At 40.1% G+C, this 63,643-nt stretch overlaps 2 protein-coding genes across 2 annotated transcripts; one reads left to right on the forward strand and one right to left on the reverse strand.

The window, feature by feature from the left end:
* The first annotated feature begins 32,143 nt into the window (after positions 1–32,143).
* Positions 32,144–41,961, forward strand: sncb (synuclein, beta). Its single transcript, XM_029512924.1, has 6 exons — positions 32,144–32,269; positions 33,309–33,442; positions 37,074–37,103; positions 37,412–37,497; positions 40,314–40,400; positions 41,590–41,961. The coding sequence occupies exons 2-6, from the start codon at positions 33,322–33,324 to the stop codon at positions 41,617–41,619; spliced, it is 354 nt and encodes a 117-aa protein (XP_029368784.1). The 5' UTR covers positions 32,144–32,269; positions 33,309–33,321; the 3' UTR covers positions 41,620–41,961.
* Positions 41,962–49,856: 7,895 nt separating this feature from the next.
* cdhr2 (cadherin related family member 2) lies at positions 49,857–59,799 on the reverse strand. Its single transcript, XM_029513313.1, has 30 exons — positions 59,781–59,799; positions 59,596–59,655; positions 59,362–59,498; positions 59,190–59,246; positions 59,015–59,104; positions 58,761–58,850; positions 58,549–58,671; positions 57,917–58,063; positions 57,488–57,563; positions 57,277–57,386; positions 56,420–56,641; positions 56,149–56,298; positions 55,884–56,045; positions 55,727–55,788; positions 55,402–55,645; positions 54,560–54,793; positions 54,400–54,469; positions 53,708–54,292; positions 53,375–53,446; positions 52,866–52,915; positions 52,638–52,789; positions 52,194–52,290; positions 51,996–52,084; positions 51,816–51,887; positions 51,424–51,559; positions 50,811–50,932; positions 50,555–50,668; positions 50,374–50,460; positions 50,092–50,149; positions 49,857–49,994 (listed from the first exon to the last, which is right to left on the reverse strand). Exons 1-30 carry the CDS (start codon positions 59,797–59,799, stop codon positions 49,857–49,859), a joined length of 3,825 nt encoding a protein of 1,274 aa, XP_029369173.1.
* Positions 59,800–63,643: the final 3,844 nt, after the last annotated feature.

Here is a 63,643-nt window from a genome sequence, read left to right on the forward strand (position 1 = left end):
CCTTTAAGGCAACATTAATAATTTATCTGACATTTTAGTTTACCAGCTGATGCTTGCCGATTCCACGGCATCACAGTGTACTCTGCAGCTTCATTAGTATTGATGGAAGGTGCGCGCTGGTCAACATGGGTTCACTGTCATCACACTCTCCCGGGATCTGTCCCTGTTGGTAGATATACGATATGAGTCCCCTTTTGAACTGCTGAATTCAGCAGGTCTTCTAGTGGTAGTCTTAAAACTGCCCTGCTCTTGGCTCTCTGCTTTGCCAAGATAATATTTGACTTTCACACACCGTCAGCTCATACCTTCTGCACTAGTTGCCAGCCAGGGCAAATGTTGTATTACATCCTCATTTTGTGTGTCCTCATCAGGCTCCTGATCTGTCTTAAAAAGCTGTTGCTTTTGACACGAAACTTATTTCTCTCTTGTGCCTCCCAGGCACAAGAGAGAAGAGAGACTGGCTGCCCTCGCTTATTTGAAGCACATACCTGGCTCCCAACTCGTGCAATCAGCTGTTTGCTTGCTTTGTAAATCCAGATCAGTGCCGGCTCTGTTGAAACAGCCTTTGGCCCGTGCATATTATTACAACAGCCTTTACTGCTCAGAGGGCTGATTGCCTGGCAACACTCACACGGACTGTGATCCAGTAAAATGACATTGTCGAATTATTCAAATGACTTTCATTGAGCGATGCCATTGATGATAACTGTGTTTCACCTCAGTACAGTCACTGGACTCTAGCAGAAGGATGTGACGGGGTTCTCATTAACCTCCTTTCTTCTCTAAGCTGAACTGCCAGGGTTTATATCCTCCTCACAGTCACTCTTGCGTAGAATGCCATTAGAACGCCTATTTATCTACATAACCTCTCTTTCCCCACGGAGAAAAAAGTGAGATGCAACAACACTTGGCCTTCCATTACCCCCTCGGGAGATGGTGAAGTGGAGATTTTAAACTCTGCAAGTATAAACACGTTACATACACAACAAAAAGACAGGATCTTCCCCTGACACACATACTTAATAGGCTTAAGGATGCTCACTCACTCAGGCTGAATTTTAATCACCTGGGACACAGTGATTCCAGATGGCCCCAATCACACTTTTTACCTGTCCTTAAGCAAATAAGCGTACATATGTATACTGTAAATAACCTCGAATATTTATGTAAGCTAAAGGGGAAGAAAACCGTGAGGTACCTCCTGGCAAAATCCTGAGTATTTATTTGGCATTGAGGAGAAGTTGTCAGCTTCTCCAGGGTTTCAAGGATTATTACATGAGTTTGCACTGTCAGGGATGTGCTGTACTCAGGCTGTTATAAATGGCGTGTTTTATTCAAGGACTAAGTATCCAATGAATCTAACTTGATAGCATACTTGAGAGTATCATTGGTACTTCGGACCTTGGTGTGCTCAGCAGCTGGAAAAAAAATTGCCTGTCTTTTCCACAAGCTAAATCATCATAATTCTCCCTCCCTCTCATTAGTTCAGCATCATTTAATTGTATTTCTGTACATGTTATCTCCCTGTGTTTTCCTGTTCCAGTGAAGCCACTCTTGAATAACCCATGTAATTTTACTGCAATTCCATGCTGTATTTAATGCCTTCATTTATGATTTGTGATATCTGTGCTGGTATTCTGAGGAGCTAACCACTTGTGTTTACTGCTGTAGAATCAGTTTACTCTTGGCTCTCAATATCAATATTTCTTTTCAATTGCAAATCAGGGCTTGCACAAAAGTGAAAAACAAATGTGGATAGCTGTGTCGCCTGCTACTCGCCTCTTTCTCAGGAGCACATATTGTGTGTGTTCTGAGCTTTAACATGGGATGTGAAGATTCTCTCACCATTTGCTTTGCTTCCATGTCAGGCTGTTTGCTTGTGGGAAATGCAAGCTGTACATGTATTTCACGATATCCACATATTTATTTCTGACCACTACAACCAAAAAATGTTTCAGCATCATTATTACAAATGTGCATAATGAATAAATTATGCTCAGTGGTACAATAAACAAGTGCAAAAGCATAAAGTCTTCACATTAGTTAGACTTGTCATCTTCCAGCTGGGCTGTGAGCTTGTATCTCTTTGTGCAATGACACACACAGAACATCTTTGTCTTCCCTGGCAGCATTTTTTGATGCCCTTTTGATTATATAGGAGACCTCCCCTGAGTGTTAATCAGAAGAGCTCCTGATCAATGGTGAAAGAAAAGTAATAAAACATGTATAAGTGTGGTAAAGATGGAGGAGGCGGGTGAGGCGCCCTTACATTGGCTACTGTACTTTGAATCTCACTGCAGATTGATTGGTGTGCTGTGCAGCAGATGTGCTGTGCGGCAGCCGAGTCAACTAAATATGTAATAGGCTGGCTATCTGTACAAGCTCAGGAAATTAAGAATGGATATTTAATGAACTGGTTGGACTTCAATATATCACTTCCACATATGCACATATGTGGGTGGAAGAAATGGATGTTGAAGGCAAATCCTGTTGCTGAAAAAATGAACGCGCTTTATCTCATCGTCGAAGTCTTAAATTAGACCGTCAAGTCTGTAACAAGCCTATAATGTCAACTCCTACGAAGGACTATTATGCAAAAGCAAAGTACTTTACATCTTACATTTTACTAAGCCTTTCCATGAAGGGCAGAGATTAATGTATTGATGCTGTATGTTCACAGACACAAAGATACGTTTGAGGAAGATGATAACCGCAGGTCTACAAGTATTAAAGATACAGCTCATTTAAACCCATAATTTTTCACATATTGCGGCCTAAATTTAGATATTTCTAGTTGTAGCTTGAGGCAAAGAAGTTGAAAATGTCAGCAAGATGACTGAGGAATGGAAGCAACTGTGACAGCTGACAATGAAAGGGTGGCTGACACTGTGCAAAAAAAATCCCAGTAAAATGGAGTGAAGAGAAAAGCAAACTACGATTTATGACCATAAATCGCCGTTTCCATTTTGGTGCCCCAGTTTTATCTCACTGCGCTGTGTCACTGGGCTCTAGTCTTTTGGTTTGTTTGACTGAAAATTTCTGTTCATAAACTTTGATTATTTGTGTGAGATCCCAATTATGGCAAATTTTTGCTTGAGCACAGCTACCGTATATGTTGTGCTGCATTACTATGGCTGAATAGATGTAAGCATTAGGAACGCTGACAACTGCCTGAAGAAATGGCAGCAAACAATCAACACCATGCCAGCAAAGTAGATCAATGCTTCTGCAGTAGGTACATATGATCTACATTCAGCTCAGTGCTGAACATGACACAGAATATTCCTACTTTAAGTATCAATAAGCCTAATTTATGAATCCATGCAGCTAAATTCTGTAACTCTCCAAAGCTTCAGTTCATTTTTATTGGCGTGACAATCCATGGACTGAACTTCTTTGCTGAGAAAGGTCCAATAGAAAACTAAAATATCAACTACAGACCAAGGCGTTTTGTGAATTCCTCCTCCACACTCAAGTGCTTTCCCTTGTTGCAGAACAGAAATGCTTTTGATCTAAAACTCGAGGCCGCTGTGTTCTCAGATGACAATGAATATTACATGGAAACAGCCTTCCTGTCCTCTACAATGATGCAGCAGTCAACAGGAGCATTAACCACAACCAGAACTGAAGAAAAAAAGGAGGCAGACTTTCTCCAGATTAGTACTGCAAATAGTTTAACTAGCTCGGGTGACAGCTGCTGTCACCTAATTGAATTCTGTAATTCATCTTTCATTGTCTTTTTCCGCCAGCACAACAGGTGACAGAGTGATGAGACACCTCGCACGGATTTAATGATGAATGAAACCTACTGCTGCTGTCAGTCTGTGTTGTGGGCTCCCTACCTGCCAAATGGCAGGATGTCTGTATATTTGGTTACATCAAAGTCTCGGTGCTATCTTCAGGTGAAAGCACGCAGATCCTTTGAAGCTGGTACCTGATAGGTTAATATTGCTTCATTCCTTTGCTATGCAGTCTTCATTATCTTCCACATTGCAAGAGAAAGGAATATAGAGGAAGGAATAAGCATTATAAAATGCAATTACAATTTGCTCTGGGGTCCAAACACCCACGTTGCACATTACATCGGGGCTGATTTTCTTTTTCCACAGTGAGTGGTTGCTCATACATATTGCACTGAGGAGAGATTATTTCCACAAGGCCTCGACATCATTTCACAGTAAGTGTTAACACTCAAAAATTGATGCGCCTGGACGCCAGCCAAAACCCAACCCCACCCACAGACAACAAATTCCTACGATAATTTTGGCTCTGCGGTTCAGAATTTCTTTTAAGATCAATTTAACTATTAAACTAATTTATATGACAATAAGTGCCATGTACAATGTCTTTATTCCGTGGTACAAAGCAGTGAAGCTGGTGGGTTTGTGTTACCTAGCTGCCAGCTATTAACTGGTTGCTAGGATACAGATATAGATTGGTAAATTAGGAGAGACACTTATGTGAAATTGTATTGACAGACATTATTGTCAATTTAGAGATGAGCTCACTGTCGATGGGACGATGACATTATGAGGAGCCTGTGAAGAGTTTAATTCAGGAGTTCCACCTTAAATCCTTAATTCAGTGGCATTATTATAACTCTTTCTGTTTAAGCGCTTATTCTTTGTTTTCCTCTCCAAAGCTGTGAGGATTCAGCTCAGGCATCTTGGGGATCGTCTGCAGAGGCAGTGGTACCTGATTACTTTCAGCAGCTCTTCATTAGTTATGCCTTAATCACAGATCATAGCAGCTGATGCACCTGAGAGTGAAATGGTCTTAATATGGCTGCTGGCAGAGATGAGCTCTCCAGCTGTTTGCTGCCCTCAAAAGCTGTCAGCCCTCATTTGAGCCAATTGCCCTGCGGAACTAAATAATCAAACCTGTAATAACCTCACACCACTCTGAATGCAGCCCTCTACGCATTTCTGTCTATTTCTCTCTGTGTCTCTTCTTTGGCCCAAATCCAACAGTTGTGCAGGACTGTGTGCAAATGGCAAACGGAGGATGATTAATTTTGGACTCAGATATTTGACCTCAGAATATGCCAACCTGAAACTAAATTTTTCAAGTTATTTCACATGACTTGACACTGTGGTAAGGTGTGTCCTTCCAATTTGTTACAACTAAACTCACATTAAATGGAGGTCATTTCCAAGCTTGTTTTATCTTTATTTTTATTTCATTACAGGTCAAAAGTTACCCTTCAGCCCATTCACTCTGACAGACAATAAATAAGTAAATAGACAAAATGTGTCTTTAAGAGTGGTACAACTAATTGCATGCTGATTTACGTGCCTCTTCTAAAAATAGCATTTATAAATCACAGATTAAAGGCATTTGATCATCTTCAGAAGGAGCCTCTAGTAAAACTTTACCCATTGGAGGCCGCACCATGTGTTTTCTCAAGCAATTAATTTGACTGGTTGCTCTGCCAGTGAAGTGAGCTATAAAAGGAGGTTTTTTTCCACCCCATCAAAGCGTTTTTCTGTATTTGGACCAGAACAAGACTTTACTGCTGAAGAAATAACATGTCATGGTGTGGATGGGATGGGGGTGGCTTGGAAAGTGTTTATCTCATTATGATTTCCATGAGTTTCCACTTTCCGGATCCCACATCTCATTACACTTAAAGGATGCTGTCATTAGCTAACTTGACCTTTGTCTCACTTGAATGCAGCTGTAATCTTTATTAATTACAAGCATTGCTCACAGGGATTCCTTCAGGTGTCAATTCCATTAAAGACTTTCTTCTTAATCCTTAATATTCACAAAACAGGATGCAGTCAGCTCCCGTCAGAAAACTGCGCTCCCTTTTATTACACGACTTCTGACTTCGAGTTACCACATGGCCTAGCCGGTGGCGTTTCTTAATAAAACAAGTTTAAAGCTTAAACTTTTCTGGACAGCCTCTGTTTCCTACTTTGCCTCACAAGGAAGGTATTCCATTTCACTCAGGAGCTTTCAGATTCATTTTAGTCTCTGTGGTGTGATGACATGCCAAAACTACCAGGGGAAGGCAGCTCTGGAGTCTGTCAGCGTGCTAAGGATCAAAGCCATTTGCAAAGAGCACACACACATCAAACACCACCATACAACGTGTTACCTAGCAACCTCAGACCAGGTGTTTTAGAGAATGGGAAATATTAAAGCCCGCCGTCTTCCTGTTTTCTGCAAATACAATTTTAAAGGAAATCGATAAAGCCATGAATGTGTACTGCATGTGAAAAGAGTGAAGTCGCTTTTTTTATTTATTTTTTTTTCCTTTTTTCTCCTCCCCACTGCACCATGGCAGACAACAGGGGCGCCAAGGAGATAAGAGAGTAATATCAAAACCTGAGGCGGGAGGAAAGAAAATATGAAGGAGTGACGCATATCTTCTAATGGATCACACTAATAAAGCCCATATCCTGTCCATATAAGGGAATGTGCGCTGAAGTGAACACCAAAAATTCAGGACAGACGAGACAGAGCCCTCACACAGAGATGCACACACTCATCTTACCAAAGAGAGGAGGGTGATATGTGAAACTAGAAAGGCCCAATTCCACTGAGTGGCCATGTCAGAATAGCGTTAGGCAATTATGGGAGATGTGGCAGTGTACTGAAAGGGTGCAACGTTTTGAACACCAAGGTGAAGCCACTGTGTCCTCGTGCATTACAGAGAGCCCTTTATCATGATTAGAACACCGCCGTCACATTAGTAGACAATTACGCAGCGCTATTGTTGTCATAGCGTTTAGCTGAGCAGCAGGCATGGACGCCCGTTGTTACAGGAAACGAGTGTATCAAACTGCTGGCAGCTTGTGAGGTCAGATGGCCCTCTGTGAAGTCAATCATAAGTCAACTGTGACGGTTGTGTAAAGGTTTTTGAAATGCACCACTACCGCCACGGTGCAGGTGAATGTGCGTATCCCCCCTTTGACCTTTGACCCTTTGTCACGCTGGCACAGGTTAGCTGAATATACCTTAAAAACAGTGATGGGCATTGCAGGGAGCTAATGCGAAAAACATCAGGAACAGTATGCGTTCGCTCCCCCAGGAACACTTGAGGGAACGGAGACTGATGTGGCATCGCAGTCGTCCCAGCTTGTCTGTCTTAGCCAACAGAAACAGGTGTAAGCTGCGAACATGCTTGATAAATGTTCTCTTTAGTGCCAGTGACTGACTGCCCTGATTCAAACAGCAGACAGCTCCTCTGGCTAAGCACTCTCCGAGCACATACTGTACATGGCTCACGCGGGCACATGGTGCAACCAGGCAGACAGATTTGCACACAAACCTGTGCAAATGTGGAGACATAATGGTGTTTTTAACATGATTGTGTATCAGTTTAGCTGACTAGAAGACTATAACTATGATAAGAGACTTGTGCTCCTTCCCTGCAGCCTCCCCCGGGGTGCATTATGTTTATGTGTGTGTGCGAGATGCATCCATTGTGATAATTATTACACCGCAAGGATGAATAGGCAGCAAGAGGATACATCCTCACACATGACAACTTAATCAAGTTGCACAAGGACAAAAATAGGATTAAAGACGGAGAGATGACTGTAAAAGACAGCTCTCTTTTCATGATCTATGAATAGAGTCTGAAACAAAAGGACGGCAGAGGATGGCAGGCCTCTATGATGAAGACAGACTGCACTCTTTGTGCTGAAGGGATGACTGACAGAGGCCAGGGTCACAATCTGACTTTTTTCCGACAAAGGAAATAAAAAGTTATATTGAAACAAAGAGCTTGCCATCCAAACACAGCATTCATCTCTCTTAGACTGACTATGAGAAGCATGATACCCACATGCGCACGCGCACGCACACATACACATACCAATGACACAAGCAAACAAGCAAACTCCCAGTTTTAGAGGAGAGCCATCTTTATTACTTTTGGATTATTGCTTTTTCCTTTCTTGGTTGGCCTGTGAACCGCCGCACTGAGACTTTATTCTGTTCCCTTTTCATCTCATTGCATGTAGTTATATAAAATGTTAAAAAGCTAGAGTTACTGTGAGAGAGATACGTTTCCACTTGTGTTATATCCAGAGGCTTTCATTTCTCCCAAGCTTCCGGTGACTTTACCGGTATTGATGAAATCATAAACATGATGTGAGTGGGAGATGATGAGGCGTTCTTAAAAATTGTCACTCGTATCATGGTCCCGTGAGCAGCATGTCTGCTGGCCTCTCCTGACCTTTCCAGTGACACCCCACCACATGTCCCAAAGAAACCAATTACTCCCTGTCTGAAGCTTTTCCAGAGCTCAATATACCAACTTTCATCCAAGCAGCCTTTGGTCCAGAGCAGTTGCCGCTTATTTCTCTTTTTTTTTCTGTCTCTCACTCTCTCTTAATTTTTGTGTTTGGGGGTTCATGCGTTAACTTTGTTGCTTGCTTTTTTATTTTTACTTATCTACTGGCAAGTACAGCCCTTTCTAGCACAATTGAATTCATGGGCATAACAGGCGACGTGAAAACAGTAATAAGGTTTGTCAAGTGCATCAATGCGAAAATAATGTAAATTATTGCTTGGTACATTGATGCAAAAGCAAATGACTAAGATACAAAATATAAATGGTTCACTTGCTTTAGCAGGACTGCCATCATGTATGAATAGACAAGAGAACACCTACAGTATGTCATCCTGTGTACAGTAAATCCAGGACTCTCATGCCGTGTGTATCCATGCAGCACGTTATATAATGGTACAACTGTGCTTCATTAATCACAGTTAGACCAAATTCAGTCTTAGGTTAGAAGGGGAAAATACAACAGTGGTAGTACGGCACATAACACAAGGCAGCATTTCACAAAAAAATGCTATGCTAACTTTTGCCGCCCTCAGAAGCTTCTCATGGTCTGCAGAGTGAAACCCTTTGAGAAAAAGTCCACTTGATCTGCTTTCATACAACTGAGCTTTTCACTTGGGGGAACCCCTGTGAGCATACTTAGCTTTGGTTGTCACAAATTTCACAATGTTGAAGCAGCCAGCAGCCAGCAGCGTGGTGTCTGGCAAGACGGTCTCAGTGGGTGTGTGAGAATGATTATAATGTTCAATCTTTAGAGCTTATAAACTCTTTAGTTTTTCCAAAGAGGGCTTTTATTGTTGCTGTTATTACCATCATTTTGAAGGCCTTTTGACTTTTTTTTTTTTTTTTTAAGTAAATGACTGAAGTTTAAAGGAAAATTATCTGGCTCAACTCATCAATCAGCTCCAATCCCACTCTAGGTTAACTCTACAGAAGAGGATGGTTTGATCCAGAAAAAGAAAAACAGCAACATTGGGTCAAAAAAAAAAAAAAGAATCAGTTAGTTCATTAATGTACTGCTGGATGATATGGATGAGATAACAGTGTTTTAGTTTCGCATATTCAGTTTAAATATTAATACTGGAAAATTATAAATGAAAAAAAAGAATGTTTTTGTCTTAATGACACAGAAAAACATGTGAAAATCTATCTAGTCTTGCCTTAAAAACAAAAAAATAACAACAGAGAGATATTAACAAAGTAGTTACTACAGTGTAAACAAACACTCTGACTAATCTGACAGAGGGCTGCGTATTCATTGTATTAATGTCTGTTCTCGTGGAAGGAAAAATACGTACACAGGCTGCCTTAACGTTGTTCAGCTTGTGCCCTCTCATCTCTCATTTCATCATACATCTGCTTACTCTGAAGTATTCTTCAGAGATCTTCACCTGAAGCACAGCATGATTGAAAGCTGTTGACCTGATCCTCAGATCTACAGTAGCAGTCCTGCTTCTCATTAAAATACAGTATGCATTTTCCTTCGAGATCACTGCATCGCATTAAATCACACGAAAAATGAATTTCTAATCCTTGTATCTGTAATACACATCTGTTATGCAACACGCCATGCATCATTTGCATCATGGTGACTGCTTGGAAAGTTCTGAGCATCATTTGTCCTAAATAACTATGTTGTATTTTCAAACCAATAAGAATATTTTTGGGACACTTGAGCAGATTAACCAGCACAATAACCCCAAAACAACATTTCTATCTGCGAGCAGCTGCTTGCTCCATCAAATTTTAATCACTCCCAAGTGGTGTCAGCCTCTCATCGAACACACTCAGGACTCTGCCCAGTTTGTTGCTGAGGAGGTGGAGAAAGTATAAATGTGATGGTTTATCCTTTTGAAATGAAATGGTATTTTATTTTGCTGGCAGTTCAAATGATGGGTGATGTTTCTTATAACTCCTATTTCATAAATTGTGAAATTCTCTGCTTTTCCGTGATGAGTACTTGCCAGCAAATTATATTAGAAATAAGTAATGTGACAAATCATGGCACAAAACCACCGGGGAGATACCAACCAAGAAGAATAATTCCATTTTGATAGATCACATTGCAGTACTCTGCAGCTTGTTTTGATACATTTAGCATTTTGTATAATTTGTTTTTACCCATGTCTGACTCAGCACAGTAGATCTAATAGTCTAACCCCTGGGTTTTTTCAGTGATTTTATTAGTCTCACTTCTTTTCCTTTTTGTTTTTATTTTTTTTTTTATGAATTTGATTTTGTCACTGCATTTGATCCCTACCGAGGTGTCCTCCAGTTTTTAAAAATTGGCCTCATCTTTACAAGTTGTTGTTTTCCCATCTAGTGTGCCCTGATTTGTATTGTTTGTATTTGTGTGGTGTTTTTGCTGTATAATTATTTTTTGCCATCTTGTAGCATGTTGACACCTTTTAAAGTATCCCTCTTCCACATTATTTGTAGCATAGTTTTTAGCTTTCTACAATCACTGCCAAACTGGACACGGTTTGTGTCCCTCCTCTACTCAAATTTTTGTTCTTTTAATATCTATATCAGAATTGTTGATTTTGTTGAAGGAGGTTAAATTAAATCTAATTTTCCTGAACCATGATCAAGATCCACATCTCTGCCCCTCTGAGTTAATCTGTGTGGGAACTCCTCGGGTCTTTTATTGGGTTTTAACTGCAACAGTCTTTCCCAACCCCCAAATGGTATTCCCTGGATAAAATTCCCAGGCTGGTGTTGTTGGCGTTAAGTGGTTTTAATCCGTACTAAAATATAACCGAGGCCAAAAGTGGTTACACATATTTGGCCTGTGTTGATTGTTAGGTGAGTGCAACACAGCGGCTCAGTGGTTGGTGCTGTCGAATCACAGCAAGAGCCCAAGCCAACCAGCTGGTTCCTTTCTGGTGAAGCGTTTCTATGTTATGCCTGTATCTGCGTGGGTCTTCATCTTGTTGCTCCTTTTTTCCTCTCACTGTCCAAAAACCTGCAGATCCTGTAAATTGATGGCCCTTAATTGTGTGTAGCTAGTGTAAATGTGTTTGTCATTTTGTGTTAGACCTGTGATAAACTGGTGACCTGTGTAGAGTGCGTAACACCGAAAGGCTGCAGTCCCCTGAAACTGTGAACAGGAGGAGAGGCTGTAGAGACTGGATGGATGGATGTTGTTTGTCAATAAGAATTGATTTCATATGTATCATTGAGATGATGTTAAGACCTTGAGTCACTCAAGCATCTCTATCCTTTAAGTCAAGCAAATAATTTTCCTTCTATCTATTATTGAATTCATTCTAGTGATGCTCATATAAATTTTTCTGGAGGCTTTGGCACAAAGTAGCATATATGCAAAATAGAATAGGCAGACAATCAATTATACAAAGATAGATCTCAACAGCATGAATATATATTAGATTTTTTCATCAACATCCATATATTCAACTCTGAGATATTAATCAAAATGTCAAAAATGTTGTTATGTCAAAGAAAAAATCCCAGAGCTTTCCTTTGAACCAGATATTCACTAAAATTCAATCAGCTCTTCCTGTTTTCTATTGCTCTCCAAACTTGTTTCAGTGCTTTTTGCAGAATGCTACTGGCAAACAAACACACAGACAGACACCTCCTTTGCAGAGGTAGGTTTATTCAGTAAAATGGATTCCAAGAAAATATGTTCCAAATGTTACTAATGGATTGTGCAAAAATATCAAATAATTAACAAGCAATTTTAGCATTTGGCATTTGGCATAGAAGCCCCTTTTAAAGTGTTATATTGATCTGTTGACCCTCAAGCAGTAATTTAACAACGGAAGCTATTGTTTTCGACTTTATTGTTGAGTGTGTAAAGCATTTTGACAGGTAAAGTAAGAGACAGGTTATATGTGAAGGATTTGCTGCACCCACCACAAAAATGTCGAGTAAAAAGAGTACACTATCTCTCATGTTTTCCAATTCATTAACATTATAAAAGTAAATTTTTGAGAAATTTGTTTGAACAGGCACCTTAACGGACTAAAGTGTAAGTTTACAATACATACAATACATAGTTGATGATTCTGGCTCAGTTTCACCCTGAGAACAATGCTGTCACTGCCAGTCTCTTATCCTATTTTTTTTATGGCAGTTGGTCTTTATTGCAAACGGATGAGACTAAGGGTACTGACATGTTCCTCCCCAAACCAAGACAGACCTGTTTCCTGCCACTCAGGCTATGCAAAGTTAAATAAACCAAATGGCCACTTGTGACCATGTAGCGGCATCATACAATGTCAACAATCATGTCTGAATTATGCAAAAAGTGGGTAAACAACAGACCGAGGGACACAAATTGGCTCAACACCAGCTGTCTAATTAGCTTTGTGCTCCTCTTGAAAAGCAAACAAACAGTGAAAGCGGGACGGTCTGAAAGCCAGCCAGGCATCGGTTCTAAAGGTTCTCTTCCCCTCATATCAGACAGGCTTCTCCAATTCTGCTTACACAGAGAAAGGGAGGGAGGTTTGGAATAAGACGCACAGATTAGATCATAAGTTAAGTCCCCAGCAGGCCTCTGCCTGTTATTTTGGAAGCACTGTAAAGACTCACAAGAGGCTCAGGTAGAATTTACATTTTAATGAAGCCTTAGCTGATTGCTATTATGTGGCATTCTGCACAACCTGCCTAGTTTAAGCTTACAGAAAGCACACATGGAAGAATATATACACAGACTAACACCGTAAAAACCCTAATGTACATTTGCCCACGCAAGGCAACACGCACATGCACGCACACACACACGCTTCACTAATTGTTACACTCTTCAGCTGAGAGGTTGTTGCGCCGGCAAACTGGCCTGTAAACATAGGGAGAGAGCAGAGAGCACAGCCAGGGGTGCATTACATGACAAAAAAAGCCATTCTCTCTCAACGCAATGTGGTCAGAAAAAAGAAAAAAAAAACTCTTTGCAACAATTTTCCTGCATTTGTACTAAATAGAGGCTTTTTATATGAAATGGAACATGATGAGACTCGCTTAGCAAAAATTTAGGGGAGCAGGGTCGTTTTCTTTTGTTGTAACATCACACTGACAGGCACAGCAATGAGCAGCAGGAGCACTGTGACAAGTGTTACTGACACATTTTTTTGCCCGACGAAAGGCGATATGTATCACGTAAAAATCATCAGGACTCGTCACTTCACTGTCATTCAGCAACAGCCTACGTGGGAGTAAAGACAAATCCATATTCCTACCTCGCTATCAGGCACACTGCAGTCGGAGGCGTGAGTAATGATTAGTTACATACAGTGGTGGCTGCTATTCACCAGTCATCATAGAGAAGATAGCAGAAGTGGAAATTTGAAATTCCTGCCCTTAGTGACTTTTGTTTGGCTGTTTTGTTTTTTTTTTTTATTTATTTATTTATTTATTTATATTTTTTTTTTGAGTGACTGACATTAAAACACATTCTAGATGCTGTTTCATGCTGGCGGAAAAAAAAACAAAAAAACAAACCCAGTGTGTACTGTGAATCAGAGTCCTGGCAGTCCTGACGCTGGTTTAAAAATGGCCAGTTCCTCCTTTGTAATGGCCTGGGCTCCTGGCACATCCTGAATAGGAGATGTCTTATCTGCAGCACCCTTCTTATCACTCAGCCCCAGTGGAAACTATTGCCAGGTAGCAGGCTGTCATATGACATACAGTGCAGTGACAAGCCACAGCTCAGCATGGTTTGCCACACCACTGGCAGTTCCCATGTGATAATACATAACACAACAGCACTGCAGGGTTCCAGATAGCACAGAGGGGAAATGTGAGGCTGGTGGTGATTTTTATCTGCCTTATTAAAGAGCTGACCTTGACCGTGGGGAAAACTGGTGGTTTGAATTTTTTTTATTTTTTTATTCGAGGTTTTTTCCTTTTATCCAAGGCACGGGATGATGTTAGGCTGTTGAAACTAAGAGTCTCTTGCTTTTCATGCTCGCTGCTTTGTCCCTTTCAGACTTTTCTATGTCTTGTATTTAACTACCATTGATGGTTTATTGTCCTGTTAAACAAAGGGAAGGGCTGATGCAACAGTCTGTGGCCAGGCGTCTCTGCCTGGCACAACATAAACACAGCAGACACTGACTCGGCACTCTCTGTTGGGTTACACCGCTTGAACAAACAGCCCACACTCGCCAGCCATGCTACCTCAGTCGTAGACAAAGCCTGCTGAAAGGTGATTGAAGGGATAAGTACATCCCGCAGACTGCAGCTCATGGAAGCTATAAATTGTTTTTTCTCTGAAAGAGAAACACAAGCATGTAATTTTGGAGTTTTAGAAGCCTAGTGGGAGAAGCCTTTTCATCCAAGACCGTAATCATTTCAGATAGGCCCACATTTCACTGTTCTTCTAGGAATTTGATAAACATAATATCCCCAAAGTAAACAAATCCCTTGGCTCTTTTTATCAGAAATTTGTGATTTTTTTTTTTTTTTTTTCCCCCCCAGACTTCACAGAGCTACTACACAAAACAGACAAACCCTTTCTAATAACAGAAAACCTCGGTGATGGTTAACCAGGATTCAGTGAAAATCCATTCACACCACTTTTACTTGTAGAATGAGAAACGATTGTCTCAAAACAATGAATGCCAGCTCTTGAATAAATGAATCAAAAGGTATTTACATTGCTGAACTGACTGGAGGACATTGAATTGACCTTACATTAAAGGGTGACTGCTCTCCTTTCTCATCTGCCACGTGGAACATTAGTGCTCCCTCTCTCCCACCCTCTTCATCTCCTCCTTTCCTTTTCTCATTTTCTCCTCTGCTCTCTATAGGCCAGGCTCCTTCTCCCTTACCGTTAGACGTTATCTCAAAGACCAGATCACCATGGCAACAATTAGTCACATCGTCATCGCCCACACTTGCATTTGATGGCTGTTTTTATTTTGGAGGGTTTGTTGATGCACCCAGCCGTACCTCACTGGCAGATCGCCAAGTAACCTGTTCTGGTGAAGAAGGAACAATGTTGCCATCTGTTGGACCTGTGTGTTTGCACACAGCCGGTGACATTGAAAGAACACCCCAGCATTTCCATGATGATTCATGGCAGGCAATCACATGCCAATTAAGTCCCTTTGGCATCAACCAGAAGCTGTATGACTCAAATCTCATTCCACCAGTTTGAAACACAGTTAAGTCTTGGAATCCCTTCTTTGCAAAACTCGACACACTTTGCAGCATTTGCTCGCCTTCAACGATAGTAAAAATGGAAAAGAAAGATCCTATCTTCTTCTTTCTGTGATAAAATGCAGTAACACTCATAATGTTGGATGATATAAGCCCGACTCGGGTTAAAGTATGAGTATGAGTAGTCTAATAGCATCCTGGATAATTACACATGGGAAATATTTGGGCTTACGACCAGGACTCACATTTATTCATCAGCGCCTGCCATAGTGTATATCTCTAAATGAAAAGAGTGCTTTCTTACAGCAGAGTACCAGCTAATGTGAGAGATAATGTACTGGCTGAAATTTTGGCTGAGTGTTACCCTTGAAATCTTGGATCTGTCTCTGCTAATTAATTTTTTTCTGTTTGTTTGTTTGCGTGTTTTTTTGGGGATGCCCCCCCCTTCCCCACCCGCCCAAGTCTTACCATTAAGTGATGTAATACTTCACAGTCACAAATAATTTTTCAGGACCGATCATTGCTCTTATTATTTACTCTGTTCACTCAAATCCTTGCCAAGAAAGGATTTTAAAATGTTTATCTACACTGTAAAAAATTTAAAATAAAATCGTTAAAATTCTGGCAGCAAAAGTTGCCAAACACTTACCATCAAATGACAGTAAAAAACCTTCAGTTATTCTGCAGACAGATAAAAAACAAACAAAAAAAAAAACAACAACAGATATTTACTCTGAACATTGTCAGCATTTTTACAGTCAAACTGTTATAAAATAAAAAATAAATCTCATCTTAAAGCATAGCTAGAATGTTAATCAAAGGTATAAATATGCTCAAAAAAAGAAAAAACCTTTTGGAAATAAATTGAAATTATCTAATTAAAATGAAGACTGGTGTTTTCATATAGTAATTTGGTCAATTCATAAGGTTATCCAATCCATCCTCAAGAACTGCCCATCCAAGTACAGACTTCTGGATGTAGAGCACAGAAAAATGATTTTCATTGAAACTACCCCACTTTAACACCCATCAATGGTATCTTGAGAGCTTTAGGCTTTTATTGTATGTGACTATCCAATGTGTTAACGGTAAACCCCTGGTACATGTTGGTTTTGTACTGTGCAAAAATAAATAAATAAATAAGATCATGTGATGATAGCTTACAGAAACATAATTTTAACTATCATTGTTTTATATAAACATTATTTGGCAGTTGTTCTAAGCAACTCCCCGATATATTTACAGGCTTTTCCCTTAAACGTAAAAGCAATTATCCGATATGCCTTTGATATACTTTTCCCATTAATGTACGGGGTTTACTTTACATAAGCCTTACTTGACAATAACTGAAAGCAGCTCCCCATTACATCTACAGACATTTCACATTAATCAATGTGGCTGTGAATGTGTAAAAGTACCTTTATATCAACTTCTTTTATATTCGTTAAATCAATACATCTTTCTGCTGACACTTTACAGTATAGTCTACTCAATTCAATGCAGATCCCCATTTGAGATGTGTAAGATTCCAAGATATATAATAACCAGAGTGTACCATAAAATTCCCTTTTACTGCTGCTTTACAAAGTAATTCACTATTTGTACAGTGTTATCGGTAAAGTTTCAGAATTTACAAACCAATAAACAAATTATAATGTGGGTCTGCAGCTGATCACCCCAATAAGGGCTCTTGTTCAGATTGCTTCAACAGATATCAAAAGGAAGCAAAAACATTTTTGCACATTGCATCAGTACAATGTCTTGAATGTTGCATTATAGTAAAAGGGGAACAACGGCCACTTTAGGAATTCATACATGTTATTCATATAGCTCATATGGTTCAAATTATTAGTGAACATGAACAAATCTCTCCCAAATCCATTCATTATTTTTCTAAAATTCTAATTTGTGATGCCATCTGATAATATCTGCAGCATTTCCAAAACAATGACTTAGGAAAGATGTGATAGATGGCACTGAGAGCACCCAGGGGGATGTTCTGAGTGTACAGGTACATTTTCTGTTTCAGAAATGAAAGGAGACTACAGCCCTAAAGGCTACTATAGAATAAAGCTCATTTGGGTATTAAAAAAATCAACAAAATTAGTTTTTACATTCATTGCTAACAAAGCAGCTCCCTTTCCATGCGAGTGTAGGAACCACATGAAACAGATTGCAACAGAGTGGTCAAGGCTACTGCACAGTGCACACACCTGGTAAACAGATAGTCAGCCTAGCAGTTACTGGAACTCTACCTGGCTTTCCCCTGGCTGAGAACGCCCTCCTGCAGGGTGGTGAGGCTGGGTACAACCGTGGGGATGTTGAGGCCGGGAACCATCCAATAACCACGCAGGCCGTATGTGAAGGCTGTGCCAGCGATGCAAAACAGCTCAGGAAGAAGCTGGGAGATGCAAAGTGTTGACTGATTAAAATACTCTTTTTAATGAATTTGCGGCAAGCTAATATACTAATAATATATCAAAACATGCATATTTTGAGTTGTTCTATTATATTCATTAGGACTGGAGTAACGTTTGATTAGCAAACACCAGATAGACTATTTAACGCACACAAACGCAAATGCTAACGTTAGCTCTGCTGATTCAACATTCATTTTAAAAGTAGTTATGTCAAGTTATAGCTATTGTTCATTGTTTCTATCTTACTTTCCCTTTCTGCTGCCCTTAGTGTGACGTTAGCTGAACTCATGACAAGTTCAGCTGACATCTCTATTTATACGAAACACCATGTGAAGAAAAACAAAAAGATGACCTTACCTTAAGTGAAAGCTGAATGTGAATCATCAGCCTCAACAGGGTTGGAAAGCTATTTGTGTTACTTTATCCAGAGAAGTTGCCTCTCTGTAGTCTCTCAGACAGATATCAACAAAGAGCGCGTAGATTCAAACAGCTGAACCCTAATCCTAACCCTAACCCTAACCCTGAACGTACGGTCATTGGATGAATCTCACCGGGCGGCCCCGCCCCCAGAGCTCAACAATATCATTGGTGGAGATCATCTCCCCGCAGCGCAATTCATCTAATGATTGTACAGCAGTCAATTGTCTGACTCTGCGCGAGCTTTATTATTCTATCTTTACATTTATTTATTTATTTATTTTTTCAGCTATTTTGCCTTCAGGCTTCCAGTACTGTACAGTAATGTGTGCACGTTCTACTAAAAATATCCCTCTGAATCCCTCTGTAGACAATGTCCACGGTAAATATCTGTATTTAAAAAACTATTCTCTGTAGAATGACTACATTTAACAATAACTGTCAGACAACTTTTGCTTACTTTAAGTTTAAAGATTTGCTATAAAATTACAGAAATCTGCCTTAATTTTACATTTAGCAGTAGGATGTGTATTTTTTGTATTTTTAAATTGAATTCAATGTAATTTAACTTTGAAGACCACTAAGAAATTCAATAATGCTGTTAAAAAAATCGAGCCTTGGATTTTATAGTTAATATTTTCAATAAAAATAATTTACTGTATTTTTACAGCATTTACACATAGTGTAGAAAAATGAAATAAACTGTAAAATAATACAGTAAATTTCAGATAAATAACTTTTTTTTTGTTTTACATTGTAGGCAGAGACCTCTGCTAAGATACAAGCCCTCGTCTACATATTAATTAACATTTTACATAGTTGATTTTGTGGTAAATCTAATTCTACATCTTTATTGTCACATTCGCAATATGGCTTGTCTTTTAAAGATAAATGACCGTGTCGCTCCAACCAGTCACTGGCACATGTCTGTGTTTGCTTTCACATCTCCAGCAAGCAGCTTTCCAGTTCATAGCTCTGCTATGGCTTTCCAGACACTAGGAAATAAAAGAGACAATTGACCTGCAGATGCTCAATGGTCCTCTGTAAATTGAGTACTGTCTTCATGAGCTGTGTAACAGTAGAGGGACTATACTGTCATAGTAGTGGATGATCCAAAGTTGCAAACATGGGATATGTGCATGTATGAGAAAAAAAAGGAATTATATTCCGAATCGACTGTTTATGTTTCTACTCAAATTCCATAAGTTTAAAAAACACCCAGCTGCTCATAGTTTTCAGTCACTTGACTTGTGCTGACCCCTGGAGGCAGGGTTTTTCTGCCAAATTGGGCTACTTTTTAAGCGTTGCCGTGGGTAACAAATTTTGTCCGCGGGTTGGGCAGACCTATTGCATACAGATGATGAATAATGCTTATGAATAAAGATTCATATTTTGAATGACTAATGTTTATCAAATCAAATCCTGTCAAACTGACTCCGGGCCAGATCAGTTTATAAACTACCCACATGCCACATGCCCCACAGACACACAAATGATATGCCAATTCTGTGTGACGCCAACGCTGCACATAACCAATCACATCATCAGCACCACTCACGTCCTGTGCCCGTCGCCTGCCTTTGAAGTAGCAAAATTGTTAGCTCGCACCAAAGCCAAGAAGAAAATGACGCCTGGTAAGTGGGCAAAATATGGGAGGAAAAAATACAAAAGAATGGGAAAATGTGGATGGACTTAAAGAATGGGTAGAACCTGTAGCTGGGGATGTAGCTGTTCAGGTGAGTAAGTGAGGTAAGTAAATTATTAAAATGTTCCAAATTAACAGGATAAGGTGCTCAAGGTGAAATAAGGTATAACAGTAAATACATAGCCTGTTATCATATGTATTTATATGACTAAAACATTGTGAATGTTTGAGCTGATGTAAGGTATCCCATATTATATTTTAAGTTCTGATGTGCTGTAAATTATATAGGTGAAAGAACTGTGAAATTGCCTTTAATGTTTATGGCGTTATTTTATAGATATTATGGTGCATTTTTTAATTATAGAAATGCTGTTGGACTGTTTGGCTGCTTTTGTCTCACAGACTTATGGAAGCCCATTTCTACTGGTAAACATGTAAAAAAAATAAATAATAAATAAAAAAGATGACAATTTTGCCTTGAAAATTCACATACTAAATCATAATTATGAGATAAGAAGTCATAATTATGAGACAAAAATCATAATTATGAGACAAAAAGTCAAAACTATGAGATACTACGTTAACACAACAGTCAGATAAGTAGCTCTTTGTGTGAATTCTCTTCTTGTGAAATGGATTGTGAACACATTGAGGACTACTTTAAATGTGGATTTACAACAAATGAAATACTCAATTTGCTCGTGAATTCCCATCGGATTGTAATAAGCTTATAATTATGACTTAGTATGTGAATTTTTTTTTTTAATCAAGGCTAAGTTTTCATCTTTTTTTTTTTTTTTTTACTGGTGGAAATGGGCTTCCATACAGACCTGGCAACCCTGCCTGGAGGGCAAAAAACCGGGTCCAAAATGGCGACGAACACTAGAGACGCCGACAACACAAACCTGTCAATTTCCAAATGGTTTAAAGCCACAAATATTTAGATCAACTTCTAAAGATGAGTACACAAGATATAAGATTAAACTGAAAGTTTGGGGCACTTGCAGCCCACCACAGTATTTCTGCCGTTAAAAACAGCGAAGTCCCTGCCAGACCTCCAATTCAGCACTGTTTGTTTTTATCTCGGAATCCCTCCCCTTATACTGCCGCCAGGATGAGAGCATACAAAAGTACAGACAGTTATAAGGATTTTCAATCTGGAGGGGTCAATAATGCTGCCGTTTGGGAGGTGAAGGACAAGAAATTCTTCATCGTCAAAGCAAAGGTGAGTGCTAGCGTTAGCTTAGGTTGATATGGGTCGTTAGTCAGTTCCCTTCTTCAGTCAGCATTCTGAGGCAGGAGTGACAATGCATGAATATTTTGGTCAGGTTGACACAGTCCTTTATAACATAAATCTAATCAAAACTTTCTCCCTCCCACATGTCAGGTAAATCATTCCTACAGTTTAAATCAACCACAGCTGACAGCCGCAAAGTCGTGTGTGCTTCGGTGGTTGCCATTCTTTGCCCTCTCCAGGGACGGAGGCACATCTTAAGGCACATATCAACAATCTCCTCCTCTCCGGGTTTCTTTCTTTCTCAGATGAGATTCTGTAAAAGCACAGCCCAGGCTTGTCTCCTCGTTGATTTGTGCAGCCAATTACACAACTACCTGGCATTTTGGTAAAAGCCAAAACCAGAAAAAAATAAATAAATAAAAGTAGCTGGCGGGCAGCAGACAGGCAGAGAAAGTAGCATCTTTTGCCCTCCAAGAGGGCGTTCCCACAATGGCATGACATCACTTGAAAACTATGAATTCCTCTTAGTTTACGTTTGGATTTAGCACCAGACAACTTAAAAAATGAAAATATTGTAACATGTTTCCCATTTCACTGACTGTCAAGTTCACTGGTTTTTAAAGATTCCCCAACAAAGCGCTGCTTTATTTGGTTACATTTTGTAAAACTGTGAAGTACATGATCCCCAAAAAACCTTGGCTTAAACTCTGAAAATGTCAGTTTTTTATTCTTCGCAAATTAGTACAAGCACCTCGTCTCCTTTCATCATTTATTCATTGGAAGCAAACATTTTTCTCTTTCTCCATGCAGGCTTTTCTCCTTTAGAGGACAAAGACACAGTTATAGAGTGTTATTATTAGTTCAAAAAAAAAAAAAGCCAGAGAAACAGTCACACAAAAGTACATATAAACTTACAAGATACAGCAGATTGAAAACATTATCTTGGCACAGAGGGCTAAAAATAGTTTCTGAATTGTTTTTAATTAATGCCACCTTTTTTGTGTCAGGCAAAAAGCCTAACCCTTTTTTCCAGATACAGTTTTATGGAGATTATAAATACAGAATTGCTTCAGCTGTTGATCTCAGGCCAGCTAATGTTATTCAGGGATTGTTTAAATATCCTAAAAATCACTACACCGTTATATCACTGATGTAAACCACCTCAAGACTTTGAATTCAATTCTGACCCTCTATGGTATAAACATTCATGATGGTGCCTATTTTTCAGTGAATATTAAACCTACATTCATCAATAGGAATGATTTTTCAAAAACCTGGAAAAAAATGTGTTTATTTGCTTTTAATGAGCTCTTGGTTAAATTTCCATTTTCCATTTTTTTTCTATTGCTAATGCCTGTTACCTGTAGTAACTCATCACACCCGTCACCAGACCTTACACAACCCCATTTAATTAAACTGGCTTGAACGCCTAACATAGACAGACTGCACTCATTGTTGAAGCCTTTCCCCAACCTTTAAATGCCTGTTGTATTAGACGTCCTCAAGACTGCATTGATCCTCTTGGGTACATTAACCTATCAGTGCAGTGAGCTCTGTGCATTATGATTAAGCACAGGGAAAACTTCCACGTTCCTCACTCAGAGGTCAGAGAGAGGCAGTTACAGTAAACCACAAAGCCAGCCATCGAGCAGAGTCCTGACGTTAATATTAATGAGCTGAAGTTCATGCTATGCTGTATCTATCGTGGTGCAAAGATTCCCTGAATATGTGTGGTCGGCAGTATTGCAGGGGCTATCAAGCCCGTGCCACATCTGGACTATAAAGAGTGTCCAAGTTATTGACAGGGACACTAGGTTGTATAAGGGAAGCAAGTGGACAAGTAAACAGCCGACCGGTGAGGTGTGCTGTAATTATAGTGCATGGGAAGCTTGTGGCGCTTGCGGGCTCCTTGCCACATTTCCCATTGACTTTCAAGTGGACAAAAAAGGTCACCAGCAAGGTGTTTAGAGCAATCTCTGCAAATTGTTGGACTGAGGCTTGATAATCTCCAAGGCTTTAATGGATCTCAGATCTGTTTACTAAGTGAATGCACCTTACAAAGTCATTTGGCAATTGTTTTACCCTCTAACACAATAATAGAACTGGAATTGGCTTTTTGATCAATGACATCAGTAGTTAAGTTGATATATTCAATAAGCACGACAACCTTGAGCCTTACAGAATTACTGTGTGTGTGTTGGTGGGCAATTTGTACTGTACTCTTGAACTATACATAGTAAGTCATACTTTTATAGTGCCGACATTTGCTTGAATTTTCTTTTCTATAATTCATTTTACTGCAGCGAGGATGTTCAGCCTATAGAATGTTTTTTGACTAAATCTGGTTACACGACAAACTGCATAATGTGGACTGTCTGTTCCTGTTCTTCCCAAACTCCCCCGACAGCTGATTATTACATAGAAAATAACTGTGATCAAAGAAAAAAAAACAAAGTGCTGAGCATGCAGTCGTTTAAAATAGTGAGGACGAGGAGGAGGATATAGAGTGCACGCTGCACTGTCTTGTCATGCGTAAGATTTATTGAATTCTTACAAAGGCTGGGCAAAGGAAGCAGTGAGTTTGTGGAGGAAAGGGACCTTGGACCCGCTCCTCAGAGTTGATCTGAGGGCTGTAACGTTTCCTCTGGTCTACTCTCAGGCATTAATGGTTGAATGGATAGGATTGGACATGCCTGAAGACTCGACCAGCCTCTAGATTTGCTCTTAGCAAATCTCAACAGCCTGCATCTTAAGCTTTAAATAAGCACTATGCTCACTGCCCTCCCAATAATTTCACCAACTCCCATGAGTAAAAAGCCCATCCCCCATTTGTAGCTAATTTATCAGACAGTTATGTGCTGTGCTAAGTCATAGACAGGCCAAAGAGAAAGAGGTAGGGACCTGAGACAGAGAGAGATATGACAACCACCCAAGCAGCCGTAAAGAACTTCACTTCTATCTCAGCGACTGTGAGAGGCAAAATTAGACTCTAATATGTACATTATTTGAGGAGCCAATAGCTAATAGTTACAGATGGTTATTGCCTATAAGATACCAGGAGTTCAGTCTATCAGGCTGACACAAGGAGAGGCAGAAGGAGGAATGAGCAATATGGTTTCATAAGTCTTTAACAAGAACTACTTATGACTTGTTACGCCGCATTGCAGCTCAGAAGCAGTTGTGAAATGCCCACCCTTTGGAGGCTATTAAGACATGATTCTTTTTTTCTGCCATTTCTTTGTCATCTTAATTTCACTGCAGCAATATCCATAATTCACAGTGATTTGCCCAGCCTCTTTTTCTTTCCCATGTGAAAAAGTTTAGCAGTGGATTCCCCCTAAGTTTCATGAAAAAGTGTCAGATTCTAAGGCGAACAATAAGAACACTGTTACAAGACTTGGCACAGAAAAGCCTCAAAGGCCTTGGCACAAAAGCCTGTACAAATTGAGAAGATAGAAGAGCAAACTCATTAGCTTACCAGGTTTCCAAAAACAGCATTTTCTTATAGGCTGGATGTCTCAGTCTACAGAGCTCTTATCTGATAAGAATCATTTTGCTTCAACTTCAAAGGATGCAGTCCTGTCTCAGAACTTGTGGCTGATGCTTTGAGCGCTGATGTACTTTGTCTTGTACATGATATTTGTCACCTTAAAACTCATCAGCTTCCATTCATGAATTTTACTCTGAATGCAAGTGCATAGCATCCAGCCTTCTACGTTGGGAGCAAAGGAAATGCTGCATTGTTGTGTGTGGCCACTCGCTGTTCTGAGCCTGTTTTATGCTTTTGCTCCAGTGTGACAAACTTCCTTCACCACATTTTCTTCAAGCACTTGTGAGAGTGTGAATCTATCCGCAATCATCCAATACAGAGCTAAAAGACAGCCAAGTTATTTCCCAAATGGCAAGCAATAAAGACTAGAAACAATACTTGACATTGTGTTTAGGGGCAGAGGCAATAGGAAACTCGTGAATCTGCCAATTTGATCTCCCTTCAACATGCACGTACTGTGAAGCGAAGACCAAATCTGAAATGGTAAAAGTGTTTCAGCCATGTAATAGGTAGAGGGTGCTTTTTACTTGTCAAGCGAATGTCAGTATTTCACATGCCGGCACAATGCAGAACAAAGCAATGTCTGATGACACAAAAATCACAAATCCCCCTTTAAATATTCTCTTTGTGATGCAAATGAGGCCCTCACAGACACTTTTGACTCATTGCATGTGAGCACATTTGATACTTGCTGTCGTCCTTGTTTGCTTTCTGTGAAGCCAACTGGATGTCTTTACTCCTGCTGCATCAAGTGTTTAATCTGCAGTTTGAATATTATGATTGCACTGAATCCTGGATTCATTTACATAAGTGACTGGATTCAAAACTGCAGTCATACGCACACATACATTCATTGCACCCCAGCTATCAATGTGCTCCACTTTTAATCATCCCCCTGGGTACACCATATGGGAGATGTTGAAAGATATACCGCTGTCATTTGAGTTTCTGTCTTTTTTTCTTTTTTTTTTTTGTTAAATGTGCTGCCTTGCACAATGATGGTGTAGGTAAGATATTATCCTATTATCCCATTAAGGTTCGTACCTCAGAATCTGCAGTGAACATTTTCAGACAGCTCGTCTCCTGCACCATTTTCATCCTGCTCTGAAAGAAGCTCCTCAGCAATGCTGCACTACCATCTGCTGGGGAACCTACAGGCAGAGTCAGTCGCAGTACAGTCGCCTCTCATACCACCCCTCTCTATCTCCCTCTCCCTCCTTCTCTATATATAACAGAGATTGATTTCTCTGTCTGTCACTGATGACATTGTACGTCTGCCGTGTTTAAATTAGCGCCTGCCTGATAAAAGAATATAAATGAATCAAATATCCCCCAACTTAAAATCTTACAACTTATTGAAGCACTGTAGCACTTAGCATTGATATAGCTTAACATTGACAATGTGCTGTGACAGCTCGCATTTATGATTAGGCTGTTTTCTGGCAGCGTACTGGAGGAGAGTGCTTGACTCTGCACAGCAGAGACAGCCTATAACACAGCTGTTTGACTCCTTTAAAAGACAGCACAACACATTGTGTAACGCAATTATGCATCAAAATTAATAGCAGTCAATTGTGCAGGCAACCAGCCAGCTGGGATGGGTTTATATAACTGCCAAAAATTAACAAATTAAAGAGAAATGGGCAACCTTTTCCTGTAAGGAGTGAATTCAGACTAACACACACACGCACGTGAGCACATAAAAATCACAAGTTATCTTCATGTTCACGCAACCCCCCTTGAGACAGTTTAACAAATTGCTATGACATAATTGTAATATTGCTTCCAGTATGTCACAATGCTAATCTGTATAGCTTGGCTTACGTTCAGGTTCTGTATATCGAGCTCAATCATTGGTGAAAGTGCTCTTACACAGATTCATTGAATTAAGGCTGCATGCATAAAGAAGATGGAGAATAGCTTTGAGCACTTTGTATGTACAACTTGCATAAAGCATTTAATTTTAGTACATCCGTTATTATACCCAAAGGATAGTTCCATCAGCCCACTGCAGACGTGCCCACTCTGTGCATAATGTATAGGGGGGGATAAAGGATCACAAAAACAAATACATTAACAACAAATGCTACCTAAATTAACACACAATGTCAGAACTGTGGGTGTATTCTTAAGAGATGTTGAGAGGTCACATAAAACATACAGACGAGAGTAATCAACAAAAAACAAATAAAGCACAAATCCTCTGTGAGAGCAGTAAATGGGACACATTATGGCAGACGGAGTGAGATTAGGCTGCAGTGTTGTGTTTGTGTAGTGAAAACACTGAGAATTTTTTTTTTTTTTTTTGCCTTTCCCACAGTCACTTTAAAGTGAGACAGCAGTTCTTCTTGAGCCATTTTGGATGTGAATGCTGAACTGGCTGGTTGAACACATGCAGAGAGACACTGAAAGCTGTTCAACGCAGTGACTGTTATGTTTAGCAACAGCCACACTCCAGCTCCAGAGATGTGTCGTCATACAAGTAAATATTTCATTGGGTATACATTAAATTGAGTCAATTTATGTGTGTCCTGGGCTGATATGTTCACTGGTTAGTGTTGTGAATAGCAATTGCAGAACGGGAGAAGACGAGCAGTCTCTGCTGCCACCAAGAGGTTGTATACAGGGCCGCTTCAGTTTGCTGGTTTATTCATAATTCTTCAAAATGATCTTGAGTGTTTTCTTCTAAAACACCTACAGCACTCCCTCCCATCCCCGCTCCACACCCCTGCCTGAGTTTATGGTAGCCTTAAAACGATGAAAACCATCTAAATCAGTAAATGCAACCAATCATTTAAAACTGCTTCAATGAGTGAGTAAAAGTCTGGTTTGAAGTCTCTCGTAGGCAGGTTTTTATTGTCACTCAGCTCTGCCAGGCTTTTGCAATGTGTATGCACATGCCATGGGGGAAATGACTTGCAATATAAACAGCTTTAAATTTCATATATAGCGCGGCCTTGGTCTAAGTCAAGATTTTACAACTGAGATTGATTGGAATTATATAACAGCGGCTGTGACTGACTCCGCTCAATGAATCTGTAATAAAGGAAAACCCTCATGCAGGACCTCAAGTTGTAAAGATGCTATAATACATAAGGACAAGTTCAGTGGCAGCTGAAAGGCCGCTGGCAGAGGCTGAGTGATCTGACTGTGCTGGAGATTTTGGAACAGCACACAGGGGCACAACGTTTAATTTCACTATTCACTTCCGAGAATTTAATGTTTGGCGAAACGCTTTTATTTTTGGCCAAAGAAGTTTTACCGTCCACTTAAGAAAAAGCCTGCTACTCAGTCACACTTAAACTACTTGGCAGCAGCCAGTGCAATCATAATCATCTGTTGTGGACCACTGAGCACATTTTCAACAAACACTGGAGGTTAAGAAGGCAGTATTATTCAATTTACATGAATATGCTGACGACAAGGATGAAAGTTGTTTCCTTCGAAGTGTTATGGAAGTTAACGTAGTGTAGAAAAAGGGTATTTGTTAAATGGATTGGAAAACCAAGCTCTCAAAGGCTGAACACCGGACCCTTATTAGCATCAAACAGCAAGCAACCCTAATTTAAATAAGGTAAACCTGCTGAGCAGAGGCTTTACAAGGTGGAGTTCATTAAAATGCTATTAACTGGAAGGTTTTCAGGGTTTTTTTCACCAAAGGGAACCAAACAGGCCCAAGTCCAGCTGTGATGTGTTTGCTGAATAAAATATCTGACTATATTTAAGCTGTAGAAATTCCAACCATTGAAACAAAAATACATTTTAACTCTTTATACACCCTGTCATCAAAGATCTGCCATAAAAAACATATATTTAGCTTATTTTTTTTCTCTTTAATATTTGATGTGAGGATGGTGGTTGGTGCTGTTGCTCCCCAACAAGAAGCGTGCTAGTTCAGTTCCAGGCCTGAGGCCTTTCTGTGTGGAGTTTACATGTTCTCCCTGTTCCTGCGTGGGTTTCCTCCCACCATTCAAAACATCATGTTTGGGTTAACTGGTGACTCTAAACTGTCTGTAGGTCTCAGTGTGAGTGTGAGTGGTTGTTGGTCTCTGTCTGTCTCTGTGTGTGGCCCTGTGATGGACCGACGACCTGTCCAGGGCGACCCCGCCCTCAGCCAGAGTGAGCTGGGATTGGCTATGACCCAAAAACGGATAAGCGGTTGAAGATGAATGAATGAATATTTGAACCACTGATGATAAGTTCAGTTATTATTATGCTGTGATTAATATAAAGTGACCTTCAGTTGAAGATGAAACCAACTGTATCAAAGCTGTAAAATAATGTTGGTAATGACTGATCAGCTTTAATGTCCTCACTAAGAAGAAAAGCAAAGGAAAAATTATTTCTTCGCATTTTTATTTCCTTGGGGCAGTAACAACAACAAAATTAAAACAATTTAAAATTTTTTAAAATATAGGCCTCGACCAAATGGTTAAGATGACACTTCATGGTAAACGTATTAAAATACATTCAAATATCAAAATGTGCTCTACCAAATGGTTGAGCAGGACATTAAAGGTTTAATTAGCTCAATATTTAGAATATAAGGCTATAACTACAGCGTTCTTGATATAACCTTACAGCTTGGGATCCTACCAGAGGAGCTGGTGAAGGTAGCTGGAGAGGGGAGTGTCATGGGTTCCCTGCTGAGACTGCTGCTTCCGTGACCCAGAACAAGACATTCATTTTACCAATTTTTGCTCAGCATGCATTATAATCGGACTGACAGTCTGATCCTAAGTCACTTTTAGTTTTAAACTGAGGTGTGTGACTGGGACTATGAAAGCGTATTTCCTTATATCGCTGTATCAGATGTTTTCAATTTCAGCATCCATTTCAACGTCTTCCCACAATCATTAGTCACCTCAACCACAGATGAGAAATTTTCATTATTAATACCGCTCTGAATTAGGCGGTAAAAGCTGTTATGGCTGAGACATGTGCAACATAATGATTTCATTACTGGAAACCAAATCTTAGAAGTGCGTATGATATAATCATTGCTGACTGATGCCAATATTCCTTAAGTGTATTGAAGCTATCATCTTGCCACAGTGAGTCATTTTTAAAGTCTGGGAGTAAATGTGTTTTCTAACTGACTGACTGCAAACCAATGCAGGTCATTATGTTTGGCAACTTTCGAGGGTGATCAGAGTACATACTGCTTGATGAATCTTCAGTGGTTCTGCTTTTTGAGTCTGAGGCAACTGCACAGTATCCCATCTGGAACAGATGTAAGGGCAGTGCATCAATAGTACAGGCTATAGGAAAATGGCATTTTTCACTTCCTATCTCTCAGAACAACAAATAAATAAATCTGGGCTTGCTTAGTTTTTCTTTTATTAAACAAAAGCAAGAGGTTTTTGGTTTTTTTTTCTTTCTTTCCTTGCTGAATATGTCATTAACCAGTATCCTCTGCAGGTGACGAAGTGTTTTATGTTAATGAATAAACGACTGTTGTGACCAACATTTCATTTGAACCTTATTCCCACTTATTTATTTAAACTCAGTTTGTTTTCATTTTTAATTGGCTATACTAACCTTCCCCCATTTAACTGGGTTGGAGTTAACTGAAATTGATAGTTTTGACGTTGTTGCTTATATTAATGGGATATATTTGAAAATGCCTTTGTGAATCTTCCCCTTTTTTTTCAACCAAAGATGATTTGATTAATCAGTAGGCTACCTATTAGCTGAAAGAGAGTATCTGTTAATATAATAGCGGAAAGATGTGGTCTCTCAAACAGCCGTAACGTGTAATATCCATACTGTTTCGGTAAATACAGAATAATTAGCATGGCATGTTTACAAAACACCACAAGAGGGCAGTTGTGTCTGACAAGTACAAGCAGGCAGTGAGGAAACCAATCTACTATGCCCCAGAGTTGACAACAGGTCTTAAAAAGCAACTGTGTTGAAAGTATCTAAAGTTATCTAGCAGTGTGTCATCGGAAGATGTGGAAGATATGACTCCCTCTCTGTCCTGTTCCCTGCAGGGCTGGAACAGATCGGTGTCACGGACAGGAACTGGTTCCACTTCAGCACCTTGGACAGCTCCCGCATGGGTCTCTGTGGGCGACCAACAAATCCTTCTTCTTGGTAACTCATTTGTCGGAAAGGTGGAAAAAAGGGGATGTTGGCACTCGGCAATCCGACAAAGAGGGCTGCCCTCGTAGTGGTCTTCGTGAACTACGGCCTACTCAGGCCCACTGAGACAGGACAATTCAAAGACATAGGTCTGTCTGGGATTTCCTCAAATTGGGGGTGGGGGGGGGCGAAGGGGGGAGAAGGAGGATTTCGTAATCACTCACTCACTACAACGACGATGACGTCACTACACGTGCGTCAGAAATGGTGGTAAAGGTGTGCGTGTGGGGGGGGGGGGGGGGGGGTTACTTAACCCTTAAAGGCTACAAATGAGATTCGTGAAACGTGTGAAATGTGTTGTATCCACGGCAAATGTGTTTCTCTTTTCCGACTTTATTTGGGGGCCAATGAAAGCACCATGACCAAACGGAACGTTTGGGGACGTCATGGTTCGATCCCAGCTCTTCCTGCGCCCTCATTGGCTAAAGGACGTAAAAAAAAATTGCATACGACACACTCACGGACCGCGACCGCATTTTAAACACGTCAAATACAATCTGACGTTTAGCTCTAAGACTGAACCTGAGCATCAAATAATCCGTCCAACGATTCTAAATTCAAATTGTCATTACTTTCTCCTTCATATCATAAGTAAACGTCACTAGCTGACAAATAAATACATGAATAAAAATATATGTGGAGACCAGCTTCCTGTGGCTTACGGCTCAATGAACCTACCCCTGGCTTCCGCAAAATGGTATCACCCTCATGGCTGGTCAGTCAGAATTGGCACATCACACCCAGGCTATTTGTGAGGTTTTTAAATGTCTTACATACGCTGAGCTAATGGTGGTTATTTCCTTTAAATAACTTTTAACTGAAGGGTTTTGATGGACAAGTTAAAGTCGGGCCCATTTGGACCGGAGAACAGTCATTTCTCACCTCATTTAAAAGTGATACCAATTAAGAATTAGTTAACAAATGTGATAATTGCACTGAAATTGCCCGACAACATCTTGTTTTCATAGACTGTCGGTGTCCGTCCAGAGCATCAGTGTACTCGGTGGTGCGGATTTCTGTGGTGTAATATTCCTTTGAAATCACATTACAGCCACACTACGTGTTTTTTTAACATGGACACTGAAGTGCTGCAGTTAAAAACGGATGGGGGGGTTATTTTCTTGACCATACCAGTTGACATGTAAGGGTGACCAATAGTGGAGGGGAGCCAATGATGGTGGAGCGAGCGAAGGGAAGAGGAGGAGGATGACGAGGAGGAGAGGGGTGTGGTGTTGGGGGTGGGGGGGGGGGGGGACGTGACAGTCTCAGCCGCACTGTGAAGGGGGCCGTCCCTGTTGGTGGAGATCATCCCGAGGAAGGCCCACCTAGTGATCACATGAAGATATCTCCCATTTAGACGATAGTTTGACTTGACTGTGTGACAGAATCATAAGGGGACAAGTCGAGGGCGTTTTGCAAACAGGTAAGGACTCTTTTTCTTTTATTCCTTGTGCCTCTGTGTCATTCTTATTTTTTAGGCGTATGGAGGTCACCACCATTTGAGGGACAGACATGAAAGCCTCGTCATGTGAAGCCACTGGTTTGCACTGTGCTTAAAATAATTTAACCCACATTCCTACACACAAATAAAATATATATTTGATATTAATGCCCGTGCATTTATTATTATTATTATTTTTGTCTCGGATTGATATTAGTTGACTATGGAAGACAACGCAAAGGCAGAGATATTCAGCCGGGCACGTATGCAAACGTGAAAGGGTGGACGTCACAAATATGTATTAATTCATTGGAGACTTGAGCTGTAACATCCAGAATGGGACTTTGCAGGACGGGGATCCGGTGCAGGGATATAATTGGAGCTGTCTGTCTCTTCGTGCAGCCTGATGCCGTCTTGATCACAAAAGTCTCCCAGTCAGTGATCGGACGGGCTCAGATTACATCCACATTATTCTGCGTGTAAACCGCGATGCCTGCAGATATTAGAGCAGACGTCGTGCTTCCCTTCCCCCAGCAATGTTGTGCAGCTCCCGCAATAAAAGCCACCTTCTCGTGTAGTATGCTGTGCAGTCTCCTGATCAGGCCTGCGCCTTTTCCCGGGCGCAGTCCTGGCATCTCACCGAGAGCAGCATTACAAGAGAGCAATAATTAATTATCTTCTCCACAATTAACCATTTATTTGAAATCCTTTTTTTTTTATGCTGCTGAATATTTTATGAATTGAAGAGGATGTGAGAAAGGGGGATGAATGCATGAGTGAACAGAGGGGGTTTTTACTACAGCCGGATGACTGGACTGCAGCTCTCAGGATCTGCCACAGGAGGCGGTGCTGCCGTCCTCCACCATAAGTGATTGCCTTGTGGAAATAGATTGTAGCATTCTTCTGGGAGATGCCTTTTAATATCGTCAGCTGTTAAATGCAATCCATACATGCAGGGAATCCAAAACGCAATCTATGTGCGCACAGTGAATGACGGCACTTATGGTCCATCTCTCCACAGAAGCTCAGCCAAGATGGATGTGTTTATGAAAGGTTTGTCTAAAGCAAAAGAGGGGATGGCTGTGGCTGCAGAAAAGACCAAGGAAGGAGTTGCAGTGGCAGCGGAAAAGACTAAAGAAGGAGTAATGTTTGTAGGTAAGATGATCAAAAACCTCTTTTTGCAGCTTAAATCACACTCAAACACACACACACAGGCCTGGAACTGTCACTGCCTCTGTTTTATGCAGGAGCAGAAACAAATGGTTAAATTACACAATAACTTTCTTACTTTTAATGGCTTGAGGAATGGGAGAATCCTTATTCCCTATCGCATGGCCCAAACCAGCAGGCTGCATGTATTGCTTTTTCTTAACATCTGTTTAAAGTTGTATTACAGATAGATGACAAGACAACACTCAGTATATTCATTTTCACTGAACTAATCACGAAACATAAGTTGAAATGAAAGATATTTCTAGGTAAGTAAGTAAAGCTGAATGCAAATTGAGTTAGGGTTAGGGTCGGTTTATTTTAGTAGCCCTAATTTAACGAATCGGTCACTCTGTCAGCAAATCAATATCTCAATATCCTGTTTTACTAATTTTGTTTTGTTATTTAACAATAAAAAAGGAAAATCAGAAATTTACCACCTGCTTTAATAAATGTTGGTAGTTTAAAAAAAAAGATACACGAGGATTAGGAGTTATTTTGATGACGATGTTGAAAAATAGCGCTCTGAATGTCCTCATGCTCTCTCGTCCGACTTGACCGGGCCACAGGCTGGAGATGGGAGCAGGGGTGGGGGTGGGGCAGCAGGATGGAGGGAGCAGAGCAACTCTGTGCATTGGATAGCAGCAGCTTGTAAAACAGTCTGTGTTTGTCCTTCCCAGTGTTACCCTCATTCCCAAATTGTTATTGAATACTATTACATACATCTGCACAGATGAATGTCTCTGTCCCTCTGACTTTCAAACACAGATGAAATTATTGACTCAATCTGTATTACTGTTAATCATTATCAGAGCAACACCCAAAAAGCTGCCAGGTAAAGGTGAAATAGAAAATCTGCAAAACAATAATGTAATCTTGTGTTTACAGAGATTGACATGATGTTAATGGTGTCAAATCATTTGAAATAATTGAACATTAATTTAATGAAAACCCACAGCAACCAGTTCTGTTGTATAAATTATTCAAGATGTTCTCAGTACATTCAGATGTTGGCCAAATAGATATCAACAGTAATGCAGATATCCTGGTTTCAGTTTTTACCTAGCTTTGGTTGCAATGTGTCTTGGCCTGCAAGTCGGGACTTTTCTAAATTATGTATTAATAATAAGATTCCTTCCAAAATGATTCAATTCATCATTTGATTTATAGGCATTTGAGGGTCTGCAAATTTCTTGTGACAGTCCACAAAGCAAAGAATTATGGTTACATAATGTGAGGAAGCGATGGAGCGGCTGGATACAAGCGGTGTTTGGCATTTTTTGCTGGAAAAATTGATAACTTAACTTACAATGATCAAAATAGTCCTGATGATTGGCAAAGCCATTGATAGATTTAATATATTATCTAGCAAAGAGATGGATGTAATGTACATTGCTAGTTTTATTTAATCGTGTTAATTATGTAGTCACATTGGCTAATGTCACCATGTTGTTCATGATAAATATTTTCATATTGGCTGACTTCGCTTCTTACCCTTCAGTTGGTCTGTCAGGGGTGAGTGAGGGGAGTGGGAGTGGAGCAGGGTGACTCAGGAACCCGGAGCACAGGCAGAGGCAATACAGATATTCATCTGTCATTGGTGAATATCATTGGACTGTTTTCAGAGAGACCAGATTTTCAGCGACACCCCCTGCTGGTAGCTGTACAGTCACCAGCTCATACGCTTCATTCAGCGATCGCAGTTAGGGTTTTCCAGGAAAAGTTGTCAAATGTTTCTGCAGCGGGATGGGATCCAATTACCCTGCATCTTTGGCGTCAAGTCCCTGTCATTTATCCACACAGCCAATACACGCCACAACAGCACTCGCAGGCTTGTTTTCATTTTCTGCATGGTGTGCCTCTCTTTTCTTTTCTTTTTTTTTTGCCCTACGTACACAGACAGAGAAACAAGCCTTTCTGTGGCATGCTTTCTGTGCGTGCTTCAGCTTGCTGCTTGTTGAACATGTTGGTGCCCTAGAAAGCTGCGTATGATTTGCTTGAAGGCCCCTCTTGGAGGAGGGGTAAGCGTGATCTGATAGGTCTGTGGCCCACCTTTTGACAGCTGCAGCTGCTGCAGACCGCCCACCCAGCTGAGCTGAGCAGTCAGTCTGAAGAAGTGAAGATGGAGAGGCGGAAACAAGAAAACCCAGCTGTACGACCTGCTATTTACTGTCACTCTTTCATAGAGTATGTGCTTAACCTACTGTGGCACAATGTAGTGTTTATACACTACTTTTTGTAAAATCACTGTAATTAGATTTGTGAAACCTTGCAGCCACGCTACATCAGCATCAGTGTATGGCAGCTCATTTCTGCAGCTTCAGTCAGGCAGCAATCGCTCATACTGTTATGCCTGCTATTATCTGAACAGCTCAAATTCCAATTGCATTGCAAAATAATAAAATTAACATTCATCATTGCTTTGTTTCTAACGTTAGTTATCATCTCTTAAGTCATCTTAATTTAATAAACATAAGGATGAATTTGCATGTTTAATTAAGTTTTAATGTGTTGGTGATTTGATTTTCTTTTCTCATTTAAAAGTCAATACAACTACAAGTGAGAAATAACATCTGGTAGCAAGGGAAAGAATCATTAATGTTGAACATGACAGAAAAATCCCCTCCTTTCATTTGTTTTTATGTTTTTACTTGAATTGGCTGGAAACAGTTCTCCAAAGTGGAGTTACTATAGAAAATCTACAGTCATCGGCTACTCGTGTATTTCAGTTTTAACAGCTAGAGCTACCATCCATTCATAACGCAGCACTTCATCTCTCAGATGCACATTATGCTTTGAGGAGTGCAGAGGCTTCTGTGCTTCATCATTATTTCATCACTCCTCACTCTGCTTTTAAAGGCCTTCACAGACTAATAAAGAAAGTAATGGCTGCCTACTAAGGAAGATGACAAGGGCCGAGTGATCAGGACCAGTGACAGCTTGATACAGATGGATTAGATCTTCCAAAAGTCAGCGCGCTGAACAGAGTGCAGTTGCAGTTTAAATGCACTACAAAGTTTAATAACTCAATAAAAATATAATGGTACCGTATACAGAAGATGCGACTGCTTCGTTGTACCAGTAAAACTCTGGCAAGCTGTGAGTTCAAAGTGAGAGGCCGCAGAGTTATATTGCTATTGTTATGGTCAAGAGATCACAGGGGGCACGTTTTAAGATCAGATATTCCTTTATTTCCTTTATTTATTCTTCCTTTTATAAACAGAATAAAAAGAATATGTAGAATATAAAAACATAAGGCAGTGTTGGACGTCTTTCAGAGTTCAACGTTGATTATGTCCTAGTTTGCCAACTGTAGCTTGCATCACAATACAATCGGATTTAAATAGTCAAATACGGCATTGTTAAAGCAAAATGTAACAGCATCTTACACATTCACTTTGAAGGAGATGGGTCCCGTTAGGTTGATGAAAATCATGGATCCACAGTGAATTAATTTTGTAGTCTTTTGGTGATTAGTTTGGCTACTCTTAGTTTATTTACTCTCTCACATTCACACGGAGACACACATCTGAAATCTAACGTAATCTTAACTGATTTCCTTTTTTTCTTAATTCAGGTAGCAAGGCCAAGGACAGTGTGGGCACAGGTGAGTTTTCACCTCCCTTTTTCAAACCTCAACATCAAACTGCTGCAGTAAGAAGCATATATTTGGAAAAATAACTAGAAACTTCTAAGTTGAAGATGGCAGATTCGTTATGGTGGTGGGGGGGTGCATAGTTGATTGTAGCTGAGGAAGTGTTTAAGTGGTCATTATCTCAAGTAATCAAATGGGAACCAAAGAGGGCTAAGATCATGTACATGCTTTTAATCTGTCTGCAAAATCTTTTGAGATCATCTTACATCTGTCTGTGTGTGTGTGTGTGTGTGTGTGTGTGTGTTTATGTGTTACTGCAGTGGCTGAGAAGACCACTGGCGCCATGGGGAACATCGCTGCCGCCACTGGCCTGGTGAAGAAGGACGAATTCCCCACTGACATGAACGTATGTAAAACATTGCAACCTTCACTGAGTGCACATGATGGTGAACAATTTCACTCTCTTCACATGCCTCCGGTACATCAAGAAGTCTCAGTTGTGTTTTTCTGTTCAGAAAAACAAAGACCAGTAAAATTTGAATCTCAACGAAGTAATCCTGTGGTCAGATACTTTCTAATGTATACATATGTTTGATGTTGTATAAAAACCAGAGCTGATACAACTTAATAATTAGAATTATTAAATTGCATGAAGTTAAAAATAAACAATCCTCACATTTATGAAGATGGCACCAGGTCGACGTGGTCATGATGTCATCAGGGCCGTTGACAACATCACCATGGTTGCTTTATTCCAAGTTAAAAAAAAACGTTCAGAGCCAGAGAAGGAACAATCATCTTCCTTGTGACAAGTAGATTAAACCCCATGTGCAAAGTCAGTGGAGTGACCTTTTAATCACATTATTACAACATACAGAAGCCGTCTGGTTCATACATGATAGCAATGCAACATCTCATTGTTATTCACGACTGAGAACAGGTGAAAGAGTGAGCCTAAAGTCTGATCTTGATCCAGGGCTCACTTACAGTTGGCGCCTTTTTGTATGTTGAGCTCATTAAAGTCTGGAAAGGACTGTGATCCACTCAGAGCCAGATTTATATGGCTCATAAATCTACTTGAGGCTCCAAAACAGAATTACTGGCCCACATTTTACCCATTTCATTCCTCAGCGGCCAGCACTTTCTTTTACTGAAGCTGAAATTCTCTTTTTGGACCAATAGCTATCATCTTTTCTTATAAAGAAATTTCTTAACTAACAAGACATCTGATTGGCATCTTTTATTCTGATAGAATAAATCCTAATGTTTTCTTTAATGAAATTCTATCCTCGCCTTGTTTTACTCTTGTTTTGTGGGCGCAAGCTAAAAGCTCCTGAGGATGAATGGCCATTCGACACAGTCTGCACCATTCACATAGCTGCCCTCACTCTTTAAAAAAAGCTTCAGCCTGCTCTGCTGTTCAGGTGGCTGATCTTCAACACAAAGCTTTACCATTATTAAGCCGTGCTCGCCTCTTGACCTCTGCTAATGTCACTGTTTCCATCAGTCTGTGCACACAACGATTGGAGATGGGACTAAGGATGGTGGAACTGATTTGACACGGAACGACATAAAACAGACAAAAAGCAGCATGTAATCTTTGTTCATGGGCTGTTTCCCTCCTGTGTTCTTTCCTGTAAACAACCCATGCTCGATCCACACTGTCAGCACGTTGTAGATTCCCCAGTTGTTAGACGGTCAGTGAATCAGGGAGGTCCTCGTCCTGTCCTAAGTTTTCATCCTCCAGAGTTGGAGCCTTTCCCACTGACTTGTTAATCTAATAAATTGTACAGCTTGCTCTAATAGGCTTCGGAGAGACACTGTCTGCCTGATAAAACCACTCATTTCAACACGGTGACAACAGATTCTTGAACTGTCGACACAGTAATCGCATGGTTCATAGTGTACCACATGGTACATCCACTCACAATAACTCCTGCCGATATTTTATTGAAAGAATATGCCAGTATTGTGTGCTTTACATTTGCAATTCATCCATTCATACAGTCAGATATTTTAGAAACTGAATTTAAAAAGATTTGTTTGAGAAAGATCAGTGCTACTCTTGTGTTTAAGATTCAGCTGAATATAAATGTGTGGCCAATGTGATCCAAAGCTTCTTTGCTACAATCACATAAAGAGCATGTTCTCTGTTCACTTTTTCTCATGCAGTGATCAATCTGATTAGGTGTCTCTGTGGTGGCTTCCCGCTGTGTGGCATTTAAGTCCATGCTAATCATGTTGGTGGGCTTTCACCAGCCTGATACAGCACACAGGCTTATGGTCCCTTCTGCTCTGACCTAATTGTCTTCATTAGAGTGGTGTTTAAAAATAAATGTGTGGTGATCCACTAGCTTTGTTTTGTAGGCTTGTAGTAGAAGGTGTAGCCATGATGTTGAAGCGTTGTGTCAGCCTCTGAAGGAGATACATGATGGTGATGGCCCACATTGGTCAAGCTATTACATATTCAGTCTTACCTCAGATATTCATGGACCAGACTGGTGATATTCCATTTTCACTTATTGTCTAAACGAAAAAAAAAAAAAAAGCCATTAAAAAAAACCAAAACCAACCATGACGTCTTGCGTGTGAAGTCCTTTAGTTTGTGCCATGTTTCATAGCGCTCTTTTCTTCCTGTCCAGAAACTATTGAAAATGCACTTTTGCAGTGTTGCATTGTTCCTTCATTACCGTGAACACACTGTGATATATTCTGAATTAATCCACATCAACATGATGGCCTTCTTTTCAACTCCGTCTCAACTGCATGCCTGTTGTTGGAATGTGAATGTGATAACAAACCTGTCCACAGGCATAAACCTCTGCTCAAATACTCCAAATTCCTTTTGTTGTATAGTTTAAACTGTTTTGAAAGTCTTCACTAACTTGTATTGACCTTCCATGGACAGGCAAGGTTAAAGCTACACCACGCACAGTAACAAATGCAGTCTATCACATGTTTTTAAAGCTGAGGCCACAGGAAGTAATGAGGAACAGACTACAGTAACACATTGTTTGGTTTCATTTGTTTCACCTACCTGTTACCACTGGATTCAATTCAAAGAGCGAGATACAAAATAGATAGAAGATAGAAATATAGCTCATCAGATTTGGAACATATATATATATATATATATATACTATATATTAGGTTAAAAATTAGCACTTAACCTGATATGTTGTGTTACTGGGGCTCTTTTCATCCCCCTCTCCCTCTCTGCAGCCTGAGGAGTATGGGCAGGAGGCCATGGAGGGCCAGGGAGAGGCAATGCTGGAGCCAGAAGGGGAGACATATGATGAGACCCAGCAGGTACTCAGCCGACACAATGCTAAGCACACACGTCTTCTTTTTTTGTTCAAGTAGCTCGAGATTCAGTGAACTACGTGCTTTTATTTGAACTATTTACATGGCATATAAAAAATGAAAACCGAGGGTTTAACAACACAGCAAGTACATTGAATATGGCACCACCTACCAACACAGAGTGTGGGGTATGTGTTGGGTGTGTGTGTGCGAGGGGGAAGGATGTGAGTCTGACACAGATAGTTATTTTTGGAATTCGACTGTCAAGGGTGAGACAAAACTGCAGAACCTATCGCTTTGAAAAGAAATTCTAAATAGCTCTAACAGTTTGTGAAAATATTCCTGAATTCACATGATATATCTACGTATCTATCCAGTGATGATATTAGCCAGAGACCTAATATATCCATGGTTCATATCTGTGGTAATGTTGACTTGATCTAATGCATGTCATCAGATTTTCTCCTCATTGGATTATTGCATTAATCAGTGGGAGGAATAAAATGTAGATGTGTCCTGAGATGGAAATTGAAAGTTAATTTCTGAGAGGCAGTAGCTTGTATCATCCATGTCCTCCATCTATCTCTCACTCCTCTGCATCTCTCTCCCCTCCCCCATCCTTTGCTCCACTAGCGATGTGTGAGCTCAGTCTGAATGGGCGTGGTGGTGACGCTCTCTGCCTCCATGCATTGTGGTTAATGTAAGGGTCTCCCTGCATTGCTGTAAATAAGGAGGTGCTGCAGAGTGAACTGAGCCTTCTCCGGGAAAATTTGGAGATAAAATCCATCCCAGGCAGTGTCACATTTGTCATTTCGTCAAATGACCTGCAACTACTGCACACTCCTGGTGGCTGAGTTGTTGTGTTTATTCTTTAATGATCATGTGTGGGGAGGAGGCGTGTGCAGGGTTACAAGGATGATGGCAGTGTGCTCACGACTCACTATCAAAGCTTGTGCAGGCTCGTACTGCCCTCTGCAGGCTGCAGAGAGTCATTGAACCAGCAGAGGTGCTCTGCTGCTATGGAATGACATCATTACCTTCAGCAGAGAGCTCTCATGTGTATCCACAAGCTCTCGGTCATTCACGTCTACCTTAAGATGCTTTAAGTTGAATTTCTAAGAGTTAATTAGTGATGACTTTAAACTGGATCACAAGTGGTATTCCTGTCACTTAAAATCTGTCCTTCTTTTCCCAGGAGAGCCAGGATTATGAGCCAGAAGCATAAAAACATCATTCCAAGCTACCATCCAACCAGCAGCACAATAATATTTCTAATAATAAAAAGGACAAATGCTGAAACTATTACAATTATATCCCCATTGCAAAAAACAGCAAAAAAGAGAAGCATTCCCACTGAAAAATGTTCTTCCTTCAAGACAAATCTTTTATGATTATATATTGTAAATGTCATGTTATTATTGTAATGTGCTGGGTGTAGGTATTTATTGAGATGTAAGATTTGTCCTCTCTGTCTCATTTCCTTGATTCCCTCCCAATGAAATGAGACCAGAGGCAGGGCTTGTGACTTTGTACTTGTGTGTATCTGTATTTAGAAATGTGCAATAGATGTTCATCATCTTCCAATGAGATATTGGGAGTTGAAAAATAAATAATGTCCGGTTGCAACAGATATGAATACAATAATATTCCCTTAAGTGTCGACAATGCCTGTTTGTGGGGTTTTTGTTTTTTGTTTTTTCTTTCTTTTTTTTTCTTTTTTTTTTTTTTGCATTTCTTTTGAAATTTCTTTGAATGTTTTTGAAGTAAGAGTTTTTTACATTGTATCTTTATAGTTGCTTGTGAATCATTCCAGTAAACAATGTTAGAAATGGACAGAGTATACATGTTTGTGTGTGCGTGTGTTTGTGTGTACTGAAGGTTTTAACAAATCAATATATTATGTCTTGAAATCATAATGGTTGTCAAATCAATACGTGCTTTAAATTGCAGGACTTGTCAATATTAAGGTTTATGTGTTAAGCCAGACATACAAATCCTCTGTAAATAAAAAGTTTAAAAAAAAAAAAAGATAATAAGAAAAAGGAAATCATTTGCCAGTGTTGTTTAATAATAATGATATTGTTTAAACTCACATTTGGCATTGACAGCTCATTAGATTTCAAACCTTTTGTAACCCTTTCTGTTTTTCTGTCTGTTGATCTAAATGAGGATTTATTATACTTGATCTTTGCACACGTCCCTTTTTTTGCTCACTCTTGTCTGGTGGTTTGATTGCAGGATGTGTAGAATCTGCTGAGCTTGCTCTGGTCCCTGGCCGGATGCTGCCATACTTTGGATGCCAATCTGATCAGGCCTTTTTGGGCAGGTTTTTGTTTGGGTTAATCCAGCTGGAACGGTGTCGGGCTCAAGCAGAGGGTATTAAACAGCCGTGCCCACTACTGCTGGCGCAGACGGATGGGTGGATACTGCAGACACAAAGACAGGAGCCATGGCCTCATTCAAGAAGTCCTTTGAGAGCCTAAAAAGCACAAGCTCATCGGCTGCTAAAGGAGTCACAGACAATGCAGGTACAGAACAACAGCTATAAGATGACACAGCGTCTATTAAAGGTGTGATAAACAGAGAAAATCATTTGTATTTTTGTTTATAAAGTAAGTTATTTTCGCTTTTTAAAACTGAGAAATGTTGAAGTTGAACTCTTCAAAAGTAAAGATATCGGGTCAGTCACTGAGTCCTTGTGATGTTTTCTCAGTGCAGGCAGCTCAAGAGGCTGTGCAGCAGGTGGCAGACTCCTCCAAAGATACAGCCAACACAGGTAATGTGAACAATGCTCTGTCCGTCAAGTCTCATGCCAGTGGGACGCATATCAATCTGCAAATAAGCACCAAGTCAAGCTGTCAGAACATAAAATAACTTTGTGTTTAGCGTATTTAATGGTTGAAGTCGATCGTCCCTCTAAATAGATGCAAACCCCAGACATCTCTCAGAGCTGGACTTGTGAGAGGACATGGAAGGGAACCTGGAATTAAGTAATCTACAAAAATAAAAATTCCCTCAAATTTTGCTTTCTCCAAAGAGTTTTGGACATCTTCAAACTGTTGCTGAAAGTCATATTAAAATTCTTTATATTAACATTTAAGCTTCTTAAAGATACATAAACACATAGTTACGCTCATCATTGTGCATGTGAGTTGAAGTTGAAAGGACCTTATCAAATTCTACGGGTTGTCTGTTGTTTTAGTCCCTGAATATTTATCTTTTGTTTCACTCTGACTCTCTGAAGCTGCTCAAGAAACTGGCAGACAGGCTCAAGCAGCCATAGGGAAAGCTGCGGACAAGGCCACGGACACCATCAAGGAGTTTGGACACAAATTGGAAACCAAATGATCTCTACACGATGAGCAATGCTTGCTATAACACTAGAGCCAACTCATCCATAGATTATAGACAAGTAGTGATGTTGGATGGAAGAAGATTGGCATGTTATAAAAAGTTATATAGTGTATTTATTTCCACACAGCTAACATTCCAAAGTGTCTATTTTTAAATTTTCCTCTCACCTTTTCCATTTGTGTTTCTTGCTTATTATACATTTCATTATATGTGATTTTGGGCAATAAAAACAAGATGTCCAGCATGTCTCTCAGGTTTGTAAAATGTGATATCCTGCCTCGGGCGGTAGAAATAACGGTGTCAGTGGTGCATCCTGCTGTAGAGTGCTCATCAATGAATCGCAGCGGTCATCATTACCAACACATTGCTGAGAAGATGGCCCTTGGCATGCTGATAGTTCCCAATGAGAATATGATCCGAGCCGTCCACCCTGGCCTTCAGCAACACACCTCCCCGATCACACTGCATGGTTGCCAGGCAACAGAACTCTGCGGCTGCCTGCGATTGGTGGAGGCCTCTGAATTATTGGTGGGAATACTTCTGCGAGTACATGGTGTTCTGGCCAAGCTGCAGCCCACTGCTACAGTGAGACCAAGAAGGTGAATATTCACAAAAACAGCAGAGATAAAATAAACACGCTCGGTTCCACACAGTTGCTTGAAGTGGAGCAGATTTACTAAGGCTCCAGAGAAATGCATGTCACACAGCAGGGGGATTGGAGGGAGGGCTGAGTATGAAAGACGTGGTGGTTTATAAGTGTTATTTGTGTGGGAGGTGCAGCGCTGCTTCCTCCAGGCTCCTTCAGCTGTGAACCCCTGTTGTCTTTATGTTCTCGCATAGTTGCTTCACCAATTTCCTCCGCAAGACCTGAGTTTGCAATTACTTTTCTGCTCCTGAAATAATTCTGCCATTATCTGTCCCCACAAAACTATATTTGGATCAAAAGAGGCTTTTTATTAATCTTAATGTCTTTTAAGTACAGCGGATTATTGATTTTGTAGTGTGAAACAAAGCTGGCCTTCACACACAAGCAGACTTTGCTGTCTTATGTAAAACCATTTCAAATAGGAGAACTTCCTCTGGTGCACACCTCGCCCTCCCTTCAGAAGCCTCCACACTGACCATCTGCACTCACATGACAGCTTTTGCCACCAATTTGTGCCTCCTCCCCAAATTTCTCACAGTCGTATCTCTCCGCACATAGTTGCGTTTATGTTGCTATGATAAGATGGAGTTAATTACTATGATTTACTTATTAGAGAGCTGAACAGAGATTTCTGTCATTACGTTATACCACTCTCTGCCAGTAGCCGACTGTGGTTTCCAGGGAAACTGTGAATGTGAAGCTTTTCAACAGACACAGCCACAGCTTGAAGAGCGAGGATTGCCCAAGATAGATTCTTCTAGAGACAAACCTGTACTCTCTGCAATCACTATCAATCAACAGGAGAGACGTACGGACAAATGTGAATCTCCGGAAACACTGATATTTGGGATGTTTGACCTGCTGAGGTATGGCTTTGGATTTCCAGCAGCTTGTTTGATTATGCTTGTTTTTTAGAGTTAAAAATTGACCAACTAATCTGAATTCCTGTTCCTGCGCAGCGTTTTGTGTTTCTGAACTAAAATAGAATTAAAATGTGATCTATATGAATGTTTTTTTCCTGGGGTTGAAAAATCTGAATAATTGGGATCATCAGTGAAATATACTGACAAATGTGAAAGTGAATGTTTTAAATTCAGCTTCATAAAATGTTTATAAACAGTGACACTGTTGGATTATAATAGGATATTAAAATGCAAGTAAATAATTTCCATGAAGCAGAGGCATTGATGTAGCTTGTGTAACATAGCAGCATCTGCATACTTCACTTGAGAGAATATTTTTATCACAAAACGCTTCGGCTCACACTGGGGCATGTGAATATAGTCACTGATTTCACATTGCACAAACACCACTTTGTTGTACCCTGCAGGTACTTCTATCACTTTAATACAGCGACAGAATGGGAAGTATCAAGGATGAGATCAGGGGTCTCCGAGAAGACCATCAGCCTCACCAGAAGGCAGATAATGGAGAGCATCCAGGAGGTTCAGGAGGGATCTCTGGGCCTGAGGGACTGCAGATAAACACACAGCAAGAGTCAACAACGCAAGAGGAGTGTGAGCCACAAGTACACATGAATGTTAGCCACACTGAAGAAGGCAATAATTCAATATCCAAAGATCCAGTGTTTTTAGGAGCGGATTGTGACCCCCCTGACTCTGGGATGGCGGAAAGAGAGAATATCTCTGTGCCTGTGCCGTTAACTCCAGACTCCTCTGACCCATATTCCCCAGCCCCTTTTGGACAGCAACACATGCACACGCAGATGAGCCTGGAGGTGGTCCAGTGTCGTTCTGCAGCCACCAGCCCAATGACTCCTCCGGAGGGCAGCCATTCCTTCTTCTTCCCAAGCTCTTTTGGAAGAGCTATGGGCACTGACACTAAAGATGCTGAGCTGCAGGTCGGTGAGCAGGTGGAGTTCTGCAATGTTGCCACTTCCCCCATGACCCCAAAGACACCATCCACAACTGCTATCCCAGAGCTTATGGGCAAGGAGATGGTGCAGAATGGGGGGAAAGAAAAAAACAGGGAGGATCAGAGAGAGAATGGCCAGCTAGAGAGTTCCCCTGCGACCCAGACCCCAACAGATGATGAGTCAGTCACAACTGGAGCTAAGAAATGTACCACTTCCAAGCAGCTGAGTGAAGGCTTCATCTCAAATGCATCCCCAGAGAGTTCTACCAGCTGCCCATCTCCTGGGCCCATGGACTCACAAGCAACTTTGCAGGATCCTAATCAAGGGTGTAAGCAGCTGAGGATGGGAAGTTTGGATCAGGACATTACAATCCTGGTGACTCACTATGGCAACGGTGAGGAGGGTGAGGAGGAAAAGGCTGAGTTACCTCCATATTCCATTGAGCCAGGGATGGTCAAGATAGATGAATTTGAGGAACACGGTGAAGACCAGAGCGATGTAAAAGAAGGGATCTCCACAGAAACTGCTGCTCCTGATCAGGCACAGGACAAATCAAACACAAATCTTCCACAAAACAAAATAGAAGAATCATCTGTTCCTGCTAGCGACCAATCAAAAACTGAGATACAGCTGGAAAGTCAAGAAGTCGAAGAAATCAAAAATGCATGTGAAGAGAAGAAAGATGTTTCCGTGATAAAAGCTGTCCCCGAATCTCCAGCTCCTTTCGGCTGCCACAACATCCGCACCCAGGTGAGCCTGGAGGTGGTGCAGTGTCAGTCGGCAGCTACCAGCCCCATGACCCCTCCTGAGGGGGACCAAGCCTTCCACTTCCCAAGTTCCTTTGGGAAATGTGTGGCTGTGGCTGCAGAGACTAAAGATGCAGGGCTGCAGGTGGGCCAACAGGTGGAGTTTCGTTCTGTCGCGACAGCACCCATGACACCCAGGACACCCACCACAATGGCTTTTCCTGAGATCAGGAAGGAGGCTAGTGCAGAGGAAAAAATTGTGGAAGAGGAAGAGGGTGATAAGGCGGAGGCTGAGGAAAACAAACAGGAAGGGTTTAAAGAGGAGGAGAAAGTGCCTGAGGAAAAAACAGTGGAAGCTACTAAAGAGGACAAAAAAGAAGCAATACATGGTAATGTGGAGAAGGCCGAGGAGAAATGTGAGGAGCCGGTGCAGGAGGTGAGCTGGGATGAGAAAGGCATGACGTGGGAGGTGTACGGCGCGGTGGTGGAAGTGGCCGTGCTGGGCTCAGCCATCCAGAAACACCTGGAGAAACAGGTGAAGAAGCAGAAGAGGCAGCCCTCTATGCCTCCCCCTCCTCCCCTCAACCCCTCCGCCATGCCTCTCACCTCAGAGACCACCAAGGGAGGCTTGGGATCGGGTAAAGTCCGGGCCGGGAAGAAAGGAGAGCAGGACGTGAAGGTGAGCCGCCGCAGAAGGAACCCCTTCCGCCTGCTAATGGAGAATGTGCAGCAGCCACATTGTTGCTCCAGAGCTCACACCACAGAGTGACACGAGGGAAACAGCTGGACGAAGAGAAAAACATCCATAAGAGTGGTTGGAAAGTCACATGACATCGGATATTGTGGCTGCAATACTCACTTATTCACTTCAAAGTGATGCTGTCTTGATGGCGTAAACAAATCAAAATAAGTGCAAGACAAACAGAAAAAAAAAAAAAGAAAGTACAAAAGCATACGGTAATATGCTTCTATGGTGGAACATCCATCACTGAGAACCAGCCACACAAGATGGGCTTTATTTCTCTTTTTCCTTGGATTTCTGTTTTTCACAAATCTTATGGGACTTCTAGTTGTACAGACTGACAGATTAATGGACTCTGTATGTGGAAAAAAAATGAGGGTGATCCATCAATGACATTTCTAGTTCCTCCTTTTCATCCAGACCATTCTACTGTCCAATGAATCATACGAGCCGTCAATGCTTTTTTTTTTATGCACCTCAGACAATACGAAGCCATGGTAACCAGTTTTCCTTCTCCTTGTTTCACACAAGCTTAGGACTCGACAACTTGGTCCAGACACAGAGACAGCAGACCGACAGTTTTTGATTATGATCTATGGCCTCAGGGTCTGTCAGCACAACCTGGGGATCATTTGGGTTTTAGATAGTGAAATGTGAATTGATCTAAATGTTGCCTTGATCTGTGTGTGCGTGGAGTCCCTACAATTAGTGCAGGCTTTTTGTACGTCTTATACTCTGCTTTTAGATTTGGCACAATGATTTGTTTGTATTGTGAAGATTACAAAAATGTACTGACGACAAGCACAATCAGTTATTTTGGAAAAGTAATGACTGTCTGTCATTACTCTTTTAATGCATTTGTATTTTAATGCCATGAAGTGATTGAGTTTTAAGTTATGTGATGAAATTTGCTTTAAATGTTTTATTTCAGAGGTTGAGCTGATGTTCACACTTCAACTTATTCATTGCTCAAGTCAGAAAATCTACATTTGCAGACAATTATTTTATTCACATATTGCACTTGTAATACATTCATTTAGATATCAGTAAATAGTGAAATAGTTATTTTAGTTTGCTGCTTGTAGGGCATTTCAATGTCGTGCATGATGGATTGTTGTTTTTTTTTTTGTTGTTGTTTGTTTGTTTTTGTTTTTTTCAGCAGCTTCACCACAGAAACATGGACAAGGATCCAGACATAAATAACATTTCATTCATGCACCAACATTATGCAATATTCTCCTCTTTTTTTTTTTTGATTTTCTTTCTCATAGCAGCAGCTACAACAAAAATGTGCATTGTGTGTTAGTATAGCTTATAATATATATTTTTCCCATATTTAAATATTCATTCCAAAGCAACCAAGCAGTTTTAAAACCATTGCGCAATCTATTAACAAAATAAAGTGATTCTCATGAGCGACAAAGGATGGTTTTGCTGCTTTTTCGCAAAAATTGGTCCAGTTCTTCATCATAGAGGGGGTGTTTTTGGGACAGATTTATATCATTATTATTAGGTGAGCAATTTACATGAAGACTGAAAACAGAAGACAACAGTCGATTGGACTTCTGGTAAGCTGTTTTTTATGTAACTTTGAGCTGAACCAAACTAAATAAGCTCAGCCAACTGTGTTGTACTTGTGGTTTCATATCTAACGAGCTGATATGACAGTGTTGTTGATCTAAGTCCAAGCAATAAAGCAGCAAATACAAAAATATTTTAGAGAAAAACAAATAATAATTTTCAATTCAGCAACCAAGTACAATGACATGAATATATTGTTTTCACAGAGAAACATTTCCCATTTTGGTTTTGCTTTTTTGTTTGCTTGTTTTTGCTTAGATTCAATAGTAAGACTCCTGCAACCTGGAAACAGATAAGCGGTTGAAGATTAATTAATGAATGAATGAATAACTACTAAGATAAGTTATTGGCATCAAAGTCATCAGGTGCAATGCCATAAGTCGCAAAAAATATTACTATTGGTCAGAATAGGAGGCTATTTGAATTGTGCCTTCAGGTACAATTATGTTTGATTTGTGATTTGGTCATGGTGATGGCAGAGAGGCAACATTTGTCTATCTGAGCGCTCTTCTTTCCCTCACAGGTCTGTGGTGCTGAATGCAGGGTTATCAAAACTCATTTTAGGGTTGTCTTTCTTCTTTATCCACTGGGCCAGCGCTGCACCCAGAGGCTCATTGTTCTCAGGCAGCTCAGCATCCTCCTCCTGGATAATCTGCTGAAGAGGAGCAGGTGAGTTTTAAAATTAGACCATGTTCTACTACAACAGATTCGGGGTGTTCATTTTACTGAGGAATTGTAAAATGAAAATTCACCATGTTGGGTTTGGAGTCCATTCTACTCATTTCCTCACTGTAGTCCAGAGAGTTAAGACTGATGTGGGAAAAGACAATATCAGAGTTCAGGTTTTTGATTGAAATAAAGTTTAATTGGCATTTATGGGAACTGAAAGCTCTCTGTCACATTGTGACAAAATGTCCTCCTGGAAACCGTCCCAGTTTATTTAGCAGCACTGCTACAGACCTGAGCATGAGACCCTGTCCAACAGTGGCGGCTGAGCTAGAGGAAGCCCCCATAGTGAGAGAGGCTGTTTTTACCTGGCTTTGTCCACATCTGAGCTTTCCTCATCCAAATCCAGGATCATTGCGGCAGTGTCGAAGTTGAGGTTGAGAACAGGATTAGCGCTGTCAGAGATTAATGAGTTAGTAAAAAACATCTGCCATATTCTCTAGTGTCTATTCTTTTACTTTTTTTAAGTAGATGCTATTGTCTCCTTACCCTTCCATGGTATATTTGTTGGTTCCAGGTACCACAGGACCACTTTTCAGGTTGTCAGAGGTCCCCATGGAAACAGACTTCATGGCTTTAGCCGCCTTCAGCTTCCTTCTGTAGCTGCAGTACGAAGTGACTTGGTAAGTACAGCGACAGAGCAGCTTTGACAGATGTTGCCAGAATTTTGGTACTTTTGAAACTGGGGCACCTGGAAAGAAGTTTTTGTCTGATGCCCAACTTTATTCTGAAACCAATTTCTTACTTTCTGCGGGTGCACATGAGCGATGTTGTGAGAACTGCAAGCACAATGATGAGGCCTGCCACTATCCCCAACAGGATGTACTTCAGAGGATCAACTACATATGCAATCGCAAGAGCTTTGCCCTGAAACACAGTTAAGAAATCTCTTTTTAATACAATAAGTGTATTTTATAAATAACATAAATAACATAAATTTTATAAAAAGTTGTGTCCAAGATAAAAAAAAAAAAAAAGAAATTATGAGTCAATGCAGTTTTTGCAGGTCAACAAAAACAGGACATTGCTGTACTTAACAGCAGTGTAATATTACTGATGTGCCTTTTGCACTGATTTAGTTTAACTCATTTCATTTTCAAGGATTCACTGTCCCATTGGAAAGAAAATCTCCCAGTGCTGCAGGAGAAGACGTGATGGATTACAATAAGAATAAATCTTTATGTATTATTGCGTTTGGCTCACCAACACATAAGATGGGACAGCGATCTATATCGAACAAAAACTAGGAGTTCATAAGACGAATGTAAAGCTGCTGGAATTCAGCTGTAATGTAATGCAAAGAAGGTTTAACGTTAAAAAATTACAGAGAGCTCAGCTTTAAACTTGCCTATACTTACAATGTACATGAGGCCAAGCTCTACCAGCACAGGATAGTGCTCAGGAAGAGAAACCATCCTCTCCACCTCATTAGAGGTCAGTGCTGTCCCATTAGAGAAGACAAAATATGCCTCCACGATAGTAACTTCTGAAGCCCTGTGAAGAAAATAATCAAAAAATGAATTTAATGAAGCCAAGTTGACAATTTTATCTTTTAAATTTCTTGCATTGCTATTAAAACAGTTTTCATCAGAGAAGTTGTCCTCAACAATGTCATCGTTCACAGGCACTTGCACCACCTAGTGGAAAAAAACTGTTTGTACATATGTGAATACCATCTGTCAATACCAGCCAAATGATTTATGATCTATGTATCATACTTTGATGTAAGCTGATTTGAAAAATAACTTGCCTTGTTGCTTCATCTGTGTCTGGCCTGATTGCAACAACTTCAACAGAGGTCTTGGTGGCAACCGTAAGGGACCTGAAAATGTCCCACAAACACAAAGACCTTAATGTAAAAAAGGCTTCCGTTCTCTGTCAGCAACTTCATACTTGACTAAAACACAGTGTAGCCCGAAGAAATGTGTACCAGATGATGGCTTCGAGACTTTCTTCAACCTGAGTGACACTTTTTGTGAACTGAAGTTCAACTTTAAAAGACTCATCAATGGTGAAAATCTGCAAAATGATAAGAATACAGGCGTTAATCCATGCTGCAGTTTCTATTGTCGCACTGGCATTCAGAGAAGTGCTTCAAATACACAGCCGACTGATGTCAGTCACTCACATCCAGTATGGTGCTGCTGGACAGGCCGCCAGTATCAGTTGAAGTCACCGTTACCAAATACTTCCCCTTCAGTGATATGTCAAGGCCTTCAGTCGTTCTGTGGAAAGTCAAAGAAATCATGAAAGCAGCCCTGGACAAATCTTTGTGGGGATTTGTTCTGATCCTTGTGTTACTTATGTTTGTAGCAGTTTTGTGTGTTTTTTTTCCTTGTCGTCATTTGGCATCATCGAAACGGTTCAGCCTCTTTTTGGCTGCCTTTAGTTTCTCAGTTTTCTGTGCATTTTGGTTGTTTCATATTTCTCTATCATCTTTGTGTGTGTGTGGGGGGGGGGGTTATTTTTTATTTTTTAATTTTTGCTTTTTCTCTTTCCAATAACCCAGACACATGTTCAGAGCTGGATAAGACACAACTAATATGATGTAGATGGATGACTTTGCACTCACTGAATAATCCCGACGTAAATGTCCATTTGTTGTGTTGTGACAACTTCAAATAGTGTCCTTATGGTATTTGTGTTGTTGTTGGTGTTGTGAAATTGGACTTTGGTCACTTTAAAGTCAATCTGTCGGTGTATTCCAGTGTCACGATCTGTAGCCTGAGAGCAAAAACATCATCATGTCACATCTCTTAAAAGATGAAATCAGCTTAATTTGTCTTTCTTTCACACTCACTCTGACACTTGCAACTGATGTCCCTTTGCTTGCACTTTCCGACACCACCACTAGAAAAAAGAAATAGGAAATTAGTATCAAACTCACAGACTGACATGAATTTTATATTTTACATTTATAACATTTACCAATCAGACAAATTATATATTTGCAATGTTACTAGTCAAAAACGAAAGAAATTAATTAGTATAAATGACTTGTTCTGGTGGGGATGATTTCATTGGGTGGGACAAAGCGGTGGTCCCTAACCTATAGTAACAACACAACAATAATAATAATTATAAGATGTTTTTCCATGGACGAATTCAAAACAGCTACTTAACTCCAACATCCTTCCCAAGAAGAACAGAACCTCTGGACAAAGTAAATTTGTAAGCAAAACTTGAGTTGAAGTTGTTCATGGGTTGTTTTTTTTTTTTCTTTTAAATTATTGCACACTTTTAACTGTATTGCTTTCCCTGATCAGACATTAAGACATAATAGGTTCAAGGTGACATTTATATACTCACCAAATACAGAATCTGAGGGAATGAATTCTGGAGCGTTGTCATTGATGTCTTCTATGTTGATCTCCAAGTGTTCTGAAACATATCAACGAAAACATAGCGAATTGACTAATGTGTAAAATGTGTGCATATAGCTCTGTATTTGATTATCTTAAGCTTTGGTCCGATGGTTGTCAAGGTGGAGTTCAGGGACCCTCAGGAGTCCAGGAAGGAACTCATTTATTTTCACAGTGTAAAATGATGACAGCGTTTTCGGGTTTTAAACTAGTTCTGTAATCAAACTTCTAAAAGCAAAAATCTGAACAAATGGGTCAGTTAAAGAAACCTGATCCTGACCTGATGTAACACTGTTGTTCTCTCCCTTCTCTGTGAACTTATCCACCACCTGAGCCTCCACCACCACCTGATCACACTGCTCATAGTCCACCGTTGCCTCCGGGTTCTGCCTGATCTCCCCTAATGGACTGAGGATGAACCAGTCGCAGCTTGTCAGGTTGTTGCTGCATCTGCACTTCATTGACTCCAGCTCGTACACCAGTGAGTGGTTTCCGTCTTTGTCAAGCGCGATGAAATTCCCAACGGCCTCACTGATGGTGGTGTTCTCCTTCACTGTGAAGGGCCCTGACGGCCTGAACTCAGGCCTCTCATCGTTCACGTCCAACACATTAACCTCCACCGTCACTATAGCTTTCTTCAGGTCCAGATCTGCAGCTTCCACCCGCAGTGTGAAGGTCTTGTGAGAGCTCTCATAGTCCAACTCAATATCGGGGTCCACGGTGATGTCTCCCCTGTAACCCCTCTTTTCGGCATAGGTGCGAATGATGAAGCTGCCAAAACTTCCATCAATGATGCTGAAAGAAATGCGGTTAAAGAATGTCGTTCTGTCCAAGTCCTCAGCAAAAACAGAGCCCACAAATGCACCTGATTTTGAAAGGAAAACAAAATTCATGTTAGTATTTTACAATTAATTCATTAATTAATCTTAATTATTTTAAAGGTTAAACAGGTTTTTAAGGTTAAACACTGACCCTTTTCTCCTTCTTTCACAGAGAAGTTGTAAAAGGGGGCTTCAAACTGTGGATCGTTGTCATTGACATCCTGCACCAAACAAAAATATTTGTAGTAATCATTTTCAGCATGAGCAGCAGTGTAGCCCTGATGACATCCTATAAATTACCGAAGCCTTACCTCCACTGTGATGGTAACTGTCACCACATCATCCAATGGAGGACTTCCCTTGTCAGTGGCAGTTACATTGAGTTTTATATTCTCATCCAGACCCAGTGCCTCGGAGTCCAGAACACCATTATTTCTCAACACACCAGTATGTGAGTTGATAGTGAAGTTGTCACTGTATTTGCTCGGCATGATTGCGTACACAATTTGGCTGTTCGGTGTATTAGGTTCATCTCCATCAGTAGCCTGTGCAAATGATAAAGGTTAGAGGAAATGATTTGGAAATAATGTGCTGTATTTAATACCATTTAAAAAAGCATACTACATTTACATATGCATCAGGGAAAACTGGAAAACTATTGCTATGCTGCCATGACAGCTTGAGGCTCTGCCGGAAAGGCTCTCAACAAAAGTGTGGAAGCCCCTGAGGCTGCAGCCATCAGCTCATCCTCAGCGACAGGAGCACTGGTGAAGCTGGGCACTGACGCTGCTTGTTAGGGTCTGGAACAGCTTTCCAGTTCACCCTTCGTGGACAGGGTTGAATCTAGTTTTGAATACACATTAAAAATGTGCCAAAGCTTGGATGATGATTGTCCTGTTCAAACCGGAAGCATGCTCAACATGCTGTAGCCAGGTGTTGTGAGGAGAAATAGTTGTAATAGCTGGAATAAAGAGATATCTCTTGTTCTGATGCACACGCAGTTAAACGGTGTGTTGCACTTAATACTTTGATAAAATGTAAATAACCCCCTTTAATATAAACCACAAAATAGGTATCAGAAATCCTGTTAAATACAGTAACCCCCTGTCAGGTGAACATATTTATTGTTGAATTATTGCACTCTCACATTTACCTCTATCTTAATTTCAAAATTCGCACCCTCTTCAACAAACACCAGGTAAGAGTCTCTGTTGAAGACTGGAGCCTGATCGTTGATGTCAGCCACAGTGATCTCCAGCAATGTGGTGCCAGGATTGCCGTCTGTGTCGCTGGCCTGCAGAGTTGCTGAATACAGAGATCGGACCTCACGATCCAACAGAGTCTTGTTTTTCACATAAATTACACCCGTACTTGGCTCCACGTCAAAATACGGTAGTCTGGAATCAGAGATACATGTCGTTTAGCATGACAGCACAAAGCACAGCAATTATTGCAGTTTGGTTGGAGTGTAGACATACATGCTGTCTGGAAGAAGTTTGTAGGTGATTTTGCCCTGATCCATCGTGTCAAGATCCTCTGCCTGAGAAGAACACAATAACTAATCTGAGTGACATTCAAGAGTTTGTGACATGTAAACTCAAACTGTCTAGGCGAGTAAAACAGTGAAGGACTGACAGTAATAATGGCCACTGTTGTCGAAACTTCAGAACTCTCATTCACAGTCAGTTTGTATGTGTCCTTTGGAAACTTGGGGCTATTGTCATTGGCATCCTTGATGTTAATAGTAACTGTAGCCGTGGAGAAGAAGCTGGGCTTGTCTGAGTCTACAGCAACCACCTACAAGATGACAGAGGACAAAATGACACCTCAGCCGGATAGATCAGTTAAAACAACTAGGTTGTCACAGATGTGATTATAAACTCTCACTGCCTGCTTTTACCTCAAGAACCATTTGCTGTTTCTCTTCAAAATCCAGCATCTCCGGCTTCTTGACCAGAAGCTGAACAATGCTATCTGCTGTGGTAACTTGAGGTTCCACAGAAAAGATTTCCTTGTCAGCGCCCTCCAGGGTCAGTTTAGTTTGGGAAAACTGTGAAAATCCAGCAAATATGATTCAAGTTTGATTATTATTGTCACTCAGAGCCTGTGACTAATACATGGGTGACAGGAAGTCATCATCTTTTGGTTGATAACGCTCATGTTCTTCTTACCTTATCCAGATCTTTGATGGTCATGTTGATAGGAATAGACCCCAGTGAGTGCTCCAAGACCTCTCCTGTAAAGTGAGTCGTGATCACACAGGAGGGTTCCTCTCCTGAGTCTCCACATTTGTAAAACTCTGGCTTTTCGTCATTGATGTCAATAATGTTTATCTGTACATCTGCCAGGGTGCTGGCTTGTTGCCCGTGAATGTCTAGTTTCGATTCAGTAGCCTGAGATACAAAGGAGGAGAATCATTTCACGGTCCTAACCCACTCCTTGAGCAGGGCCACCATTAAACCCTGACCTTTTCATCCTGTCTCTTGATCATGATTTTCAAAGTGACTGAAATCTATTACATTTAACTATTCATCCTTTCTGTTGCAAAACTTTTGGTTAAAATGAGACTTTTACCATCTTAATGGAATGGCTCAACATTTTGTGAACTGGGCTTGATCACTTTCTTGCCAAGAGTTAAATGAGAAATTTTTTGCACACCTTTTACGTTTTTTATCGTTGTTCATGCCATGAGCGCACCAGGAAATCAGCAGAAATGTGCGATTGATGGACTTTTGGACAGATTCAGTATTTATGTTAATCTATGCTCATGGCATGCTGGCTTCATGTTTGACTTACTGATAAGGCCATGGAATTGATTTTCCATCTAATTCTCAGCAAGAAATTAAATATCAGAAGGCTGAGCAATTTCTTTAAATCCTCATACATGAATGTAAAAAAACTAAAAATTTACAGAACGATAAGATTGAATGTTTTTTTTTTTTTTTTAGCAAAGCAGTGAACTGTATTATATTCGCTGTGCTACTTTGTATTACATCATCTGTTAGAAGCGGAGGAAAACAAACAGTACCTTCACAGTCAGGGTAACGGTATCACCAATTTTTTCTCTGTCAATTTCTGATGTCACAGATATGACACCAGTACCTGACGAGATTTTGAACAGGCCAGGTATTGTTGAATCTGTGGAATGTGGATGTGGATGTAGACAAAAACAAAACAGTTTATAAAACAAATAGATGAAAATCCTTCATATTTTTTTTACATAAGTTTTTGAGACTCACTTTCAATGGTATAGATGATATGATCATTGATTCCTGTGTCTTGGTCTAAGGCGGTCACTTTAAACACAGACGTTTCCTGACAAACACAAAGGGAGGATTTTCTAAAACCAAAAGTAGCTGAAAGTGTCACACAGCATAAAAACTCTTCTCAGGCTCAATGCCTGCAGATATGGGGCCGCAGCTTTGCCACACACACTGTACAGAAATATTTATCAAGGCACGCAAAGTCACACAGTTACATGTGTATTTGAAATAAAAGCAGATATCACACACAGAGATTCATCGGTTTTATCAACTGAACGGTGCAATATGGCTTATTAGTTATTAGAGACAGTAAAAACTTCAAATCCTTTTTACTCCCTCTTTGAAATGGAGCAGTTGAGCACATTTCCTGCTGCAGCATTCTGAATAAAACATAGCAACACTCACCACAGGAGAATTCTCCTCAACTGTCGCTACATAGGGCAGACTGATGAATTGAGGATCCAGGTCTGGGACATCCAAAACCGTAATAAAGGAAAATACGAAGCTTGAGAAGAATTTAGTTTCATTATAATAACACTGGCCTCCAGCATCCTGTTATGACACACATGCACACAAGTTGTTAAAATTCAAAAGCGTTTGCTCTGGAAGATTTAACTATGGCAATAATTAAAGACTTAGCAACTGTTATTAACTGATTACATGATCAATTAATTATTTGATATTGCGTTAAAAGGGGACTAAATTATGAAAGAGTATAGAGCAGAATGGTATCAGAATGTTGGACATTATCATAATTAGCTAAGATTAAAGATAATATTTTCCAATTGTAGCTCTTTGGTTAGGAGGCTATAACACTAGATGGGCCTAAAATCCATTTTGATCCTCTCTTCTATGCCTCAACAAGAAAGCATATTTACGAATTTCCAACATTATTGCTTTTAAGATTTCAAGAACCACAAAATTATGTTAGGAGGGGTTTGCACAGACGTTGACATATAAAGTTTCACTTTTTCTTAATCGTGATCAGGTTAAATATATGCAAAGCTCATACTCAACTAAAATAGCATCATACTTACAGCTGCCTTGATCTTAAGTCGATAGAAAGTGCTCAGTCCCGTATAATTCAGAGATCCAGTCAATTTGACATCACCTGTTGTTGGTACCATTGTGAACAAATTGAATCCATCACTTGGAGTAACCTTGAAAATAGAGTGCATTTGAGATTTTAATGACATTTATGGAACCTTGGAATAAAATAATGATGAAGGGATTTTTTGAGATGGCTTACTTCATCAATGCTGTACCGGACTGAACCAGCAGGTCCACTGTCATCATCAGTGGCCTGTGCCCTAAACAGAGATGTGCCTACAGTAGTGTTCTGATGAAACGGACAACAGCAAAAAAATTAAAAAAAGAAATGTCTCTCTTACATAATGATGGAGCGGTGAATCGATGCTTTTACCTCACAAATGCATTGTATAAAACGTGAAATGCTGTAGTAGATAAATTGACAAAATAGTTAATAGAGCTTTGTTAACTTACTTCTGGGATCTGCACATCATATGACGAGCTCAGAAATATGGGTTGGTTGTCGTTGGCATCGGCTAATATTAAGGTTAAGTCTTCATTTTCCTGAAAGGCATTGTATGAAGCACTATGAATGTAATTCCAAAGTTATATGAGATGGATGATTTACACAAAATTATGTAAAACCTACAGTATTGGGACCAGCAGAGACAGTAACTGGAAGCGACATAACTTCTTGATCTTTATTCTAAAGCGAAACAAAAATAAATCAAAACAAAAAGTTTAGTTGATTAATTAAACAAATGCATAAGGAAAATGAGCTTGCTGGTGAATGAAAGGTCTCTACTTCCACCCCAACATACTTCTCTATCGAGAGCCATTTTGACTGTTACAACCCCAGTTGAAGAGTTAACACTGAAGAAAGCGTGTAGCCCATTAATTGCATAACTCAATTTGCGATGTTCTGTATCGCTTGCCCCAATAGTAAATGCAACGCCACCTGTGAAAATATCAGTGGGACACGAAATAAGAAAGGTGTGCACGCATGATATCACAACATCGATGACAGTATTAAACATTTCACACACTCATTTTACCTTCTGGTATGTCTTCACAAAACTCGTACAGAATAGGGCTGATGACCAGTTGGCTTTTTGCTGTAGAAATACAGAGTAATGTGTTAGCTGGTGAAGATTTATTGTTAAAACTGTAGGTAACAAAAAAAAACAAAAAACTGAATATTCACCATTACCTAAGCAAAAAAGGCACAACAGAAGGATACTTCCTGTGATCACCCCCATGCCTGCAAACCAAAAGAAAGAAACATTTTGATAGTGGACTCAGGGGAGGGGACAATGGTAATACATTCCACTACAATCTAGTACAATTATGAATAATAGGTGGATAGAATTTAGAGCTGGAGGGTTGAAAATTATATATATATAATATATATATATAGATGGAAAATCGGGACATAAAGCTGTTACGACTAAATCACCCAGCAATCATTCTAATAGATGCCAGGATATGTAACCTCTAACCAAACACCACCCTTTTCATGATTCTGAATGATGATGATGAAATCAAAACCAGGAGGATCTATGCCTTTTGGGCGCTTGGACATCCATAAAAAAAAAAAAAAAAAAGGAAGCTATTTCACTCTGAGCCAAAGTGGGTGACTGATAGGCCAATAATGTACCCATCAATAACGTAACATTTTCGAATGTGAGGAAAATTAGGTTTTCTCTACTCTGCATCACTCAAAATGATGATATTTTGACATTTCATTTCACTTTTAACATTCACATAAGAATGCTTTCATCAGTTTTCTAACTGAACAATAAACACTGAAGTGTTGGTGGACTCAGGGAACCATTTTTGTCCTGATTTTGATAGAGTGAACTTTGACAGCATACCGGATTTATGATCACATCTAGAGTCATTATGCTATAATGGTATGTGTGGCAGAGTTTCAGTTACAGAGAAAGCAAAGTATTTCTTTCCCCTCTGATTTCCTCTGAAATGCTGATAAAGTTGCAGGTCTACAAAAAGAGAAAAACAGACAGTTTGGGATCTGCCTTATTTGAAATGATAAATAGGAAATGGGATTACACTATGTTTCCAATATGAAGTTGAATTTAAACAGTAGATATTTAAATGTTTCAATAAAAGATAAACTATGTGGAAAAATTCAGTGAACATCTTGTTTTACATTGAATTGCTTTATAACTTTTCAATTTCAAAGTCAAAAATAAGGCAACTGCGTGAAAAAAGGAGAAGAAGAGGAAGTTAATCTTTAACAGTCCAAAATCAAGCTAGAAATTGGCTTGATTTTGTATTCATGAAATTTTATCTTTGTAATTTGGGCTCACAGAATTGTCCATTGAGGATTTGCGAGACCCAGATCTTATATGAATGAGTGTTTATGCGGAAGTAGTTTAAAGCTTTTTTTTCACCACTTCTACTGTTTCTATCTGGGCTAGAAAAAAGTCGAAATCTGCCTTGCGGCAGGTTTTGGATGGTGTGTGTGATGGTAAATATGTTGTAAATACAACTATCCCTGAACCAACGACATCTATCAATCTGACAGATATTTATGCTGAAAAGAGAAGTATTGACTGAAGGAACTGAAATGCATGACCAAGTCAGAAAAACATTATATCGTATAACACATATACTGAGAAGAATTGTGTTCAATTTGTGATCTCACCCAGGTAACCGTTGTTAAAAGTGACACATTTATAATTATAGCATTAATTAAATTAAAATATTCAGCAGTCAGACTTACCGGATGGCATTCTGAGAAGCTTCTCCTTTGACGTTGTCTGGATGAGACCTTTGACTCCTGCTCCTCCTTGAAATTATCGTCACACAGTTGTAAATATGAATGATTAACATGGACATACAGAAACCCGCAGCACTTACACGCCTCCTTGTGTTTTGTTTGTGGAGCAAAACACCAAAAGGCTTTTACTGAGTTCAGCAGGTAAAATGGTTTCAACATGCAGATATATACACTTGTTGTTTGCCCTCAGGCATGGCTGCAGTATGATAGTTCAGCCTGGGAAGTGCTGAGAGACAGGTCCCTGCAACAAACTCCTCACTCCATCACTGGCTGGCCGGTGCTCTCATCAGGAATACATGCCAATGTGTCGTGCTGGGTCTGTACCCAAACCCCAGGAGGATGTGAACCGCTCTTTTGTCTGAATGGGTGCTTCTGTTCTCATGGCAACAGCAACAGGCCCTTTGCTACCATTGAAAAAACAGAGGCCTTCCTAAACTGTGTCTCCCTCCGAAACAATCATTGGACTGATGTCTTTTTCAGAAACACAGATTTATGCACCTCCCTAATGAGCTCTCCCCAGTGAAGCCCCCACCTCTACTCCTAATTAAAGGGCATCACACAAAGGATTATCCTCTCGTCTAGTCACTGGCTTCATTCATAATCAGATATTTGCCTCAAAACAAAAGCTCAACACCAAACCTGTTCAGTCCGACCAGTGTTTTTTTTTTTTGTTTTTTTTGTTAGTAGTTGGTTTTTTTTTTGTTGTTGTTGTTTGTTTGTTTGTTTTTTTGTTTTTTATTTTTTAAGTTTTAAAGATTTATAGAATGGGGACACAAAGACACGCTTGGAAAGCCTGATATGTATATGTACAGGTAATTATTCTCTCTCCTTGATATATGTAGTTATTTTTCATTCTGGACTATTGTCTTCTGGCATATCAATTGAGAATGGCTGGATGTGTTTTATCACAGTCATGCTACAGGCTATAGAAGCTAGGTAGGGACAATGTTAGGATTTTCACAGTGACAATACTGAGAGGCAGATGGTGCAATATCAAAGTGAATTAGTTGAACAAATCACGAAGAGAAACAATTTAAGGTAGCTCTATACAACATATACACATATACACATATACACCTCACTCTGGGAGCTGATGTCATATGTTCCAAAAAGCTTTTCCTCATGCTTATCCAAATAGACTTTGGTTTATGACTGCATTCAACGGTGCCAACGCTGATCAGAGAAAGGAGAAGGATGGGAAACCTAACCTTAACGATAATGACTGAATAATCTCAGGGTGTTGTCTTTCCATGTAGATGGCCATTTATAAATTGTGATAAGTAAGTAATGGTGCACACCTTTTTTTATCTTCTCTATTTCAGTCTTCTTTAGTACATTTCTTTAGGACTCAGTATGTTCTTCCTTCCGGTGCAAAAATGTAAAACAATAATTTATTTTGTGGGGGAAATAGATCATCCTACCATGGGAATTTGTTCACTTCCTTATAACTGATAATTTTTTAAAATGTATAAATATAATAGAAACTTGGCATCCCTTCCTACCAAGACATGGTAGGTTTATATACATCGCTTTCTGAGAGAGACTCTGTGTGGTATCAGACATAATCAACTTAATCTTTTGCACAATTATAACTAAGGAGCCGTTTGGGGAGTTTACATACACTTGTAAAGAACATAATGTCATGGCTCTTTTGAGTTTCCCGTTATTTCTACAACATTCATGAAGTTTGGTTCTTTTATGACTTTATTTTAGGTTAACAGAAAAAGAGATCAAATCTGCTGGGTCAAAAATATACATACAGCAGTGCTAATATTTGGTTACATGTATCTTGGCCATTTTCACTTCAATCCACATGCTTCTGGCAAGCTTCTGGTTGAATCTTTGACCACTCCTGTTGATGGCTTTCTGACATGGACTTGTTTCTACAGCATTGTCCACATGTTCTCATTGGGGTTTAAGTCAGGACTTTGGGAGGGCCATTCTAAAACCCTAATTCTAGCCTGATTTAGCCATTCCGTTACCACTCATGATCACTTACAAGAAGTTAAGAGGCCATGCTATGAAGCTCATTTCATTGACACAACTCTAAGTCACCAAAATTGCTAATTCATGTTGCTGTATGTATATTTTTCACCCAGCAGATTTTGTCACTTTTTCTGTTAACCCATAATAAAGTCATAAAAGAACTGAATTCCATGAATGTTTTTTGTGACAAAGAAGTATCTGTTCTAATCACTATCTCAGAGAAAAATCTGAGTTGTAGAAATAACTGGAAACTCAAGAGAGCCATGACATAATGTTCTTTACAAGTGTATGTAAACTTCTCACTACAACTGTAA

Source organism: Echeneis naucrates, chromosome 10 (genome assembly GCF_900963305.1).
Source record: "Echeneis naucrates chromosome 10, fEcheNa1.1, whole genome shotgun sequence".
Taxonomy (NCBI): Eukaryota; Metazoa; Chordata; class Actinopteri; order Carangiformes; family Echeneidae; genus Echeneis; species Echeneis naucrates.

Bases quoted from the DNA above. Each gene is read 5' to 3' on its own strand.
- cdhr2 (XM_029513313.1), bottom strand. The intron at 57,387-57,487 runs GTGAGTCTCAAA...CACATTCCACAG, and splicing joins TATCATCTATACCATTGAAA to ATTCAACAATACCTGGCCTG. The intron at 54,293-54,399 runs GTCAGTGTTTAA...TTTCAAAATCAG, and splicing joins TGTGAAAGAAGGAGAAAAGG to GTGCATTTGTGGGCTCTGTT.
- sncb (XM_029512924.1), top strand. From the start codon at position 33,322: ATGGATGTGTTTATGAAAGGTTTGTCTAAAGCAAAAGAGGGGATGGCT. The intron at 37,104-37,411 runs GTGAGTTTTCAC...GTGTTACTGCAG, and splicing joins CAAGGACAGTGTGGGCACAG to TGGCTGAGAAGACCACTGGC. The intron at 37,498-40,313 runs GTATGTAAAACA...CCCTCTCTGCAG, and splicing joins AATTCCCCACTGACATGAAC to CCTGAGGAGTATGGGCAGGA.